At 37.2% G+C, this 60,948-nt stretch overlaps 3 protein-coding genes across 5 annotated transcripts; all 3 read right to left on the bottom strand.

Annotated features, from left to right (window-relative positions):
• Positions 1 to 17,422: 17,422 nt before the first annotated feature.
• LOC128246794 (glyoxylate reductase/hydroxypyruvate reductase-like) lies at positions 17,423 to 36,129 on the bottom strand. Its single transcript, XM_052965232.1, has 3 exons — positions 35,723 to 36,129; positions 34,475 to 34,645; positions 17,423 to 22,279 (listed from the first exon to the last, which is right to left on the bottom strand). The coding sequence occupies exons 1-3, from the start codon at positions 35,931 to 35,933 to the stop codon at positions 21,678 to 21,680; spliced, it is 984 nt and encodes a 327-aa protein (XP_052821192.1). The 5' UTR covers positions 35,934 to 36,129; the 3' UTR covers positions 17,423 to 21,677.
• Positions 36,130 to 37,340: 1,211 nt separating this feature from the next.
• On the bottom strand, positions 37,341 to 42,091 carry LOC128245633 (uncharacterized). The gene is made up of 3 exons (XM_052963837.1): positions 41,246 to 42,091; positions 39,202 to 39,375; positions 37,341 to 38,048 (listed from the first exon to the last, which is right to left on the bottom strand). Exons 1-3 carry the CDS (start codon positions 41,436 to 41,438, stop codon positions 37,858 to 37,860), a joined length of 558 nt encoding a protein of 185 aa, XP_052819797.1. The 5' UTR covers positions 41,439 to 42,091; the 3' UTR covers positions 37,341 to 37,857.
• A 1,701-nt stretch (positions 42,092 to 43,792) lies between these two features.
• LOC128245634 (glyoxylate reductase/hydroxypyruvate reductase-like) lies at positions 43,793 to 54,155 on the bottom strand. 3 transcript variants are annotated; one of them, XR_008263198.1, is made up of 5 exons: positions 53,300 to 54,155; positions 51,074 to 51,247; positions 49,361 to 50,038; positions 44,879 to 45,052; positions 43,793 to 44,515 (listed from the first exon to the last, which is right to left on the bottom strand). XR_008263198.1 is itself a non-coding variant. In XM_052963838.1 (4 exons), the coding sequence occupies exons 1-4, from the start codon at positions 53,490 to 53,492 to the stop codon at positions 44,379 to 44,381; spliced, it is 678 nt and encodes a 225-aa protein (XP_052819798.1). In that variant the 5' UTR covers positions 53,493 to 54,143; the 3' UTR covers positions 43,829 to 44,378. The 3 variants fall into 3 exon arrangements, 2 of the variants coding, with proteins under 2 accessions (XP_052819798.1, XP_052819800.1); XM_052963838.1 differs by lacking the exon at positions 49,361 to 50,038 and having other exon boundaries at positions 43,829 to 44,515; positions 53,300 to 54,143; XM_052963840.1 differs by lacking the exons at positions 43,793 to 44,515; positions 44,879 to 45,052 and having other exon boundaries at positions 49,225 to 50,038; positions 53,300 to 54,138.
• Positions 54,156 to 60,948: the final 6,793 nt, after the last annotated feature.

Genomic DNA, 60,948 nt, shown 5'->3' on the forward strand with positions numbered 1-60,948 from the left:
ATTTGTTATGGAAGCGTATATCGTATATACCCATGATGTGATCATTTGTCTAGTCTACTTCCATTTGTTATGGAAGCGTATATCGTACATGCCCATGATGTGATCATTTGTCTTGTCTACTTCCATTTGTTATGGAAGCGTATATCGTATATACCCATGATGTGATCATTTGTCTTGTCTACTTCCATTTGTTATGGAAGCGTATATCGTACATGCCCATGATGCGATCATTTGTCTTGTCTACTTACATTTGTTATGGAAGCGTATATCGTACATGCCCATGATGTGATCATTTGTCTTGTCCGCTTCCATTTGTTATGGAAGCGTATATCGTACATGCCCATGATGTGATCATTTGTCTTGTCTACTTCCATTTGTTATGGAAGCGTATATCGTATATACCCGTGATGTGATCATTTGTCTTGTCTACTTCCATTTGTTATGGAAGCGTATATCGTACATGCCCATGATGCGATCATTTGTCTTGTCCACTTCCATTTGTTATGGAAGCGTATATCGTACATGCCCATGATGTGATCATTTGTCTTGTCTACTTCCATTTGTTATGGAAGCGTATATCGTACATGCCCATGATGTGATCATTTGTCTTGTCTACTTCCATTTGTTATGGAAGCGTATATCGTACATGCCCATGATGCGATCATTTGTCTTGTCTACTTCCATTTGTTATGGAAGCGTATATCGTACATGCCCATGATGTGATCATTTGTCTTGTCCACTTCCATTTGTTATGGAAGCGTATATCGTACATGCCCATGATGTGATCATTTGTCTTGTCCACTTCCATTTGTTATGGAAGCGTATATCGTATATACCCATGATGTGATCATTTGTCTTGTCTACTTCCATTTGTTATGGAAGCGTATATCGTATATACCCATGATGTGATCATTTGTCTTGTCCACTTCCATTTGTTATGGAAGCGTATATCGTATATACCCATGATGTGATCATTTGTCTTGTCCACTTCCATTTGTAATGGAAGCGTATATCGTATATACCCATGATGTGATCATTTGTCTTGTCTACTTCCATTTGTTATGGAAGCGTATATCGTATATACCCATGATGTGATCATTTGTCTTGTCCACTTCCATTTGTTATGGAAGCGTATATCGTACATGCCCATGATGTGATCATTTGTCTTGTCTACTTCCATTTGTTATGGAAGCGTATATCGTATATACCCATGATGTGATCATTTGTCTTGTCCACTTCCATTTGTTATGGAAGCGTATATCGTACATGCCCATGATGTGATCATTTGTCTTGTCTACTTCCATTTGTTATGGAAGCGTATATCGTACATGCCCATGATGTGATCATTTGTCTTGTCTACTTACATTTGTTATGGAAGCGTATATCGTACATGCCCATGATGCGATCATTTGTCTTGTCTACTTACATTTGTTATGGAAGCGTATATCGTACATGCCCATGATGTGATCATTTGTCTTGTCTACTTCCATTTGTTATGGAAGCGTATATCGTACATGCCCATGATGTGATCATTTGTCTTGTCCGCTTCCATTTGTTATGGAAGCGTATATCGTATATACCCATGATGTGATCATTTGTCTTGTCCACTTCCATTTGTTATGGAAGCGTTTATCGTATATACCCATGATGTGATTATTTGTCTTGTCGACTTTTGACGAGTTATATAACGACTATTTGCCATCTTATGCCGACCTGTTTATTAAATTAACAGGATATGCCGACCTTCTTATGTCAACAGGACTAGTACAGTACACTTTGTCAACGTGACAGAAATAATGTCGATATGACGTGTTTAATCATATGTGTCAACAAAATTCAAGACCACATCATTTTATTATCCAGTTAAAAATTGAACAAATCGACATAATTTCGACAATATGCCGTTTTAAAACTCGTTAAGTCGACAAAAAAAAGTCGACCAGACAACATAATCAAATCATCAGTATATTTACGCTTCCATAGTATCATTTATTTAGATCATAATTAATTATCTATGATTTCAAGATCAGGGGCCGTGATAACGAACAGTCTCAAGTCAGAGTTAAGACACAAAGGGCAAAAAAATCAAAAAGAATATCTTCGTACCTTGTAAGATTCCTTCAAGTTGATTTTTGATGACGAAATTTGTTGTATTACTTTTGAAAATTTATAATTATTCACATACTTTTTGTAATCGAATGAAATAAAAATGAGTCTTTGTAATTTAAGTGCTTTTCTGAGTCTGAATATAGACTTTGACTTGAAACTGTTTGTAATCATGGCCCATAGAAGCTTGCAATAGCAGACAATGACGTACAATGCCAAATTATGAAGGTGAACAATATCGAAATAAATAATTTGTTTTGTTCTCATATTCGGCGACCTACACGTATATTTGGCAGGGCGCGCTGTTATTGCGAGTAACGCCCATCAGTTTATATCCTGACTTGCGTCATACTGACAAATCTAAGGTATTCGACCAACAATGACCCGATTGTTCAGAACTCGGTTTGAGTTCACAACGTGATTTCAGACATCATTGGGGACTTTTGTGAACGTGAAATAATTGTTGATGTGTTAATATATTGAAATCAAACAAGTGCAGCTGGAATTTCTTGTTGATATATATATATATATATATATATATATATATATATATATATATATATATATATATATATATATATACAAACCTGAAATGGTTTGGCTAGAAAAAATCCCTTACGGATTTTGGGCCCTGAAAAAAAAATAACAATAAAAATTGGCATTTCAGTGACAATATGGAACACAATGTTGCACTTTAACACCTTCTGCAGAGAATTCAGCCACAAAATTAACTGGTAATGAAATTATTCTAAATGATACCGTAGTCTGGACTAAATGATACCGATGGAATATATACATGTGCTTACCAAACATCAACTTTCAAACTATTTGGTAACTTGTGGCTTGAACACCTTAAATCAAGATAGAAATGTGATCAATCAAGTGTACACGGATGTATTATTCATTTCCCCAAATACGTTTAAAGTTTAAATTAATCATATTTGAGGTGCAATTCATCCTGACTTAGCTACAAACACGTGTTACGTAACTATGATTTATATTGATATTTAATATCATTTTAAAACATTAGTATTCATTATCTAGCGTTTAAACACTTTCATTTGTTATGAGCATGTATTTAAGGATGTGGCTTGTTCATATAAACATTCAAAACAAAGTTGAAATCCATCATTTATCAGTGGTCAATTGTTACAAGGGAAACCCACTGGCACCGGATTTTCAAACTCAAACATTTTTTTAAAAAATCAAAAAATTCTTATAATTCCTCACTAAAAACTATAATACCGAATATGCGAAAAAACATTAATTTTTTTTTTTTTTTAAAAAATGCACTTTGTACTGTATTCACATATTCGGTATTATAAATTTTAGTGAGGAATTATAAGATTTTTTTGATTTTTAAAAAAAATGTTTGAGTTTGAAAATCCGGTGCCAGTGGGGAAACCGACCAATAATAGGTTAGATCTATAAATAATTTAGAAACTTCAAGTATTAAACAAAGAAATCGTACCTACAAATGTCTGAATTTTGACTGCCTGAAGACCCAATATAATTTTGGCTGCCTGGAAACTTAATACTATTTTGGCTGCCGGGAAACTCAATGCTATTTTGGCTGCCGGGATAGCTATATTATTTCGGCTGTCGGAAAACCCAATATAATCTTTGCTGCAGGGATACCCATATAATTTTGTTTGCCGGGAAATCAATTATATCTGAGCTGCCTGGAGACCAACTATTTATTTGGCTGCCGGGAGACCCAATATTATATTGGATGCCAGGAAACCCAAAACATGTTTGGCTGCCTGGATACCCAATGTTACATTGGCTGACTAGAAACGCAATATTGTTTTGGTTGCCGGGAGACCCAATATTATTTTGGCTGCCTGGATACCCAATATAATATCGGCTGACTGGAAACGCAATATTGTTTTGGCTGCCGGGAGACCCAATATTATTTTGGCTGCCTGGATATCCAATATAATATCGGCTGACTGGAAACGCAATATTGTTTTGGCTGCCTGGAAACCGAATATAATATCGGCTGACTGGAAACGCAATATTGTTTTGGCTGTCTGGATACCCTTTATAATTTTAGCTGCCTGGATACCCAATATAATATCGGCTGACTGGAAACGCAATATTGGTTTTGGCTGCCTGGAGACCCAATATTATTTTGGCTGCCTGGATATCCAATATAATATCGGCTGACTGGAAACGCAATATTGTTTTGGCTGCCTGGATACCCAATATAATATCGGCTGACTGGAAACGCAATATTGTTTTGGCTGTCTGGATACCCTATATAATTTTAGCTGCTTGGATACCCAATATTACATTGGCTGACTAGAAACGCAATATTGTTTTGGCTGCCTGGATACCCAATATTACATTGGCTGACTAGAAACGCAATATTGTTTTGGCTGCCTGGATACCCAATGTTACATTGGCTGATTAGAAACGCAATATTGTTTTGGCTGCCTGGATACCCCATATAATTTTGGCTGCCTGGATACCCAATATTACATTGGCTGACTGGAAACGCAATATTGTTTTGGCTGCCGGGAGACCCAATTTTATTTTGGCTGCCTGGATACCCAATATTGCATTGGCTGCTATTACTTTATGCATGATGCAATGTCGGCCATTTAGTATTCAGATAGCAAATACCTTTCAGATGATAGCAAACATGCATTCAGGTCACCAGTCATCAAATGTTAATATTTAGGTTTTTAGGGCTATCAGACAACAAGCTTATCTGTGGGTCTGATCCCTTAATTAGTGGGACTTGTTAACAACATTTTAAGTGAAAGACATGTACTGTTCAACAAGATATTAGATACAAGAATCTTTATTTAAAGTCGGGTATATAATACAACTGATTTACTTCTTCTTTTTTTAATAAAACGCACATGTTTTATTTTTAATGTATTATAGAACTGCAGGCGGTACTAAAAGTATGGTTTTCAACTACATACACATAAATTATCAAAACAAATGAAATTATGTAGATATGGAAGTTTAAAGAGTGTTTAACCTTTCAACTTATTTGTCTTTCCCGTAAAATCCGTCTACAATGATGATAGACAATATTATATCATTACAAAATAATTAAAACAGAAAAAAACATAGATTGTACATTTATCTAAAATAAAGCATTATGTATGGCGAGGTCGATTATGGTCAACATAGATATATATATATATCTTTTGTTTCCTCTATTTATGGAGTTCATAACATATAAACAGCAGGTTTAGATGGTACCAAAGTACATTTATTACATAAATGGCAATAATGAATGTTTCTATACACAACCATGGAAAAATATAATCATACATAGTTAATGAACTGGTGGTTTTAAATTTGAGAAATAAATACACCTATACTAGCAAGGTAAGCGAAGATAACTACTCAATTATCAAAACTAAGATATAGATGAGTAATTGCTCAATGTGAAGGCACGCTATGTCGAAGTCGTTGGGACCTCTGGAAATACTTCGAGAAAACGAACATTCGATATAACCGAAATACAATCAAAGCACTGGGAGTGCTGAATGCGGCAATGCCTTGATTCGATGAAAATGATATTGTCTTGAAACTAAAAGCCTCGAAACTCTTGGTTCAAATGGTTACATCAGAATTTCAAATTTGCGATTACATGCAAACATTGACTGAATAAAACAATAGCATGGGTAAACTAACCAATCTGGTTGGTTTTGATATTTTTATAAATGATCCCAGTAGGCACAACACCGTTGCTTAGTTCGCAAGCCATTCTTCAACGTTCAAACGTCTGTGAAAAATGGTTGATATCAAAATGTTGCAGACGTTGAAGGTAGTTGGTCTGGAAGCCCATGGTTAATAAGGAAGAAATTGCATGCTAAGGAAGTTATTGGTTGCTAATGAAGTCATATGTTGCCAAGAAAGGAATTGGTTCCTATGCATTTAGGTTGTTGCTAAGAAGCAATAGGTTGCGAAGGAAGTCCTTTATTCTTTAAAATGTCATTGCTTGCTAAGTAGTCATTGGTTCATAAGGAAGTGTTTGGTGACTATGGTTGTAAGTGGTTGCTAAGGAAATTATTGGATGCTAGATAAACAATGGTTACTAAGGGAGTCATTGGTTGCTATAAGCGAAGGTGGTTGCTAAGGAAATTATTGGATGCTAGATAAACAATGGTTACTAAGGTAGTCATTGGTTGCTATAAGCGAAGGTGGTTGCTAAAGTTATTATTTTTTGCTTAGGAAGTCATTGGCTACTAAAATGGTCATTAATTGGTATAGATGAAGAAAGTTGGTTCTGTAGTCATCGGTTGCAAAGAAAGTCCTAACATGCTAATAAAGTAAGTGGTTACCAAGGACGTCATTGGTTCATATTAATGTGGATAGTTGCTAATGAAAACATTGGTTGCTACGAAAATCACTGATTTCTAAAGGGCGCCATTGGTTACTATGATTGAAGGTAGTTGGTAAGAAAGTTATAGTCGAAAGTGTAGTCCTTGGTTGCTAAGGAAGTAAGGAGATGCTAAGGAAGTCATAACTTTAAAAAACAACATTGATTACTAAGAAGATAAGTGGTTGTTCGGGAATTATCTGGTAACTAAGGAAATCATTGGTTGCTTCGGAAGTCATTTAAGGCAATGCCATCTTGGTTTCGAGATCGAAGTTTTAAATATCACTAAGAAACGCAAGGCTTGCAACATTTTAAAGCTGTACTCTCACAAATTGACCGTTTTGACAACTTTTTTTGTCTTGGGACGAGCCAATTTGTTCGAAAATGGATGTAAACCATTCATATTAGACTGCTCACAAAATATTAGTTACATATATTTATATTTAAGTACAAAAAATGATGTTTTATGCATTTTTCTTAAACCTTAAGTAACGCTTTAAGCCATAAAACATTAGTTTTCGATCTGAAATATGAAAAGCGGCGATCTAACACTTTTTCAGCAGACTTTTATCATTGGTTTGCATATATTTACGCAAAATTTGCTCATTCCACGACAAAACATTTTTAAAAAGTTGTAAAAACGGTAAATCTGTGAGAGTGCAGCTTTAAATCTTGGTTATAGTATTAATTGAGCACATTATAAGAATTTAAAGCAATTAACGAAGGAAATTATTGTTAAGGAAATTATTGTTAAGTGTTATATTACAATTAAAAATCAATATTCCCTTTAATCATCGTAGCTGAGACATACACTCTCACCATTGTTCTTCGCGAAGTTTTTATGACGATTAAATAAACTGACATACATACATACATACATGTCGTATATATTTATGTGGACGCCGACTTGTTATTTTAGTCACTGTTTGGGCGTTGAGGTACAGATCGAGTTCGAGCAAAAAAACGTATAAAAGCTATACTACTGTTTGACTTGGAAACCCAAAGGAGCACATTTCGCTGTAGGCGGAAGTGCGTTCGTAGTACGTCGGTGTACTTGGTTATATACGCAAATTGGCATAACCAGATCTCCGTGTGGATGGAGAATATGTGTTAATAAAGACCAGTCGATCCCTTCAGGGTTGAGCATGCGTTTCTCTGAAGGGATCTTATGGCCTTGTTGGCCTCGCACGTTACAATACCATGGATGAAGTTGGTTACAAAGATGGGTCTAAGACCCACGGGGGTTAAACTGGTGGTTCTAATTATCGAACAACCTTCACAAGCAGGGCCCAAAGTCAATCTAGCATCGAGGAGGGGTCTGGGACAGAAGGGCCATACAGGGGTGTGGGTAAATATGACCCAACGACCTTTTGCTTCAGATGACTGTATGCTATCGGGGGTCCGCCGGCAGCTTTGTGAGTTAGGGAAATCCCCCCCCCCCACCAGTGTTGGGTAACGTAGGCCATAAGGTACCCATATTTTCTTCAGGAAAAACAAACGGCATTTGGTGGAAATACTGGAGATGCATATTTGGATAACAGGCGTGAGGTTCTGAGGGTTCTAGAGGTCGATATGTATCGTTGTGAGTAAGGGAAAGTCTTCCAAAGGTAGGGGCTGGGGGCCAACAGCCCTTTCACACTCAGGCAAACGAGTACCCACATGTTCAGGGAATGAAACGAGAGGCACATTCGGACTCTCGTTATGATTCTCATTGTATAGGGTTCAAAGGCTCACATGGTCGTAATGAACACTAATCATCGGCTACGGGAAGGAACGGGGACATGGCAAGAGATATGACCCCTGGGATAGGGGACTGCAGGGTGCTAGTTTTTTAATAGTGGTGAGGGGGGGGGGATCCTCTGTGCGAAATGGACCAGAAATGAGGCGAGGGGCTCCATCGGCTGGGTTGTACTTGAAGTTAGGAGATTCTTTGATAGTACAGCCTGGGTCGACCAAGGGAATGGATTGGAGCTTAAGCCTGGGAATTAGCAAGGGTACACAAGAAGGGTTAGATTCAATGTGGAACAGGATGATGATATGATTGCGCAGGGAGCTTGTAGTCCCGGAAGGGAAGGAGACTTAAGGTCGAAGTGAGAAAAGTCTGTCAATATGGTGCGAATGCCTTCAGGGCAAAAATTTGATGGTACTTCTAGCTGGGAGGTATTCGATTCAAAGTTTATGAGATGAGGGTCTGATAATTTGGATCAGCTGTGCTGGTCCATCGAGGGAAGGTGGTAGAATTTCAATCCCTTGTCAGTTTAACTAGCTCCAATGTCCTTCATTGAGATTCTTGGTTGTCTAAGGGAACGGTATGGGAGTCCACTATCCCAGCAACTCTGGAATTCCAACATGCGGTACAAGATGAGGGTGAATAAGTTGATAATTTGCACATAGGATTCGTTAATTAGTATATCGGGCCTATGAAGGTCATTCGGCCGATTTCCTTGAAACGCAGGCAACCACAAAGTTTTGTGAGGGGTTACCGGATAGCGGTGGAAGAAGACAATTGTGCTGTGTTTCAGTGGCCTATACCAGAAAGGGCCGCGGTTGATGTCGTGAAGTTGTACGAGCCCCAAGAAACGTGCGGGAGAAGTCACCTCGTTTTGGCTGAGTCTAACCAGCCCCTAGACACAGGGTCAAGCTCTGAGAATTCACCTAAGGTACGCCGGGTCACACGAGATTACTATGGGAGTGAGTACTGTCCAAGCGGGGTCCGAAATGATGAAAGCGGATGTGCCCGTCCCTGAAGGCGCGATGCCTTCATTGATCTAGTCTTCAGTGAGTAACGTTGAGGTGCCCCACCCAGGGGGTGATTTAATTTAGGAATTGGAGGGGGGGGGGGCTGATGCCATTTTAAGGGAGTTTGGAGAGGTCGTGCTGAGGGTCAGATAAACTTACCTTAGCATAATTGAGTTCAAGTTAGGTTGAGTGGAAGTGTCTGCAATTGTCGATACGGAAGAAGTGACCATTTTAGTTGACCAGTTATGCAGGAGAATCAGAAAATGTCCCCCTGTATTCAAACATGTACACGTCTCCTGAATGCGAGGGGGGGGGGGTCTTCATGAAGGGTTATATAGTAGGTCCTTTGAGGTTTTGTATTGCGGGCACTGGTTCCAAGGAACTGTCCATGTGGCTCCTATTGAATATGAAATGCTATTGGGGCAGATTTACTATGGATGAACAGGCGCAGGTGCGTGTTAAGAGTTTGTGGGTTGGAGATTTCAATCCCGAAAACATGCTAGTGAACGAGTATTTACTGATTATGGTTGACCAATTCGCGAAATGATGTGAACCTGCCAAACAGCCAAAATTACTGCAAGGGGGGGGGGGGGGGGGGGGGGGGGCTGTTAGTGAGTGTTTTTACAAGATTTAGGTGTTTCTTGAAGATTTAAACTGGTCAGGGTTGGAATTTCGAGAGTAGACTGTTCACATCCCTATGTGAAATCCTTCAGATCCATAAGGCCCGCACTATTTCCTATCTTCCCTCAGAAAATGCGCAAGTCGAGCGGTTCAACCGCACACTGATGGATGCGATGAGGTGCTTTACTGGAGTACCAGAATAGGTGGGATGAAGTTCTCGGCTAGATCGCCATGGGTAGGAAACGATCTCTCCCGAGTGATCTTATGTTCTCATTGCAACAGCAAGAGGGGGAAGGGATGGAAAATTATGTATCTGATATGGATAGATTTAAATGACTTCTATAACCTTATGAAAACGACTAATTATGAGACTTTAAGTAAGTTGTCTTTCTATGTATATCATCTTTTAGAAATTAACAATTAAAGGGAAACAATGAAGTATAGATGTATGCTTAGCTTCATTTTCTTGACACAACTCGTATTATATTATTTGTTTTATTATGTATGTCACGTATTTTGGGCCGGTGGCCTTTGATCACTTAATAAAATTCTTGACTTGACTTGACTTGGCCAAAGCAACTCAAAGGGTATGTGGCTTGGCTAGAGAGAAGTTGTACACTATTACCAAACAGATGAAAATTTTTTTAATCGTATCTCTTATGGGTGAATTATTGAAGAATGCAGTGATGACGGGTAACCATAACCGACTGAAGCCCTTTAGGCCAGAGTTTTTTTAGTTTTCGTTTTACGCGATTTTTTTCAAAAATAAGCGCCAGGAGGAGGGAATAAAATTAAGAAAAAGATGTTGAAAAATGAGCGTCGAGAAAAAAAAATAAAAATAAGATGGATTTTCCATATTTTTTGCTTTTTTTTTCGGAAACATTTGTAGAATGTATGTTTTGAAGTTGTGCACACTTGTTTTGTACTCCATTCTGCCTGTTGTATAATAGATCTGTATAATAAAGTCAAAACAAGATGTCATTTTCACAAGTAGCCACAATAATGCACCAGTCAATTGTAACCACGCCCTCCCAGGTCCGGAGAATAGCAGGGACTTTGACTTTCAGTCCAGCCAATCCTTGGTAAAACCCCGCCCTGCGGAGACAAACTACTGGTCAAATCCCCGCCAATTTCCCCCGCACCCCGAGGTAAGGCCCATTCCCCACTATTTTCGGCGCAAAAACAAAACCACCACATTCACTCGACACTGCGGGGCCACCTGGAAGGTAAAAACACGGCCCATTTCTCTCGTTATCCCCTTTATACCATCGGACCTGGGGGCCGTGGTTACAATTGACTGGTGCATAATGCATGTTTAAGGAACTTTTTTAACATTTGGATATTCATTTTACTCCCTAAACGCCACAAGTCAACTGATTCACACCAATGCGAATATATTCTTCAACTGTAACTCCACAGTATTTAACACTGCACTGTTAAATAAAAATTACACATACATTATTATACATGCATGATTTTAATACGAGCATCTATACTTTTGTAGTGATTTTAATAGTCACTGAAACTCGCATTGGCAAAACATAAGGCATCTGGCACATTGTTTGTGTAATATCATTTTGGGTACATATATTGAGATAAACAACACATCTGAAGAAATTTAATGTCTTTGATATACAAGAAAAGAAACAAGGTATGTAACTCAAACTTACAAGATTTCACAGTCGAGTCCATTTTTGTTAGTTTCTTAATCAGCATACAAACAATTCATTTAAAAATGGGTGACATGAAAAGAGGAGCCAATGCCCATTAAAATGGTATGCGATATGTTGGTATAACTTTTATTGTCTTTAGACAAACAAGCCAAATCCAATGTCACATTCTCGTCTTTTTCTGTAGTCGGAAACTGTACAGCAAATTGCAATTCTCATAAACATGGGTGATGACTGTGGAACTTGGTATCGTTGGTGGGCGTGTGTGAATGTCGCCCCAATGGAGGCCGTTGACATAGCGCACTATAGGTGTTCAGGGTACTCTCCCTGTAGAAGGAGGTGGGGATGACGCGGGAAGTGAATGCATTCATACCGGATAGTAATCACGGGATGGGTTACCATGTTAATGTGCCTTTGTTATTTCAGTATCGCAATCAGCTGGCGGTTAGGGTAACGAGATCGTTGAAGGAACCACGGAGATCGGACCTGGGGTCTTTATGAAGTTGTGGGAACACATCTCCGGGGGAAGGAAGAAGAGAGCAGGTCGGGCACCCATTGCTTAGAAGTAGCACCCCTGTTTCGGAGGTACGGGAGGGTTCTACTCCGATCACTGCCGGAGGTGTAGGCTCCTAGAGGGGGTCCGGGATAGGTTTTTAGGGAGAGGGCGAGTTTGTTTTGGAGTTTGTTGGGTCGGGAGGGTTGGTTCTGACAATAATCCCGATCCAGCTCCGGGATCAGTGGAATCCTTTTTATTCATGTGTCGCGACCTGTCCATTAGGCCCCCCACCTACTGATCCAGGACCTCAGTATCCGACTGGTTTAGTTGCGGAGTAACCGGTGACTAGGTCCCGTCCTTAGGGACAGTCTGAGGGTCGCTAGGGTCATCAAATGTGAAAGTCTCTCAACGTCAAGGTATCACCCCATGTGGGGCGGCAATATCATAAGGGGGCGGGTAACCAGTAGACCCTGCATCAGATTCTTTGAATGTAAGCCAGGAATGCCATCCAGGGGGATATACTCGGGATGGGGAGGGTTGCTATGGAGGAGACGGGAATATATGATTCCCATTTCCATTATGACCGGTTGTTTCAAAGGTTGGGATTGCCCTGGGGTATGCCTTTGGACATGGTGATGAATTTCACTACCCGAAGGCCATCCCCCAATTTCCCAATGGCCAAAACGGGAGCAGTGGCATTGTATTGCGATCTCGATAGATGGCCAACTGTTCAGGGGTAGGGAAGCTGGACCGCTGCGATCAGGCCTCACCCGAAAAAAAGTCCAACTGATAGGTTTTGAAGTGGCAGCCATACTGCCAAAGTTTTGCCCCCCCGCCCCCCCAAGTGGTTGCGTGCGAGGAAATTGGCCTAGATTGGTCCGTCCCTCAGAGCCAATAGCCGGCCCAGACACAGGCGGCTCTCAGGATGTTATAAACCGCCGTCCCTGTAGGTAAGTCTTTGATATTGCATTGCATGGGGAGAGATGCGACTAGGACATCCCAAGAGGAGGTTGTTGAGGAGCTACAGGATATTTTCATCCGTTTCACGTTGACTTCGCAACAGCCAATCCGCCTACATTGTGTTGGAGTTTGGGTGGGCATGGCCACACGTTTACTCGAATGGTTCCCGAACATCATGTTTTCTTTCGATCTGGAGGTGGTCAAAATCCCTTTTTGGTCAGGGGATTGATCTCGGCCTGTCTAACCAGAATATTGGCTGTGGAGTCGGACGCTCCCTATTTTACAATTAGTCGGGGAGGGGTTGGTCATCCCGGGGAGTTTGGGACAGTGGTGCAGGAGATGTCCGAGATCAGGGGGAAACCTGTGCAGTGGTTGGCACATGTATAGAACAACAACACCCGGATGTTTTATGGGTGGTTTCCGGCTATTTTTCACTCATCTGTCTTGTTTAGGTTTATGAACTAATCATTTAGATTATGCCCGGACGTTTACAGGGAGTTTCTGCCTGTTTTTCCTTTTTTGTTTTGTTTCGGTTATGGCCTTCTTTTTAAGCAAGAGTTATGGTTTACTCTTATGTTCCATGTTTAGGTCATCGCCGAATTCTTAGAAAGTATAGGTATAGTTTGGTTCTATTTTACATGTTTGTTTTTTTCTTGCATTTATTGGGAAGTCTAAGGAGTTGTTCCCTATTTTTATTGGTGTATCTTCTCTTTGGTTTAGATGGCATATAAAGTCCCTTGTTTGTCTTATTGGAAAGGCCGGGGTTTTGAGGTGTTGTGATCACGTGAGAGTGTCACGTGATCCCGGGATATGAGGTCGCTGCAAGCCGTGCCCTGATTGACAGGAGAAAACCCACGCCGGGCAGCCTCTAAAACCCCGAAATCAGAGTACTTTCAGAACCTGACCAAGCAGATCTGAAGTTATCCAAGACAATTCCAGTCAGCAATGGATCCATAGTAAGTTTGGCTATGTAGGTTTTATTACTCATTGTATTAAACGTTAAATACAATAATGTTTCATCATCGTCGACAATATTGTATGTTTTGGCGATATGTTGATATCCCGACTGAAAATTTGATTGACCGCCGGTATTTTGCATCATTACACATATTGGGCAATGCATATTTCGACAATGTATTATTGCGAAACTCTTTTTTGGGATGATTCACAATTCACTTCTCCTAAACCAATAATTATGCTTTTGATAAAGGCGTTGAATGGTATCTTTATTTTTATTTGTGCATACCTTGTACATTGAAATAAGAAAAAAAAAATATTCAACATGTATTGATGGCAAACACTGGTGTTGAAATTAAAACGAAAAAAGCCATAATTTATGAACACAGCCTTCAGCTGCTTTGAGACCGATTAAGCCTCGAACTGAGATGAGTGATATGGCATTTTCAGCCTGCTCAAAATTCCTTGTAGTCATTACAAAAGCGGCATAGCCGCAAAAATCATCGAGAGAACACTTAATAGCATAGCCTTACATTATAACATCATAGGACCTTATCTGTCTTTTTATTGAAAATGTCAATAGGCACCTATGGCATTAATCGGCAATATTCGTTATATTTAAGAATAACACGTCTATCTATCCTGTAACATACTGCGCATATTAGTTTTCAAACAACGCCTGAAACTTGGATGTTTGTTGGTCATAGGCAATACAGCAATGCATGAGTGCATAGATGTTTCCTTCGACTTGGAAACTGGTGATCGTTATTTGACCCGTTGCACTCTCACAGATTGACAGTTTTGACAAACAATGTATCAGAATCATCTTATTTGTCACCAATGCCTTCAAGTCAGTCAAGATAACTCACGATAGAACAGATTTCAAATGTTGGAAAAAACTGCTGAAAATTTTATTTTTTTGAAAGCGTAAGCATCGCATTCAGTCATAAACCACCAATTTTCGAGCATAAAAAAGGAAAACTGAGATGTGATCTTTTGTCAGCATCACTGGTCATCACACATTTAAGCCAATAGGGGTCATTCCAAAAAAATTAAAGAAGTTGCCTAAACGATCAATCTGTTAAAGAACACCTGTAAAACGGGACATCTTTTACCTAATAGCCGTATACTTCATATATACAATAATTAGTACAAAAACACTTGAAAATGCATTTCCATGGATCTGCAATCTGTCAAAGCATAAAAAACGCGTATACTTCCACGTCCGCTTCCAATCAGGTAGCGCCTATTAAACACGGTCTTTTTATCCGTTCAAGTAATACCAGACAAAATTTCGGTTCCTGATGTCTGCAAAAAATGGAGCTGCAGCGAAATTCATTGTTCATGAGAAGAGTGCATCTTATTCACGTCTCTAGAGCATCGAAATATCTTGTACTGTATAGTAACTACGATATTGAACTATACAACAGATGTCGAATATAGGTCTTGTACATACCTACTTCTTTAGAGCTTAGTGTTTGCCCTGCGTGTTAAGCCAATCGTGGACGCTAGATTTTTAAAATGTTAAGTTTCATTTTTGTAAAGAATCGTTACTTATTGCTGCAAAAATAAGTAAATTCCTATAACTGCGCATTCTCATATAGCCACACCTACTGTTTGCATTCGCTGATTTAAATGACGTCACAATATCTTGCAGTGACTGACAGGTCTTTTTGACAGGCGCGGCTTCAAAAGCTGATGCAATTTACACTTAGAAGAAACATTAATTTACTCGTATTTGTACTATTATATTAGAGAGAGTGAGAACCACTTCTTGAGCTGGACGATATATGGAAGCGTATATTTTATATACTGATAATGTGATCATATGTAGTCTTGTCGACCTTTGTTATGCCAGTTGACGCGTTATATCACGATAAGTTGTCAAACTTATGCCGACTTGTTCAGTAAATAAACAAGTGCCGACTTTCTTGTGTCGACAGGTCTAGTTGAGCACACTTTGTCGACGTGACAGAAATAATGTCGATATTGTCCATAGTCTCATTTATTTTAATCATATTTAAATACCGATGATTCAAATATCATGGGCCATGATTCGAACTAATACGACCTCAAGTCAGACTTCGGGGTTGGTATTCAATATACAAATTAAGTTAATCATATGATCTAACATCATTGACTTCATTTACACTATCGGGCAGTTATAAATAACAAGTAATCCGATTAGCTACATCATTCGAAGATCAAATTAACCTTTTGGTCATACATCATTGACTTCATTCACACTATTGATCAGTTATAAATGAAAAGTAATCCGATTAGCTACACCATTCTTAGATAAAATTAAGACCAATATTGAATACCAGCCCAGACTTAACTGCCAACATTACAAATCTTCATTTTACTGTAAATTTCTTTCTAGATGAGTTTTGAGGTTGAAATTTGATGTTTTCTATTACCATTTAAAATTTTACAATTATTTACTTATTGTATTTGGTAAAACGAATGAAATTAAAATGACTCTTTGTAATGTTATAAAAATGTTCTTTTAGTCTGAACATAAACTTGAAGTGTTCGTAATCATGGCCTCAGGGAAGCATGCAATAGCAGACAATGACGTTCACTGCCAAATAATGAAGACGAACAATATCGAAATAAATAATGTGCTTTGTTCTCAAACTCAGAGTCCGACACATTATTTGGCAGAGCGCTCTGTTATTGGTAGGCATCGACCAACAATGACCCGATTGTTCAGAACTTTGTTTGAGTTAACATCGTGATTTAAGACATCATTGTTAATTTTAAACAGTGAAAACGTTCGTGATGTGCTTATCTATTTAAATATAACAAGTACAGCTATAGCAGTTGTCTCAAATCTTGATAGAAACACTGCAGATCACAAGTGTATCCATTAAACTTCCAGAACAACACCGTTTGAAAGTTAACAACTATGACGTTAACAATGTTGTTAACAATGATGTTAACTTTAACAAATTACTGAACACGCGATTTCGTGAACATATGTATAGAAAACCTGAAATTGTTTGGCCTATCTAATTCTATAACGGCTTTTGGGCCTTGGTGAAAAATGGGCATTTGCATTGAAAATATAGAACACAATGTTGCAATTCTACCGTGAATTCGGCCATTAATTTTACTGGTTGCGAAAGTATTTGAAATGATAACGATGGTATAAACATGTGCCTAGCAGACATCAACATTTAACATAACAACCTATTTGGTAACAAGCGTATTTGTGGGTTGAAAACCTTAAACCAAGATGGAAATGAGATCTATCAAGTGCATTTGCTATTTCCGACACGGATGTATTCTTAACTTCCTCAACTACATTAAAGTTTTAATGAACTCATTTGAGGCGCAAGTCATCCTGACTTAGCTGTAAACATGTATAACGTAACTATGATTAATATGTATATGATATTCAATATAATTTTAAAACTATATAAATCATTTTCGAGCTTCTAAACACATTTTAAATGGATTTTATTTGTTTTGTGCATGTATGTAAATATGTGGCTTGTTCATATAAACGTTTATAACAAGTTAAAATTTCATCATTTATCAGTGGTCACTGTTACAAAGGGAAAAGAACAACAATATATCATAAATAATTTAGAAACTGGTAGCATTAAATAAGGAATCGGACCCACATATATCTGAATTTTGACTGCCTGGCACCTCAATATAATTTTGGCTACATGGAGAACCGATATAATTTTGGCTGCCGAGTACCAAATATGATTTGGCTGCCGGGAGACCCAATATAATGCTGGCTGCCTGTAAGCCCAATATAATTTCGGCTGCCTGGAGAGCAAACATAATTTTGGCTGCCGGTATACCAAATACCTTTTGGCTGCCGGGATACCCAATATTATTTTGGCTGCCAGTAAACAAAATATTGTTTTGGCTGCCGGGAACACAATTTTATTTTGAATTCGTTGAAAGAGTTTTGTTATCAGACTCTCTTTTAAAATTACCGAAAATAATATAACAAACACGTTTTGTTTTGGGCTTCAAAGATTGGAAAAAATGTCATTGACGTCGGATTTCAGCAAATATACAAACTATTATACCGTTTATGCATGATGCACATTCGGTTATTAATTTGACAAATTAGTTATCATGGGTGGTATTCAACACTGGTCTCAATTGATTCTAGGAACGATGTAACTAATCGGATTGTTTGATATAAATAACGAACCTATACAGTAAATGGAGCCAATGATAAATGACCCTATTTTTTAAGATTGGTATTGAATACCACAGATAGCAAATACCTTTCAAATGATGCTAAAAATGCATTTGGTCACCAGCCATCAAATTGTATTATTCAGGTTTATAGAATTATCAGACAACTAGCTTATCTGTGGGTCAGATCCCTTAATTGGTGGTACTTGTTAACAACATTTCAAGTGAAAGACATGTACTGTTTAACAAGATACAAGAATCTTTATTTAAAGTCGGGTATACGTTAACAATAAACATTAGCTCAATGAGCTACTTTCCGACATATTAGAATACTTATACAATTAAAACAAACACCATTAAAGATAAAGCAATAGATCATGGTAGACACATGCATATATACATGTAATTTACTTCTGGTCTTAAAAAACACACATGTTTTATTTCAATAGACCATGGTACGATACATGTATACAAACATATAATTTATTTCAGGTCTTTAAAGACACACATGTTTTATTTTTAAAGTATACAACTGCAGGCATAACTAAAATATAAAAAAAAAATCAACTTCATACTCTAAATTTATGAAAACCAATAAAATTATGCAAATATGGATACTCAACGATTGATTAACCTTTCAACTATTTGTTTTCTCGTAAAATACGTTAACAATGATAGCAGACAATAATATATCATTACAAAATAATTAAAAGACAAAAACCATAGATTGTACATTTATCGAAAATAAAGCATTATGTATGGCGAGGTGGATTAAAGTCTAAATGCATTTAAAATATATAAATAAATATGGTTTATATCAGTAAGAAACTAACAATACAGTAAGCAATAAACTTCCTATGTCGAAGTCATTGGGACAGAAGGAAATACTTCGAGATAACGAGCATTCGATATAACCGTTATATACAAAAGGTGTAAAACGAAACAAAAAAATCGACATAACCAGAACATCGAGATAAGAGAATTCGACATAGCGATTTTCAACATGGCAGAACTTGCTTCCATAACAAATGATATTATGCTTATGGAAATCATACCAAGTTTTATTGGTAAAACAGATAGTTGTTTTGCATAAAGAGCTTAAAACGTTCAGCAATTTGTTTAAGTCCAAATACAATTGTTTTCCGTGTATTTTTGTGTATCACCTAGTAAAAACGAAAACCTTAAATGTCCAAATATCATGTCAGATTCGTTCATTTACGTTTATCAGAACATAACAGAACAGAACAGATTTTAGGTTGTAGGCCTGCATACTTTTATAACCCTATCTCGGAATTTACCATCGTCATTTAGACATAACATTTTTAACTGTTGACGAATGTGCGCACGGGCGTATGAACCCCACCGCTGTTCGAACTGCGGTGGTGTACCACCTTATTAATATTAACAATTACATCTAAATTGCATGGCAACCAATATGCTGTAGTAGCTACGGACAGCGGTCTGCATTTTAAGTAGCTTACTAAAAGTACCAGTGTATTGAATATTCGTAATATGTTCTCCGATTAATATCGTGCGATTAAGCTATATTTTTTTAAGTAATTGCGAAATAAAAATCGTAGAAAACTCTTTTTTTAATATCGACGCAACAGACCGACAGCCTTTCAACGCTTTAAGCGCTTTGATTTTATGCACGTTAACTACACAGTTTCTTGTTCTTGTGTCTTTATCAACGTCTGCCAGCGCCTATAGGCCGTATTATGGCTGACCCCGCCGTGACGGATTAACTTAGGTTTAAATGCCATAAGTAACACGAGAAAAAATAGAAGACTTCAAGAAACAGAGTGAGATACAAGAAATCCGGGCGCGATACCCCAGCTCTTCGTGAAGAGACCTCATGGTTCTTTAACGTGCTCGATGTTAAGCACCGATACACGAGAAACTTTCCAGGGTTTAAACAAAACTGAGTATACCATGTCAGATTAGAAGCTTAACATTGTATTAAATGTAAAATTACAATGAACCCATCTAATTAAAATCAGATTCTCAATTCACGGTTTCGTTAGGAGTTTTCTAAATGATTAAAACCAGAATCCGTCTGGCAATGGAATCAGGGGAGACGTGAGTGTTAACATTGAAGTTTCATGACAATTTGACCTTGGCAATAGAATTACATTCCAATGAGTATTGTTTTGAAAACAATAACAGAATGTTAGTTATACATTATAAATGTTATCCTATTGATTTTAGATCCAATGATCATACCATTCATATCCAAGGATTTTCGCACCATAGAAGCTTTTCAATAGCAAGGCTGCACTGTTTTAAATCCTTCTCTAGGTTCATAACTGCTTCTATAAGGATGCATGATGAAACACCACCCCGACCCCCACCCCCGACGCTAGGGACCTTAATTTCATGGAAAATATTTAGTATTTCAATAGTTACGAGTATTAAAGTAAAATGCTGATTTTATAGCAAACAAGACAAGTAATTAAAGAAAAATGCTGATTTTACAGCAAACAAGACAAGTTATTAAAGTAAAATGCTGATTTTTAAGCAAACAGTTATGTGTATGAACATGAGTAAAAAGTACTGAAAAGCACTGCCATTTTACAGAAGGCTCAAGTAAAATAATAAAAATCAAAATGCTGAACTAGTACACGTAATAATCATGTCGGACTTACGGCTTGTCATATAACTTCACCGCAAAAATAAATAATAAATGTTAAAATAATAGGATAAAACAATACAAAAATAAAAATCTAAAAATCTAAAAAAATAATATACCTTAAAGCAAAAACAAACACCAATGCTTACGTGATAAAACGACTTAAATCTAAATTCGGCTAATGCATGCTGAGGTTAACCTATACTCTAAAGAAAACAACTATTAAATGCGTTTTTTGTAAATATTTGTTCAATAGATAGAGTAAATCTATCATACTTAATAAAAAGTGCCTAATTTACAGGAGCTTTATGCTTGTCCGGTACAAAAAAGAGCTCATCATTTTTTCTTCCCGACAATGACACATTGGGCCGATTTTTCAGAATTTTTTGAAAGTTAACAACAGAATTGACGACAACGTTGTTAACCTCTCAACGTGAAATATTTGTTAATGTGCTCATCTATTTCAATAAAACAAGGAAAGCTGAAACAGTGAAACAGACGTCTCGAATTTTGTTGTCCATAAAAAGTACAAGAGCAGTAGAGATTCTACAAATAACAATGGTGACGCTAATTTTAACAAAGTTCTGAACAATCCGTCCCATGTGAGTAAATATGTTTTAAAATATCATAGGTACATATAGCTTTAAACAATAATGCCTATTATATAAATATAATGTTCTTAAATTTCACTTTACAAAACAGTTTTTTATATAAATCATTAATATAACGTAATCCACGTCGCCGGATTTCAACCGGTGAACTGTAAAATTTTAAGGAGTAAGAATATAATCAAGACTTTTCATAACTCTCCTCGTCGGATGTTAACTATACGGGACTTTTTTAACCGCTATAATTGTTGCCAAAACAGTATAATAGTAGATATCGGAAACGGAAAACAACAGTGATCATTAAGCGCCCGAGTCCAAAATGCTTTATCGTGAACTCTTTATAATCAACACCAGCCGACATCTGATAACAGACTTAACAGCTGTATACATCCCCGACGGCGACTTTCTTATTGAAAACATTGACGACATTCTCGCCGGCGGTAGCCGACATCATGTTCCGGCTGTCCCACGTGTTGGATCCCATATGTGGCAAGATTATACAGTTGGGTAACGCAACGAGGGGATGATTCGACGGCAGCGGTTCAGGTTCCGTGACGTCAAGTCCCGCTGCAAATATTTGGCCCTCTTTTAACGCATCAAAAAGGTCGTCGTGGTTTATGACGCCGCCGCGGCCACTGTTGATCAAGATTGCCTCATTTTTCATCATACTAAAAACTTTCTTGTTAAACCTGTGTCGCGTTTGCGGTGTAAGATTACAGCATATGCAAATAATGTCGCACTCCCTAGCCATAGTATCGAACTCAACGAACGTGGCGCCGATGTCGTCGGCGTAGCTGACTTGGCAGACGTCATGGTAGACGATCTGTTTGATACCAAACGGTTTTAGACGTCGTGCGACGCCGTAACCTATACGCCCCAACCCCAGTATACCGACAGTCCGCCCCGTCAGCTCGATGCCACACAGCCACATAGGCTTCCATTTCCCCCATTCGCCATTCTTCACAGCTGCAACTCCTGAAAGAACATAAAGTTTGCGCAATTATGAAAAGTGATCTAGTTATTTACACAAAATGATTGACCGTCGATGGTATACTTGCCGCCATTCACATTACACACAGTACGGAATGTTATGAGTACCGTGGGTGAATAGCCTAGTTTGATAAGTCGTCTGCATCCTTAAGTCGGCGCCCAAGACTTTATTTGATATTGTCTAAAATGTAGCTGTTACTTAAAGATGCACTTTTACCCTCAAATAAGATTTAACACATAAATGTTTTAACACGGTATTGCTACCTTATCAGACGATAGTAGATCGCAGTAAATCCTTCAGCATTCACCAATCATTTAATATTGTTGTGTTTTCAGCTATTACATACACGGTTATAATAGTTATCAGTATTTTTTTCATAAATTGTTATCAGTAATTGATATTTTCCATAGATGCATTATTTATCAGTCAAATTTTATGTGTGTTATACATGTGTATGTATTGATTTTGAATAAGAGTGTCCAATAGCGCATGAATTGCATAAGAGCTCTTTTGATAATTTCCATGTTGAACAATAGAATGTAAAGTGCAGTGTGTTTAAAAAATACTTTAATTGATAACGACGACTTAAATCATAATGGCCCTGAATATTGATTATTTTTTTAAATATTGATTGTAAATACTTACTCCCCCCCCCCCCCCCCCCCCCCGAATAGATAAAGGTACTAAAACACTTTCCTTGAATTTCTCAGTCTCATACATAGTAACCTCCCTTGGCGACAAAAAAGGAGTTTTGCAAGACATACATTAATTGTTTAGTTTGCAAATGTCATTCAAAGAATAAATTCAGATTAATCCCTCAAAATGTATTTTCCTTTTTTATACGCGTTCAATAAACTCGCGTGTAATAGACTCATAACAGTAAAGTATGCTCACAAAAACATATTTAATTGTTAATGTATTTCCAACAATATAAATAACTTTCAAAAATGGTATCAATGAAGTAAATACGACTTTTTTGGTGATCTTCATGTTTTTTCTTCTATTTTGAGCGCGCCGACTTAATGCTTAAATAATGCATCATATGTTTCATGTTATGTATAAAACAACATAACCACATGGAAAAAAACAAAACTAATTTTGCTTCAAGCCATGATGCATTCACTCTATGGCGCGGACAGACCTTTATAAACTCAAGCTCAATAAAACCATAACTGTATGCATTTTGGCAAAAAAAAAATGGTTTGGTAAGGGTTACATCATTTTCAAAATCAGGAAGGTACGCATTTTTATTTGGTGCGCTGCATATAATAATACGCTTCATATTAACTGACTAAATAACGGTGGGTTCAGCGCCTACTTTGTAGTTCTGGTCAGGTAATCTTATATCAAATTTAGGCTTTGTCCACCTCCTTCCGTGTTTTTATCAGTGCCGCGTACCGTAAGAATCGTATCTTTATAATTTATTCATGTAACTCATTTGAATACTTTAAGCAATCAGTGTTATGTTACATTTCTGGTTTTAGAGTGAAAGTCTTTAAATTAAATTTTGCTAACAATTAATTAAACCCAATTAAGAATTGAACATTATTTTTCTGCGTTTCATTGATGTATGAAGTACAGCTGGCGAAGCTAGTCGATGGTACAAATCTAATAAATGACTAACCAAATTTGTTGTCCACATTTTATCTTTTTTTGTAGTAGATACTTACGCTAAATAGATATACTCACACCTATAATTTGTATTAGTTTTTCATAAAGCAAACAATCACTAACCATAACAATGAAAGTAACTAGTCAATTTGATAATTGATTTATTTGAGCATTATTTATTTTTATTTCCTTCACTAATATGTCAACATATGATATGTACACACTGCAAACAGTTGTAAATAGCATTGTATATATTTGTTAAATCATTGTTATATGACATGAAACATAGCTGTTTATAAATCCTGTTTCATAATATGCGTTAAACAACTCATTTTCTGTAGCTTCTTACACGTATACATTCTATAAATTTCTGATTTTTATTTTTTGGTCCAATAAGTCGATGGTACCGCAATGTATGTCACATTTATATTTAATAAACATGTTTATATTTTGCATAATTGCATGTGCCGATGCTGCATCTATGCGCGGCATTATTATTTCTAAAAAGCTTACTTATGTATATGTGTGTATTTTTATGATTCTCTGTAACACTAAAGTGTTTGTTTGTATATAACATTCTATACTTATGTATAGCCGTTTTCCATTGTATTACGTGATATGAACATTGTATTTGTATAAAATGTCTGCTTTTGTTTTCCGTATAATGCGGAACTTAGCATTTGAAAATAAAAGTTGAAAGATGGAAGTGTCTGGAAAAAATACAGCTAATTATTCAAATAAACATTGGTTCAAAATTGTCAGCTTGATTTTCACTTTTCAGGCAAAACTAATATAAGGAGATGCATGTAAATGTATGCTTTGGATTATATAAAGGATAAATGATTAAACTCTATTCAAATATATATGATCACATACAGTTATTTTTTATATCACCTTCAAACCAACAGCATGGTGCGTGTTCTGCTCCGTCTCTAAAAAACGCACACATTTCACACATTTCACAAGGAACGGAACATAATTTACACCTTTTTTTTCTTTTCTTGAAAAAGGAAAAAGGAATGGTTATATTTGCATAAACATGATTTCTTGTTACCTAAAATGAACATACGTGTAAAATAATATGTAAAACCATATCAAATCAGTATCATCAAATTAGCACTATACCTGGTTATATCTGGAATGAATTCAGTCAAATAACAAAAATAGTTTTTAGCCACGCAAGGTGACATTCAAAATGGTAATAAAATACTTAATAAGGCTTGAATTCTAAATATGGCTTATGGTTTTAAACATAATTGGTTTTCGGAGAATGTGCACTCATAAATAGTATACAAAAATGAATGTAAGGATTGAATTGGAAAAATAAACAACTTATGAGAGCCCTTTCCAGTAGACTTGAATAGTTCGACTTGAAAGACACCTACATACATTCAACGCTCGCAATGTCGACGTCGTTTGGACCTCGAGAACTACTTCGAGATAACCGAAATAAAAAGATGTATAACTGAACCAAAAAAAATCGTAAACGCTTCGAAATAACCAGAACATCGATATCATATAGTTCGACATAGCGAGTTTATACTGTAAACGGACAATTGATTCTTTTTAGCTAAAACCGTGTGTTTAATTTTGTTATTTTTGAGTTAAATTGATGCAGTAATTGTACCTTCGTCGGACACGCCACTCTCTTAATGGTACGCAGAACTTTAGCGGTTTTGAACCAAAAAGTTTTCAGTACGCAGAACTCTGGTACGCACTTACAATAAAGGAGGAAAAAGTTGGCTTAATTCCCGTACACTGCCTTTCATTTTTTTATCTGATTTTCAACTTTTTGCTAGTTATAAGCACAAAACATTATGACGAAACGACTGTAATTTTGCTTCTTTAGAGGTTATATTATGCTAAGACAGAGGCCTGGGGCCGTGATTACGAACAGTCTCAAGTCCAAGTCTAGACTTAGACTCAGAAAAGCATTTTCATAACGGAAGAAAAAAAATCATATTTATTTAATTTCTTTTACAAAATGTAGGTATATATTAGTAAAATTATCAAAAAGAAATATGTTTCAGCACGTTTTACCATGAATGCTCTGATAAAAAGAATATTACAATAAAATGAAGTTTTGCAATAATACCAGCTATTAACTATAAAATAGCTGTTGTTATCGAGAATAATCAACCCGTTTTCATCACCTTTATGTTTACATTAGCAATACACATCTAATCATTCAACAGATCCGCTTGAGGGCGCCTTACAGTATTACGTAATCAAAAGATTCCCGCGCCCGCCATTTCGTTAAAGCATTTCATTGGTTAAAACTTAAAAAGAGATTCAGCGCATGCGCTAAATCGAGCGCGCAACCCCACCGATTCACTTTCGTTCAGGCAGTCGAACCGAAAGGTCAGTTTTTTAAGAGCTAGGTTTGCTATTTAAGAAAAAAATAGTTGAACGAATTAAAATAGTTTTGCTTAGTTAGTTGATGAATGATAGTACAGAACATTACATATACATTCAAATCATTAAATAAATGTTTCTATTTTATCTGTTTTGTCTACTTTATCAAGAACTCGATCAATTTGTCGAGGAATGAGGTTTTCAAACACGCACATACATATGTATATATAAATTGTAAATATTTATACGTCAGACGACGGTTATTGATTTTGCTTTCTTTTTCCGGATGGCATTCCCGCTTCGAGATATTGTGGAAGAGTTTCGGGCCGCTAAGCGGGCAAGGAGGACCCCTCCAGTACAGACAGGCCAGACGCCCAAATCAAACACAATCGCAGCAGTGCCCGCATCAGCCCCGACGGTGAATTCCGGTCTAGCCGCGGCTACAGCTGATGCATCTGTGGCGCTGACTACCGGTACTGTGGCTCTTGCAGATGATGGTCCTATAGCGCCCATAGACTTGGCTAATACGGGGAGGGTACCCACACCTCAGGTCGCGTCATCATTCCTCGCTGGCAACGGTTTACAAACCGCCGCCCTGGAAGGCCTCCAGCCATTGAATGGGCCCATCAGCATTCCGCAGGTATCGGTCGCGAACGGTGAACAAGGTGCAGGTACGGAACATTTCCTTTCTGATCCGTTGCCTTTAACGGTTATTGATAACACAGTGAATCAGATGCCAAGTGTCTTTTCAAATGTTGGGTGCAACATCTCGCATCAGATTAAGAATAAAATTGTGTCTGGTGCATTTGTAGAATTCTCTTCTTTGATTGATTCTAAATCAGGTGTCGAGGAGTCAAATAAATCGTTAATGATAGGCCAGGACGGTCGGCTAATTATTGACAACAAGTCCGCACAACAAAAAGTTAACGACATCAGTTCGTGGACAGATGCTTTCTTAGTATACATGTCCATTTTTTTGGCTGCTCATCCGGGCAGGACTCAGGAATTGTTAAAATATGGCCGTGACATCCGGCTAGCTGCCAAAAAGCACGCCGGCCTAGGCTGGCGTGATTATGACCAGCAGTTTAGACTTAGATTAGCCGCCGACCCAACTGGCCTGTCCTTCGCAAAAATAGATTACGAATTGTGGCTTCTTTGCATGGGTCCGTCCTTGGCAGTGGTAAGCAATATTGGCAAACTTGCCGAGAAGAAATGCTTCGATTTCAATTATAGACAATGCCATCGAATAGTTTGTGCTTACCGACATAGTTGTATGTTCTGCAATCTTGATCATCCTTGTAGGTCTTGCGTTAGCCAAAGAAGTTCTATCCCATACCCCGGGCCCCGACCTGTCCGTGACGCAGCTCACCTCGCGCGGACAAGGTTTCCACTCGTCCGGGGTCGTTCCTTTACTCGCCCTTACCTCGGGTCCAAGTTCTCCCCCCGTTACTAACAACGATTCGTGCCCCGTCCGTCGTCTTAAGTACCCCGGCTACAGCCCCATAAACACATCAAATTTAGACGCATTTTTACAGCGATATCCCGATAAGGTCCATGCAACATTGTTAAGGAATGGTTTCCGATTTGGTTTTAGTTTAGGATTTGAAGGGTCGCGCGAACTTATCGATGCAAAAAATTTGCGATCGGCTAAACTCCGACCAAGCGTAGTTTTCGATAAATTGCAAAAAGAAATATTGGAGGGCCGAATGGCCGGGCCGTTCATTAGTCCACCGTTTAAAAATCTTCGAATTTCTCCCATAGGCTTGGTACCGAAGTCTGATGGCGGTTGGCGCCTTATCACTCATTTAAGCTATCCACGGGCTGGCGGTAGTGTTAATGACGGCATAGTTAGTCAATTAAAATCAGTATCGTACACAAAATTTGACACAGTGGCAGACATGATATTTAAATTGGGAAGATCAACGTTAATGGCAAAGCGTGATATAAAATCTGCATTCCGGCTACTTCCAATATCACCTAAAGACTTCGAATTATTAGGCATTAAATTTGATGGCAAAATTTATGTAAACTTAAATTTACCTTTTGGCGCCAGTTGTGCACCATATTATTTCGAGGCATTTTCGACCTTTATCCATTGGCTGGTAAAAGACATTTCAAAAATTCCATCACTTGATCATTATCTGGACGATTTCATATTTTGCGGGGCACATGGAACTGGCAACTGCCAACATTTACTTTCCACTTTCCATCAAGTATGTGTACAGTTGGGTGTACCAATTAACGATGTCAAAAGCACGGACCCTTCCACTGTAATAGTTTTTTTGGGTTTGGAAATTGATTCTTCACAAATGCTTATTAGAATACCCCAGCACAAAATCGCAGAGTTGAAGTCCCTAATTTTGCTCTATATAACTAGGAAGAAAATAACGTTGCGAGACCTTCAGTCACTCGCTGGTAAATTTTGCTTTTTCGGCCAGGCAATTCGTTCAAGCAGAGCTTTTTTGCGGCGATTTTATGATGCAATGTCCGGTATAAAACATGAATTTCATAAAATAAGGATAACAGAAGGAATGCGCGAGGACTTCCGCATGTGGCTGTTTTTCTTAACAAGTTTCAATGGGGTATGTTACATTCCCGAAAATGCTTGGTTGGAAAACGAACATTTACAACTTTTTACCGACAGCGCGGGTAGAGCCGACCTTGGCGGCGGCTGTTACTTAAACGGCAATTGGGCATTTTTTCCATGGCCTCTTGACTGGAGCAAACATGAAGTCATGAAAGACATAACGTTTTTAGAAATGGTCCCTGTGCTGCTTAGCTTGTACCTTTGGGGTCCCGAACTAAAAAATAAAAAGATAATTTTACGAATCGATAACGAGGCTTTAGTTGCCATAATCAATAAACAGTCTGCGAAATCCAAACGCGTTATGCACATTCTCAGACATTTTGTGTTAAGATGCATGCGCCATAATATTTTGTTTAAGGCTGTCCATATTCGAACAAAACTTAATAATATCGCTGATTCTATTTCACGAAAGCAGTGGGCGCGCCTTCGCCAGCTGGTACCCGACTTGGCAGAAAGGGCACCAATTCCACCACTTTTTCAGAGCATGATTTACGAAATGAGGCTCGACGACTAATTGGCTGTTCTATGTCCGGCAATACATTACAGTCGTATCAAGTCGGTTTAAACCGGTTCTCTAATTTTAGGCTTACGTATCAATTGCCAAATTTGTGGCCTCCATCCGTTGACAATTTGGTATTGTTTTTCTCATCTTTGTCACTTGATGGCTTAACCGCCAATACAGCTCGCCTATATAAATGTGCTATCGGTGCCCAATGCAAGCTTTTTGGGTTCGCGGATACCACCGAAAATTATATAATCACTAAAATTATAACAGGCATGGGAAGGAATACACGCGCACATACAACGCGACTTCCAATAACGGCACAATTATTATGCCTTATTGTTGAAACACTCCCATCCATGTGTATAAATATGTACGAAAGTGCCCTATTTACAGCGGCATACACTTTGGCTTTCTTTGGGTTCTTCCGCGTAGGAGAATTAGCCGTAACACGACAGTCTGTTGTAAATCACACGTTAGCATTTAGTGATGTAAGATATACGAGCGACGGCAATTTATTGCTTACACTTCGCAATTCAAAGACGGATAAAGAGTCAAAGGGTTATATTATTCAGATCAATAAAACCGGTAAAAGTGTTTGCCCTGTACACAGTTTAAATATTTTTCTGGCACGCAGGCCAAAGATTAACGGTCCGTTGCTGTGTCATATGGATGGTACTCCTCTTACACGCACACAGTTTTCTTCTGTATTAAAAAAATGTTTATCTGTTAGGAACCTCGAATTTGCAAAGTACAACACACATTCATTTCGCATTGGGGCAGCCACAACCGCCGCTATGGTGGGTTGCACCACGGAACAGATAAAAGAGGCCGGTAGGTGGACGTCAGACGCCTACAAACGTTACGTTCGGCATGAAACTATACATTTGGTTCCAAATTTACTTTAGGTTTGGTTCATCACATCATATTACATATTATTTTATTTTATTTTTTTGCTTATTTAGATAGAACGACGCGCGTGTGGGTCGTCGGTTCTTCAATTATTAGGCATGCCTTTTGCTACGCCCGATCGCACGACGCGAACCTGGGAATTCCCAATAGTGCCTTTTGGTGGCAGGGCTATGGAGGTCTAAGCCTTAAAGCGCTTGTAAGGAAAGTCACGTTTTTGAAACATATTAATGAAGATGGACTACCTCATGTCATGATTATTCACATTGGGGGAAATGACATTGGCCAATATCCTACTAAAGTGTTAATGGCAATTTTTGCTAAAGTAATAAGAGCGCTTAAAGATTTATTCCCATCAACTACTCTCGCAGTATCGCAGATAACGCCTCGAACAACATGGCGCTATTCGAGTAATAAGCGTGCAATGGGAAATGTAAGGCGCCGATTAAATGGCTTTGTAAAAAAAACCATATTAGGTATTGGGGGTTCCTTCATTTCTCATAATATTACGCCTGAACAATTGAAGTCCGACGGTGTCCACTTGAACGAGCATGGCAATGCGCTTTTGATTCGCGACTTTAAGTCCTGCGTGTGCAGTTTGGTAAATCATTGAAATAAATATCATCAGTTTTGTCCAGCGACGCTTTATGATACGCTAATACACGTTTACGGTATGCTTTACCGTTCATTCAAGTTGTTGCTGAGTAATGCGAGGCTCCTTTTCTTGTTGCTTTTTTGCTGCCGAGCCAAAATTTCCTTTAAAGTATGAATTGTTTTATAAGATAATAAACCCAGTTCTGTTTCGTGTTGTGACGCGTGTTATTTCTTTATGCTTATATTTTGGCGAGTTCGCTTCTAGTACCTAGAATCTCACATTGGCGTTCGGCAGCACTTAAATTATGATATTTATTAAGCTATTGGAATTATATAAATACAGACAGTATACTTAAAGTTAAAATGCTAATTTGTGAGTTCCGGCCATAGTACACCTTGACGGAATTCACGTTCAAATACTTAAGTTTATTTCATAATCAAACTCGTAAAGCCCAGTGGGGGCTATTCAAAACTGCTGCTTTGCCCTTTGGGGCGGTCGCCAGTAATACGCCAAGTTGGCAGGTGACCAGATTGCTTCGTTCGCTGTTCATGCTTGTGAATTCGTGCTTGTGTAAATAACATGGAGCCTCGCCATTAAATCCAAACTTTAAATGTAAATAAAACAAAATAAAATTTTGACAAGTTATTTGCTCTGTTGTTTTATATAGCAAAAACGTATGGTTATGATTGAAATTAGAGTAAGAGAAGCTAAGCGCTTCAATCGTTCTTGTAAGTTGAGGATTTATCGATAATACCAGCTATTAACTATAAAATAGCTGTTGTTATCGAGAATAATCAACCCGTTTTCATCACCTTTATGTTTACATTAGCAATACACATCTAATCATTCAACAGATCCGCTTGAGGGCGCCTTACAGTATTACGTAATCAAAAGATTCCCGCGCCCGCCATTTCGTTAAAGCATTTCATTGGTTAAAACTTAAAAAGAGATTCAGCGCATGCGCTAAATCGAGCGCGCAACCCCACCGATTCACTTTCGTTCAGGCAGTCGAACCGAAAGGTCAGTTTTTTAAGAGCTAGGTTTGCTATTTAAGAAAAAATCCCTCCCACCCACCCAATTGCCGTGCCTTTTGCTTCTTAGCTCTTGATTAGTTTAAAGTTATGTTCATAAATAGCGGCATGTGTGCATTTGTCTGCGCCCGTTTTGCATATCTGTTTTCAGCAGAGCTACAACATCCATGGTCGTATAAAGCCACCACGACGAATTTGAAAAGTCGCTGACCACTACGCAAACACAGGTGCATATTCTTCACGCGTGGGACCAAAACTCTCATCGGATGGACAACTCGTGAATTTACCAGCGGCGTGGCTCCTATTAAAATCGTGATATTTTGTGTTTGTCATGTATATAATGCTTTATGAGTTGTGATTAGCGTTCGGCAGCACTTAAATTATGATATTTATTAAGCTATTGGAATTATATAAATACAGACAGTATACTTAAAGTTAAAATGCTAATTTGTGAGTTCCGGCCATAGTACACCTTGACGGAATTCACGTTCAAATACTTAAGTTTATTTCATAATCAAACTCGTAAAGCCCAGTGGGGGCTATTCAAAACTGCTGCTTTGCCCTTTGGGGCGGTCGCCAGTAATACGCCAAGTTGGCAGGTGACCAGATTGCTTCGTTCGCTGTTCATGCTTGTGAATTCGTGCTTGTGTAAATAACATGGAGCCTCGCCATTAAATCCAAACTTTAAATGTAAATAAAACAAAATAAAATTTTGACAAGTTATTTGCTCTGTTGTTTTATATAGCAAAAACGTATGGTTATGATTGAAATTAGAGTAAGAGAAGCTAAGCGCTTCAATCGTTCTTGTAAGTTGAGGATTTATCGATAATGAGTCTTGAGTCTGAACTCAGACTTGAGACTATTCGTAATCACTGTCCCTGGAGTTTCTTCACATTTTTAAAACATTCTTATCTTGCGCCTAAAAAGTTACTCAGATTTCCCTTCCCTGCATTGAACTGCTCTAGAAAATGCATTTGTCTTGTTTTTATTCTTCACATACATTTTTTTAGAATCCTCGAAATGTCGCTGTTATTCGTTTACTCGAATTATATGAGCTCACTGTGTTTTAATCAAATGGATTTGTTCGCTGCAATAAACACCATAAAAATACATCCTACCTTCTCGTAAATGAAACTGCGGATATGCCATTTAGTACTATGCGTAACTATTAAGAATTTCATCTATCTTAACAATCGAACATAAATGATACTTCCGTTTCTTAAAATGTTTATTTTGATAATCATATTAACGAACAATCTCCGGAAATAGCATTCAATTCTAAATTATGTTAGTGCAAGTTTGTTTAATTTTGGTCGTTTATTTTCATCATAATTCATATTATGTTGTCCTTAAATTAATAAGCATGACTTATATAATATGTGATCGCTATGATGAAATTAAAATTGGTCCAACCTCTTTTTCGGGCATACAAAACCAAGCAAGCTTTTCCTCCTAATAATTTGCATTCAAGAATACTGCTTTGCACTGGATAAACAATACAACTAACCATTTTACAGGAAAGGCTGGCGCCGAAATCAATACGAAAACCCTGATATAGACAGTTAACTTGATAGAAATGTGTGAAACCTCGATGTTAACAACTTGACAGTATTCTTCCGTATAAAGATTGTATAATTCGTGTTCAATATAAATGATATGCTAATGCGAAGGCCATTCTACATGTATACCCTTTATTTCGTTTACACGCCCGGATATCACCGCTGCACATATATGTGCGTATTGTAGCTACAATAATGAGCGATCGGTGATACTTTTTTATTATTTTTACATTCCTTATGCATCCCTGTCCCGAGTCTACCATAGTAAAAAAAAATCGTCAAAAGATTCGTTGACAGCCATTTAGATCGAACAGTGCGCATTGCCTACTAGTTAAAATGCGTTCTTAGTCCTATCATACTGGCTTTTATGGGTTTTGAGTAGCAGCCAACGTTAATTGATTCGCATGACGCAGCCGGCGGCGATAACGACGCTTATGACAATACCTGGACTCATTTAAACTGTTTCACTGCACGCATGCATATATGCTTAAGTCTCCCAATAAACAAGAACGCCCACAAAGCGAACGACAACCCGAGTTTGTTGAATTTCAGTCAAAAAGGGGCATAACTCATTAATTATTTAAGACATAGTTATGGGGCTTGTTTTACATGGTGTGAATTGTCTCTGGTAACATTTGTACTTAAATTTATTTGAATATCTAGGTTTTAATTTATGGCCGAGATTTAAGTGTTTGCCCTCAAACGACACCACCACAAATTCTATGACAATGACTCCATCCTTTCTCTCTAAAAAACGGTTACATCTCTCATTTAAATCTGACATGCAGTGATAATGAAGGTCAATAAGGCGTACCGTTTATTTGAATATCTTTTACGCCAACTGTTTAATTTATGGCAACTTAAACACTGACGTAAACACCACAAATTTTATGACAATATCTCGACCCTTTTCTCGTCGAAAAACAGGGCTAAATCACTCATCTGAAAAACAACAACAAACAAACAGGCAGGCATTTGATAGTAAAGGTCAAGTAGTGAAGGTCAAATAGTAAAGGTCAATATGGCTTACCGTCCAATAAACGTCTCGCGGTCAGTAGGAGTAGGGATACCGTCAACTCGGCGACGCTGTCGGTGGAGACGTTGGGAGTGTTACAGACGCGGATCTTGCGTTCCTTGCACGTCTCTACGTCAATATGCTCGAACCCCACGGACATTGTGGCGACCACCTCCAAATTATCACCTAGGGGTAAAATTATATTGTGAAAGAATGGAAGGATACACGATATATTCGAACCACTCCATAGGAGAAAGTACATGTATCTTTTTAACGGTAAATAAAAATGGAATTTGATCGCTTTAAATAAATTGCCTAAATAATGTAAGTTTGAAATTGGTTAAAAGATTCCAAACAGAGAAAGAACAATGATGTCGACTTTATTATTATGAACAGCTGGAAAGACGATCTCTACGTTCAACAGCTAGGCTAAGATTATGACTATATATCACCATCAAAAATGTCAATAAGAACTCTTTTATTAACAATTAAATATTAAACAAATTGCCCTTTTTGCAGAAAAGCTTTTTAATAAGTAACGCTATTGAAAATTGAAGAACTTTCGGCGCGAGTTGGATTTGAGAAATTCTATAGAAATTTAAATGAGTATCTGTCCGATGCTGTTTGGAGTTTGGTGTTTAGAGGTAAGTAAAACAACCAATTTAAACAAATAAAACAAACATGTTGCCAACGTAAAATCTGGGAACGAGTCACTTTTAAAAGTGCGTATGTGTTTTTGCTGTTGTTGTTTTCTCACTCTATGCAGTGTTAATGGTCCTAGCCATGAACAATCCCTTGACTGGCTTAACTTATGTATGCCCTTATATCATATTATATATGTCAACTAGGTAAAGTTGAGAATTATTAACAACATTGATAAAAGCAAAATCCCAAGGACGTGTTTAATTTATTGTTTGCACTCTTAGACGGTGGAACATTACGAGGGACTTTTTATACTAGAAACATTACATTTTGGACAATTCAATAAATAAAACTAAGTAAAAAAAAGAAAGAAATTTGGGGACAGTTTGAGGACGGAAAAATGAAGAAGAATAAAAATGTTATATTTCTAACTTATAAATTGAGATCAATTCCACTTGCCTTGAAATCTAGCGTTTGACGTGACAGCTGACCACGTGGATTTGGGATGGAGAATGACTCACACGCCGGACAAGCTCTTTGTTAATACTCTTAAGAAATACTAGCGTCTCCTTAAATGTTGAGATAGAAATATTTAAGAAGTGAACAAGCTTGACCACTAACCTGCAGCATCAAGGACATCCTTGTTAATATTATCAGTCAGCATACAAAGGAGTCCGTTGACACCCTTAACCTTTTCCAGTAAAACTTCTTGAGGGATCGCTTCGTCGCTGTCATAAATTTCAACCTCGCAATTTTCTAACTCCGTTAGACGGTCAAGACCAGGCTTTGGTATCCGTCTGGTGACGTAAACTCGCTTCTTTTCCGCTGACATGTCGTATCCGAATACCGGTTGACTTCCGAAAACTGATATACTTTACAAAATTGCTTAAATCGACAATCGGTCGCTTAAATATGTATGAAATGAAAGAAGCAGAGACCTTTAGAAGTATTCAATGTCCAATCATAAAATTAACTGATACCAATGATATTTCACGTGAAAAGTCGGTGTAAATTGAAGTGTAGTACTAGTAACCTTCACCTTATATATAAACAATCCTAGTTGAGGCCCCATGCGGGGTAATTGAGGAAAATGTTTTCAGTCATGTTATAATGGTTAATGGGAGATAACTTCAATAACACGATGTCCGTCTAAAAAAAGTTATGTTTCTTAAATAAATTGTGATTGGATACCACCGCAAATATAAGGCAAAAACTGCGAAATATAAATTGTTCGCAAGCGATGTGATACATCAGTAAGTAAGATTAAATGAGTTGTTCACAACGATATCAATTTTATGTAAGATTTTGGCAATTTTCTTTTAAATGTTGCAATACCACCGATATAAACGTTAAACATTAAAAGCTCTGCTTTCGTTTTAACTTGCTTCGATATACCATGTATACACCAGAGTATGACATACAACGTTGCAATGTTTGAAATACAATGTATGTTGAATTAAATATGTTTAAACCAAAATCATGCTATCTAAGTGATATTTCTTTTTGAGGTTTGATTTAGATTGTTTTTCACTATATACATATTGTCATATTGTATACAATTATTATTATTGTCATATTGTATACAATTATTATTATTGTCATATTGTATACAATTATTATTATTGTCAATTATTATTATTGTCATATTGTATACAATTATTATTATTGTCATATTGCATACAATTATTATTATTGTCATATTGTATACAATTATATATTTAAATGTATTTGTTTTGGGTTTTTTTTTTGTTGTTGTTTTTTCGAGAGAAACCCTGTGAGTGAGATAATAATTTTCTGTAAAAATGATATGCCCCTTAGTTACGCCCCCTCTTTCGTCGAATCCTGGATCCGCCCCTGCTTCCATTTATGACCTTCATTCCATCTCCACTTATCTTCCTTCTTTCATTTCAGTCGAACCCCGTTGGCTCGAACTAACATGGACCCGTAAAAATACATCGAGCTTCGAAAACTAGGGTTAAGGAGTTAACGAGTTAAGTGGGCATGTTTATCTACGGTAAAAAGAAATTGGGTTACATCCAGTTCGAGTTAACGAGGTATTCGAGCCAAGCGAGTTCGAGCCAATGGGGTTCGACTAAATCTCGCTATATGTTTCCTCTGTTACTCACCCCTCTCATTTCACTCCCCCCTCTCTTTCTCTCTCTCTCTGTCTCTCTTAACAATAATAAAAGAATACACAAAAACGACACTTGCAATATACGTATTTATTAACATTATCAAAAGCTGTTTACCAAACGTTTATTGAACAAGCTACATTGTAAATGCGTACGACGTACGTTGAAATATTCAATATCCATCAATTGTTGGGGAAAACGTTTACATTTCGCAATAATGCATATTAACGTTATTTATAAATGCATGGCTACCACCGCCCACAGTCCTTACACAGGCGTTCGTTGTGTATCAAGCATAGGACTATAGTTAACTTTGCAAGAGTGGCTGGGCTTGGGGTCAACAAACTACCATGGATCTTCATCGCAGTCCACCTTACATGGTCACTGCCATTCACATAACAAAACTGTTATACGACTTTGCGAATTGAGAGAACGCTGTATTGGTATCCATCGGCGATCCGAGTAATACAACGTCACGAATAATGGCACCGATCACCGGCAAATGTGGCATGACGCCATACGTCGCGCAGTGAAAGCAACGTGACGTTCACAACAGAGGCGGAGTCTACATTGTGCTTCCATTATATGTTATGCTTTGGGAAATGCCAACAATTGTACACGTGTCTAGCGATCCAGGTTATACAAAGCCACCAATGACAGCACAGGTTCTCGGCACATGAAACATGACGTCAGGCGCCGCGCGCACCTGTCGCATGCGCTGTGATTGCACTGGAAGGCGACGTTACGTTCACGGTCAAAGCAGACGGGGCATAACGTGTCTGAATACGTCTTTGAAGGCGAGACATCTGGGCTTCCTGAAATACCAAATAGCAATACGCTCAACATTAAAATACTTTTTGTTTTGACTATTTTACAGAAGGTCTCACAATCGGCAAATGCAGTATTTCCTCAAAACAAGCCTAGAATTGAAGTAGGAGGCCGATGATACGTCACTTTACATGATTAAAATAATAAATGCAACAATCATGTTGCTGTTCCCCGTTTAAAATAGCGCATAACGGCTTCCCAGTTTATATAATATCTGTTTATGAGTACAGATAAATATGAATTTTTAAACTTACTGGGAATTACGTGGTAAACAACCCGAGAAAATTTCGAAATTGAAAAATGCGCATAAACTGCGAATGATACATGTGTTGTAAGCGATGTGTGACATCAGTAAGTAAGAGTCAAGGCGTTGTACTCAGCGATGCCAATTTCATGAAAGGTTTTGACAATTTTCTTGCAATTGTTTCACGCAATTTAAAACATACTGCGTGAATTAGTTAAATGCTTCGCCTGCCAAGCACAGCATTTGCTCGAAACACTGGACCGTTAACATCTTAGGATCAGATAATACCCACATCAAAGCTCATTCTGCCTGTACGATACCTTTTCTTACATATCAATACATTCATAGACAAATCCTCACAGTTAAGCAATGTTTATAAAGTTAAAACTATTTAATCATAAGCTAAATGAAAAAAATATCAAATGATTCAATTGAATCAATTCAATTTGAAATAATCAATGCTTTTTATGATGAAAACTGATAGTGTTAACATTTAGAAACTGATTCGATCACATGTTGATTTTTCCATAAATAATTTTAGGTTAAATGTCACTAAATGTATTTCAGGTAATATGACACCAAAGTAGGAGTTCATTTCTATCAAATGACTGTGGTTTTCCATGCCATAGACGGCGTGAAGTGAGATCTATTAAAAAAAAAAATGATTTGTTTACAGATAGCGATCATTTTAACTGGGGAATTTATGGCCAAGTATCTGGGTTTTTTTTAAATAATTAAAAAGGCATATATTTTTTATATCTGTACACAAAAGATATGTTATATTTTGATCATTAAAGACAAATTAGTTAAACATAATAATGCATTAAAAAATAGAAATAAAAATAAAATGTTTATTGGCATCAATCTATAGTGTGCCCCTTTAACTCAAAACTCACTGATCATTAGTTGATGCGCATTCAAACGTTCTAGAATATTCAACGTGAGGTCATAAGCGTTGTCGACGGTTGCATAGGGCATATCCACGACGGCGACGTTCCGTTTACGGCACTCATTGACGTCAACGTGATCGGTCGTCGGAGATATGGTGCAGATTGCTTGGAGACTCGGCCCTGAAGAAAAGAATATGTCAGTAAAATATGTGGACTGTAAATTATAGTATGAATATAATTATATATGATCGCACGTGAGTTGCCATTTAATTCAAAAGAATGTGAAGCACGTTTACGATAAAGCGAGCCTGTCAATTATGAGTCTCAAGAAATGATTGATTAATTTGCAATTTATGTAAAACATGACACATTCGTCGCCAAACATTAAGACGTTATTTATTTTGTCTGTGAAACGTTTGACGCGAGATGGCGCCAATTTCATTTTTTTCTTTACATTAGTGCAATATTGATTGAAACCGTGATGGGTTTTGTACACTCAATATTTGCAACGTTATTTGATAAATGTGTTTCGTGTATTTTCTTTTCATAATTATGTTCGTAAATGTTATTTCGACGTCATCAAAAGCTTAAACATTTATAAGCGTGCTCGTTTATTAACTAGTGCTATGTTTATAATGAGCTTTGGCATTTAAAACGCAGGAAATAATTAACCGATTTAAGCAATTGGACCGATTGTTCAGAACTTTGTTAAGATTAACAACGTGATTAAAGACACCGTTGTAAACTTTTAAAATTTGGAATAGTTCATGATGTACTCATGTATTTCATTAAATAAGTCACAGCTAAAACAGCTGTCTCGAAGCGTTTTACAAATACAGCAGATTACAAGTTTATCAATTACTTCAAGGGCCTTCCACAGTTTAAAAGTCGTTCGAAGAACCAATACCGTCATAAGTTTATCACTAAAAGTTTCAATTTTTTGAACTTTTTATTTGGAGTAAAAGTGTATCTTTAAAAACCAGTTAAATGAAATAAATCTAGTATTTGAAGGTCAATCTACACATGTACTTTTATTCTATAAAGCAGACAAAAGGTGAATTTCAGACATTTTCAGGTCACCAAATCAGCTTTAAAAATCGAACAGATTATCCGTCGATTGTAATACATGTGTAACCGCCTGTAAATTCGGTCAGTTGGGTTGAAGAGGTTTAATCTAACATAATTTACAAGAGCATTGTATCCATGCACGATAAACTGCTGAATTATACATTTACGATACAAAATGATGAGAACCCGAAAAACATAATAACAAAGTATTTAGACCGTGACGTTTTTTCTGTTTACAATTTCATGTGCTACTAATATCGCTCAAATACCACCGATTGTAGGTCAGGTTAAAAAAAGGTCAATGTTACAGAAATCACTAGTGGGTATAAGGGGGGAGACCGGGGTGTGTGGTGTTGGTGGTTGGGGGGGGGGCAACCGACGCGCATCCCCTCTTTAATTGCCCAAGCTTTGCTTTTTATGTTAATCTCGGGGAAAGAAATAATAAAATACGATCATAATACATAATTGCCGACTACAACTTGTTAAAAATTTCTTGATGGAGTAACCCAAAATCCCTATGCGAACAGTTCATGCCAAACACTTTCGGATTTGAGAGAGGGGCGCATGCCAGAAGGTTGCAGCCCTATGTCACGCCCCTTCTAACGTCTATTGTCTTTGCCCCTGGTAATATAAGTTGAAAAATCAACAGAAGTAGCAATATCATCAATAGCTAACAAGAGCGCTGTGGTACGATACGTCAACGCTCGTCTGATGTGTATTTTTTTCAGTCGAACGAAGGGATATAACTCAGTTATTATTCAAATCATGGTTACGGGTCTTGTTAGACAAGACCAATATACGACTGTGTACCGAGTTACATTATGAATATTTTGGACTGTTTCGGGGTGAGCGTTAAGGTTGAAAGGTCACTATGACGCCAGGGCATTATACAGAAATATCAAGAGAAAACAAAACTCAAAATGATATTCAAATAAAGTATCCGAACTAGAACGGGTCAAGGCAGCTGATGGAAAAAACTCACCTGCTGCGTTCAGAACATCCATGTCAACATCGTCCGTCGGTGTACAAATCAGTGTATTCGTCCCGACGACAAGTTTCAGTAAAGCCTCTTTTGGGAGCGGCCCATTGCTTCTCCATGAATTAAGGTTCAGAAATTTGTAGCGGTCCATGTCCTCCTTCACAATGTTCATTGTGATAAATATTTTGTTATCCATGTTTAAATTGTTCAAAAAAATATCCGTGCACACGACTTGGTTTGTAATAGCTCCAAATAACTCCAGCTCCAAATAACCCCGGCTTCAAATTGATCCAGCTCCAAATTACTCCAGCTTAAATTTCTTCAACTCCAAATATCTTCAGCTCCAAATAACTCCAGCTACAAATAACTATATCTCCAAATAACTTCAGCTCCAAATAACTTCAGCTCAAAATAACTTCAGCTTCAAATAACGCCAGCTCCAAATAACTCCAGCTCCAACTAAATGGTGACTGTCTATATTGTTATGCAAGCTCAAGCTCCAAAATACCTAAACGAAATGAATTATGTGTTTATAATAAGCGTGCACGACTTGGTTTGCAAGAGATCCATGTAGCCCCTGCTCTACTTAAACTTTAACTCCAAAACTCCAAAACCGTTGTTGAACTTTAACCGTCGTTGAACAATACGATCCTGCAGCCAATAATTATTTCATGAAGCGAACTACAAAGAGTTAAACACTAGTTTTCGTGTCAAGGTTTTACGTATTTGATACCTACATCCAGGGTTTAATCGCAAGGCTTAATAACAAAGTAGGTCGGTCATATCAGTAAAGATAAACAGAAAAATGACAAACTCCTCACTTAAGAAACGCTAACATTATGAAGCAAATGTTTCACCTCTGCATTGTTATATACAGATGGAATGCTAAGAAGTGCCACGTGCGTATGTCACGTGCTTACGTCCCGTGCATGAAATCCATGCATGTGGTATGTGACAATGTTTTGTAAAAATGCGGGAAGTTTACATTTCCATGAATTACATCACTTCTGAAGACATGGACTTTATTATTACGTTTTATATATCAGAATGAGGTGTTTGGGTTAAACACACTACTTTCTGTTTTTTGTATTGGGTTAAACCGTCCCGCTTTAAGCCTGTGATATACATTATTAATTTATTACATAAGTATATTAATCAGGCTGTTTGGCAAAAGTAAAATAAATGAACAATAACATTTCACAGATAGGCCATAATTATAACATATAGTTTTTGAGTTGTAGATGTTAATAAATTCCTATATTAAATATATATTATATATATATATATATATATATATATATATATATATATATATATATATATATATATGCATATTGTTAAGTGCCACAAAGTTCCAGTTTAGGCGACTATAAATTTATTGATAGATTTTCATCCCCACCCGCACCCTCTTTTCCCGCCGCATCTTATTTTTTTTGACTCTTATAAAAAGGTTTATTTCGAGGGTCTGTATTTGTGTATCGTTCCGACTTTCAAACGTAAAAATGGAGAAATGTTACGATCGTGTTTGTGGTTACTACAAGCAATTTTTATGGTCCCTTGTGCAATCAGGGAGAGCATGAACACATATTCAACGGTGAAACAGTCATCTAAGAAAAAGTGTCTCCCCTCCCACCCCCCACCCAAAAATTTGATGAAATTCTAGCATTTAATTTATATTTGCCTCCTAAGTAAACAATGTATATGTTCTAGTTTACAAGTGGATTTCAGACCAGGATTTCCTTGCATGTCATCTATATTTGTCCAACTCTGAAAACCCATGTTTGAAATCCCATTGATGAATAAGAAAGTTTATCTTTTAAAAATGTTATCATTTATTGATTACATTGTATATGAATTATTCATTTAGGCGTTAAATAATGTTTGTTTCTACTCTCCCGACCGACCCTATTTCTTCCTTCTTTCTTTCGACCCTACATCTTTCTGCCGTTAAAATGTTTCAATTTGACCATTTTATATCTTAAAAATTCGACAATAGTGATAAACCATGATGTAGGTCGATTTGCTGGTTCTACATGTAGAATACAATGCTATTAAAGCTTCACTCTCACAGATTTACCATGTGACTTTCGTATGCCAAATATTCACACTTGACGGATACTGCAGTAGTGCAAGAAAGCGGAATACTGCTGCGAAACAACGTAAACATGAAGCCCGAGTATTAGTGTTAGCCCCTCCGAGTTTGCATCAGCTTTAAAATTAAGGATTGCGCCTGTCATTATGTTTAAGCGTCTCAGATCCAAATTGGGGAGCAATTAAGCATCGTTGATATCTTACGCTAAATGTAATGTTTGCTGTGCCAATAGTAACCCTACTTAAATTATGACTATGAGACAATGCTTGTTCATTTATAACTCTTGTTCCCGTAATAGACGTGTGTACTAGATCTATATACTTCATGTTACTTGTGAAATATATACCAATATACGTTCAATTACTCTTCATGTTTCCAGACAATTAAACTGTGTTCCTATAATAAATGTGGAATGTGGAAACACGAACAAGAGGGCAGTAATGGCTCTATATCGCTCAACAGAGTTCAAGAATAATAACTGAATTTGCATGCAAACTATTAATAAACATAATCTAAAATTGTTTAACAAACTTTATTGAACAAGCTACATTGTAAATGCGTACGACGTACGTTGAAATATTCAATATCCTGCAATTGCTGGGGAAAACGATTACATTTCGCATTAATGCATATTAACGTTATTTATAATTGCACAATACACGATGGCATAGTGACCACCACCCACAATCCTTACACACATGTTCGTTGTGTATCTGGCATAATAAGACTATAGTAGACCTTGCAAGAGTTGCTGAGCTTTGGATCAACAAACTACCATGGTCCATCGTCGCAGTCCACGTTACAAAGTCCATTCACATTACATTACTATTATACAACTTTGACAATTGAGAGGACGTTGTATTGGTAGTAATACAACGTCAACAATACAAGCACCGATCATTGGCAGATGTGGCATGACGTCATACGTTGCGCAATGGAAGGCAACGTGACGTTCACGTCAGAGGCAGAGTCTCACATGTTCCTTCCGTTTTATGTTTTGCTTTGGGGAATGCCAACAATTGCACAGTTGTCTAGCGATCCAGGTTATACAAAGCCACCAATGACAGCACCGGTTCTCGGCACGCTGTGGCTGCACTGGAAGGCGACGTTACGTTCACGGTCAAAGCAGACGGGGCATAACGTTTCTGAATACGTCTTTGACGGCGACACATCTGGGCTTCCTGAAATACAAAATATAAGAAATGCGCTCAACATTGAAATACCTTTTGTTTTGACTATTTTACAACCATGTGTTAAAACCTACTGTTTGAATTAGGTAAATGCTTCGCGTGCAAAGCACAGCGTGGCTTATCAGTTGCCCTTTGCTATCCACCATGACTTCCGACAATCTGCACTTATCAACAATAGTGTAATTACTGTTGTTTCTATTATATTAAACACAACATTGACTTTTTTATAATGGCTTATATTTTTATATTTGTACACAAATATTTTAGTTTGATCATTTAAGTCAAAAGAGTTAAACGTTAAATGTTTTGTTTTTTACATTAACCTATATTGTGTCCCTTTAACTCGAAACTCACTGATCATTAGTTGATGCGCATTCAAACGCTCTAGAATATTCAACGTAAGGTCATATGCGTTGTCAACGCTGGCATAGGGCATATTCACGACGGCGACGTTCCGTTTACGGCACTCATTGACGTCGATGTGATCGGTGGTCGGAGAAATGGTACAGATTGCTTGTAGACTCGGCCCTGAAGAAATGAATATGTCAGTAAAATATATTGACTGTAAATTATAGTATGATGTATATGATCGCACATGAGTTGCAATTTAATACCCACCCCCCCAAAAAAAAAAATAAAAATAAAATAAAAAAAAATTGAAGCACGTTTACGATAAAGCGAGCCTATCAGTACCGTGTCTCATGATATGATGTATTACTTGGCAATTAATGTAAAATATGACACATTCGTCGCTAAACATGAATATTTCATTTACTTTGTCTGTGAAACGTTTGACGCGAGATGGCGTCAATTATATGTTATATTACACAAGTGTAATATTGAAACCGTGATGGATGATTTACACTGAAACTTGCAAAGTTTTTTGATAAATATATATCGTGTATTTTCTTTTAAAAATTATGTTCATAATTATTATAGATACATCATCAAAAGCTCATACATTTATAAGAGTGTTCGTTTGTCATCTAGTGTTTTTTTTATAATGAGCCTTGGCATTTAAAACGATTGAAATAATTAACCGATTTAAGTAATTGGACCGATTGTTCACAACTTTGTTAACGTTAACAACGTGATAAACGACACCGTTGTTAACTTTTAAATTTGGAATAGTTCATGATGTACTCATGTATTTGGATAAAACAAGTACAGTTGGTACAGATGTCTCAAAGCTTTTTTACAAATACAGCAGATTACAAGTTTATCAATTACTTGGATGGCCTTCCACAGTGCAAAAGTCGTTTGAAGGGCCAAAAACATTAGAAGTTTATCACTAAAATAATCTTTTTCTTTTTTGAGGTTCAAAAAGATTAAGCAAGCGTAAAAAAACATTTGTATTTTTTTCTTCAAAACTAAATAGAATATGAACTTTTAAACCTTTTAATATCTTGCTTTCCCCATCCACCTTGCATTGTAGATGGCCCTTAAACCTCCAGAGCAATACAGATTTGGAAGTGAACAACGATTAAGTTAACAACGTTGTTAACGGTTACAAAGTTCTGAACAATACGCCATACCGCCCTTTATTTGAATTGTAAAGTATGTCGTTTTTTTTTTTAAAAACAGTTAAATGAAATAAATATAGTTTTCGACGTTCAATATACACTTAATCTATTTAGCAGACTGAAAGGTGAGTTTCAGACATTTTCAGGTCACCAAATCAGCTTTAAAAATCGAACAGAATAACCGTCGATTGTAATACATGTCCTTCGTAATGTAACCGCCTGTAAATTCGGTCAGATGGGTTTAATCTAACATAATTTATAAGGGCGTTGTATCCATGCTCTGTATACTGCTGAATGTTACATTTCGAAAAACATTAAAACAAAGTATTCAGTCCGTGACGTTATTTCTGTTTACAATTTCATGCATAGTTGTTACAATCGCTTTAACAGGACCGATTGTAGGAAAGGATAAAAAAGTCAATGTAACAGAAATCACTAGCGGGTTTAGAAGTGTTGCAATCGGCGCGTGCCCCCTCTTAAATTGTCCAAGTTTACTTTTTATGTCAATCCCGGAAAAAAATAAAATAAAATACGCTCATAATGTATCATTGCCGACTACAAATTGTTAAACTTTTCTTGATTGAGTAACCCCAAATCCCTATGCAAACAGTTAATGCCATGTACTTTCGGTTCTTAGTGTGGGGGGATGCATGTCAGAAGGTTGCACCCCTTAGTTACTCCCCCCTCCTCTAACTCTATTTGTTAACAGCCCCTGGTGATAGAACTTGAAAATCAACAGCAGTAACAATCATCAATAGCTACCAAGAGCGCTGTGGTACGATACGCCAACGCTCGTCTGATGTGTGTTCTTTTCCTGTCGAACAAGGGATATAACTCAGTTATAACTCAAACCAGAGCATTGCTAGACAAGAACAAGATACAACTAAGTACCGAGTTACATTATGTTTATCTTGAACTGTTTCGAGATGATCGCCAATGTTAAAAAAATCACTAACACGCCGACGACGACACCAGAGCTTTATACATAACTATCAAGAGAAAACAAAAATCTTCGAAAACAGACGAACTCAAAATGATTTTCAAATAAAGCATCCGAGTAAGAAAGAATCAATACTGCTGGTTTCAGTAAAGCCTCTTTTGGGAGCGGCCCATTGCTTCTCCATGAATTAAGGTTCAGAAATTTGTAGCGGTCCATGTCCTCCTTTGCAATTTTCGGTGTGATGAATATTTTGTTATCCATATTTAAATTGTTTAACAAGAATTGTCCGAGCACACGACTTGGTTTGTAAAAGGTTCAAATTACACCAGCTCCAAATAAATCTAGCTCTTAATAACTTCAGCTCCAAATAACTCCAGCACCAAATAACTCCACCTCCAACTCCAAATAACTCTAGCTAAAATAACTCTAAATAACTCCAGCTACAAATAACTTCAAATAACTTCAGCTCCAAATAACTTCAGCTCCAAATAACTCCAGTTCCAAATACATGTAGCTTCAACTAAATGGTGACTGTCTGTATTGTTTTACAAGCTCAAGCACCAAATAACCTAAACTAATGAATTATGCGTTTATAATAAGCGTGCACGTCCTGGTTTTCAAGAGATTCATGAAGCCACAGCTCTACTTAAACTCCCAAACTCCAAAACAGTTGTTGAACTTAACCGTTGTTGAACAATACGATCCAGTCAATAATTATTTCATGAAGCGGACTCCGACAAGTTAAACACTAGTTTTCGTGTCAAGGTTTTACGTATTTGATACCTACATCCAGGGTTTAAACGCAAGGCTTAATAACAAAGAAGGTCGGTCATATCAGTATAAAAGATAAACAGAAAAATGTCAAACTCCTCACATCAGAAACGCTAACATTATGAAGCAAATGTTTTACCTTTACAGTGTAATATACAGATGGAATGCTAATAAGTGCCATGTGCATATGTCACGTGCATATGTCACGTAAGTATGCCCTTTGCATGAGATAAATGCATGGGATAAGTGACAATGTTTTGCAAAAATGCGGGAAGTTTTCATTTCCATAAATAACATCAGTCTGAAGACATGGACTTAATTACGTTTTACATATCAGAATGAGGTGTTTGGGTTAAACACACTACTTTCTATTTTTTGTATTGGGTTAAAGCGTCCCGCTTTAAGCCCGTGATATCCATCACTACATTAGTATAATAATCAGGCATTTTGTCAAAAGTAAAATAAATGAACAATAACATTTCACTGATAAGCCATAATTATAACATCTAGTTTGTGAGTTGTAGATGTTAATAAATTGGTATATTTAAAAGATACATATATATTTACGCATATTCTTAAGTCCCACAAAGTTCAAGTTTATGCGACTATAAATTAATTGCTAGATTTTCATCCCCGCCGGCCCCTTCTTTTTTCCACCGCCCCGTAAATTGTATTGACTCTAATGAAAATGTTGAACTAGGGTCCTGATTTGTGTATGGGTCCGGTACTGTCCGACTTTCACATGTAAAAATGGAGAATTGTTACGATCGTGTCCGTGGTTCGTCTTGAAACACATGCAAATGGCCCTTAATGCAATAAGAGAGAGCATGAAACATATTCAACGATAAAACAGTTATCTAAGAAAAGTATGTCTCTCTCCCCCCCCCTCCAAAAACATTGATGTAATTCAAGCAATTAATTTATATTGGCCTAATGCAAGTAAATTGTATATGTTCTAGTTTACAAATGGTTTTCAGACCAGGATTTCCTTTCATGTCATCTATATTTCCCCAACTCTGAAAACCCATGTTTGAAATCCCATTGATGAATAAGAAAGTTTATCCTTTAAAATTGTTATGAAATCATATATTTATGACATTGTATATGAATTATCTATTTAGGCGTTAAATAATGTTTGTTTCAACTGACCCCACCGACCCTATTTCTTCCTTCTTCCTCCCGACCCTACACCCTTCTGCTGTTAAAATGTTTAAATTTGACCATTTTATATCTTAAAAATTGTTCAATAGTGATTAACCATGATGTCGGTCGATTTGGTGGTTCTATATGTTGAATGCAATCCTATTAAATGCATAAAATATACAGGTAAGAGTTTATTAAAGGAACTAGACACCAGATAATACATTTGCAAGAAAAAAAGAAAATTATCAAAAACTTATATCGAATTGATATTGATGTTTACAACGCAACTGGTTCTTACTTATTAATGTATCACATCGCTTTCGACACATGCATTTTCCAAGTGTTAGCTTATTTCTCTCGCACCACCCCATTCTCTGTCTTTCTCTGTTATTAAACCCCAATATAATCAAAAGTTGTTTAGAAAACTTTTATTAAACAAGCTATATTGAAAATACGTACGACGTACGCTGAACTATTCAGTATCCACCAATTGCTGAGGAAACACAATTACATTTTTCATAAATGCATATCAACGTTATTTATAATTACACAATACACGTATGCATGATGACCACCGCCCACAGTCCTTACACAGGCGTTCGTTGTGTATCTAGTATAGGACTATAGTTGACCTTGCAAGAGTGGCTGAGCTTGGGGTCAACAAACTACCATGGTCCATCAACGCAGTGACGCAGTCAACGTTATATAGTCCATTCACATTACAAAACTATTTTACAACTTTTCGTATTGAGAGAACGCTGTATTGGTTTCCATCAGCGATCCGAGAAATACAACGCAACGAATAAAAGCACCATCCAACGGCAATTGTGGCATGACGTCGTCCGTCGCTCATTGGAAGGCAACATGAAGTTCACAAGAGACAGAGTCTACCTTGTGCTTCCATTATATGCTTTGCTTTGTGGAATTCCAACACCTGAACACTTGTCTAGCGATCCAGATTATACAAAGCCACCAATGACAGTACCGGTTCTCGGCACATGAAACATGACGTCAGGCGCCGCGCGCACCTGTCGCATGCGCTGTGATTGCACTGGAAGGCGACGTTACGTTCACGGTCAAAGCAGACGGGGCATAACGTGTCTGAATACGTCTTTGACGGCGAGACATCTGGGCTTACTGAAATACGAAATATAAGCAATGAGCTCAACATTGAAATACTTTTTGTTTTGACTATTTTACAGAAGGTCTCACAATCGGCAAATGCAGTATTTCCTCAAAACAAGCCTAGAATTGTAGTAGGAGGCCGATGATACGTCACTTTACATTATTAAAATAATAAATGCAACAATCATGTTGCTGTTCCCCGTTTAAAATAGCGCATAACGGCTTCCCAGTTTATGTCATATATGTTTATGAGTACAGATAAATATGAATTTGTAAACTTACTGGGAACTACGTGGTAAACAACCCGAGAAAATTTCGAAATTGAAAAATGCGCATAAACTGCGAATGATACATGTGTTGTAAGCGATGTGTGACATCAGTAAGTAAGAGTCAAGGACCCGTAAGATCTTAGGATCAGAAAATACCCACATCAAAGCTTATTCTGACTGAAAGCTACCTTTTCTAACATAACATCTACAATACATTCATAGACAGATCCTCACAGTTAAGCAATGTTTTAAGTTAAAACTATTCAGTTCTAAGTTTAATGAAAATAATATTAATTGATTCGATTTAATCAATTCAATTTGAAATTATCAATGCTTTTTATGATGAAAACTCTGATAGTTATACATATTGTTATCATTTAGAAACTGATTCGATCACTTGTGGAGTTTTCCATAAATAATTTTAGGTTAAATGTCAGTAAATGTATTTCAGGTGATATGACACCAAAGTAGGAGTTCATTCCTATCAAATGACTGTGGTTGTCCTTGCCATAGACGGCATGAAGTGAGATCTATTAAAAAGAATATGATTTGTTTACAGATAGCGATAATTTTAACTGGGGAATTTATGGCCAAGTATATATATTTTTTAAATAATTAAAAAGGCATATATTTTTATATCTGTACACAAAAGATATGTTTTATTTTGATCATTAAAAACAAATGAGTTAAACATAATAATGCATTAAAAAAAATAGAAATAAAAATAAAATGTTTATTGGCATCAAACTATAGTGTGCCCCTTTAACTCGAAACTCACTGATCATTAGTTGATGCGCATTCAAACGTTCTAGAATATTCAATGTGAGGTCATAAGCGTTGTCGACGGTTGCATAGGGCATATCCACGACGGCGACGTTCCGTTTACGGCACTCATTGACGTCGATGTGATCGGTCGTCGGAGAAATGGTGCAGATTGCTTGCAGACTCGGTCCTGAAGAAACAAATATGTCAGTAAAATATGTGGACTGTAAATTATAGTATGAATATAATTATATATGATCGCACGTGAGTTGCCATTTAATTCAAAAGAATGTGAAGCACGTTTACGATAAAGCGAGTCTGTCCATAATTAGTCTCAAGAAATGATTTATTAATTTGCAATTTATGTAAAACATGACACATTCGTCGCCCGACATTAAGACGTTATTTATTTTGTCTGTGAAACGTTTGACGCGAGATGGCGCCAATTCCAAGTTGTTGTATTTTACATTAGTGCAATATTGAAACCGTAATGGATGATTTACAATAAATGTTTGCAACGTTATTTGATAAATGTGTTTCATGTATTTTCTTTTCATAATTATGTTCGTAATTGTTGTAACTATATCATCAAAAGCTTAAACATTTATAAGCGTGCTCGTTTGTCATCTAGAGCTATGTTTATAATGAGCTTTTGCAAAACACGAAGGGAATAATTAACCGATTTAAGCAACTGGGCCGATTTTTAAGAACTTTGTTAAAGTTAACAACGTGATTAACGACACCGTTGTTAGCTTTTAAATTTGGAATAGTTCATGATGTACTCGTGTATTTAGATAAAACAAGTGCAGCTGAAACAGATGTCTCGAAGTTTTTTTACAAATACAGGAGATAACAAGTTTATCAATTACTTTAAGTGCCTTCCACAGTGCAAAAGTCGTTTGAAAAAACAAAAACATTTGAAGTTTATCACTAAAATAACCTCTTTTTTGAGGTTCGATATTTAGCAGGCGTAAAAAGCATTTGCATTTTTCGTCAAAACTAAAGAAAACATTAACTTTTTAAACAATTTAATTATTCGCCTTCACCACACACTTTGCATTGTAGAAGGCCCTTAAACTTCAAGACCAATTGAACAACGATTACGATAACAACATTTTTACATCAAAAACGTTGTTAACGGTTACAATGTTCTGAACAATACGCCATACCGCCCTTTATTTGCATTGTAAAGTCTCTCGTTTTCTTAAAAACCAGTTAAATTAAATAAATCTGGTATATGGCGGTCAATCTACACATGTACTTTTATTCTATAAAGCAGACAAAGGTGAGTTTCAGACATTTTCAGGTCACCAAATCAGCTTTAAAAATCGAACAGATTAACCGTCGATTGTAATACATGTCCTTCGTAATGTAACCGTCTGTAAATTCGGTCAGTTGAGTTTAAAAGGCTTAATCTAACATAATTTATAAGGGCGTTGTATCCATGCTTTATCAACTGCTGAATGTTTCAGTTACGATACAAAATGATGACGATTCGGAAAACATGAAAACAAAGTATTTAGACCGTGACGTGATTTCTGTTTACAATTTCATGCGCTACTAAAATCGCTCAAATAGCACCGACTGCAGGAAAGGTTAAAAAAGGTCAATGTTACAGAAATCACTAGTGGGTTTATGGTGTGCGGTTGTGTGGTGGGGGGACCGGCGCGCGCCCCCTCTTTAATTGTCCAAGCTTTACTTTTTTATGTTAATCTCGGAGAAAGAAATAATAAAATACGATCATGATACTGAATTGCCGACTACAAATTGTTAAATTTTCTTCATGTAGTAAACCCAACTCCCTATGAAAATAGTTCATGCCATATACTTTCGGTTCTGAGGGAAGGGCGCATGTCCGAAGGTTGCGCTTCTTAGGTACGCCCCCTATAACGTCATTTTTTTCATCTGCTCTTGGTTATAGAAGTTGAAAATCAACAGAAGTAGCAATATCATCAATAGCTAACAAGAGCGCCGCGGCACAATACGTCAAAGCTCGTCTGATGTGTGTGTTTTCCAGTCGAGCAAGGGGTCTAAGGGGTTACATTACGAATATCTTAACTGTTTTGGGGTGATCGCCAAGGCTAACACAATCAGTAACCACGCCGACGACAATATAAGGGCTTTTTACACAAATATCAAGAGAAAACAAAAATCTTCAAAAACCGACGAACTCAAAATGATATTCAAATAAAGTATCCGAATTAGAACGGGTCAAGGCAGCTGATAGAAAAAAAACACTCACCTGCTGCGTTCAGAACATCCATGCCAACATCGTCCGTCGGTGTACATATCAGTGTATTAGTCCCGACGACAAGTTTCAGTAAAGCCTCTTTTGAGAGCGGCCCATTGCTTTTCCATGAATTAAGGTTCAGAAATTTGTTGCGGACCATGTCCTCCTTCGCAATGTTCATTGTTATGAATATTTTGTTATCCATGTTAAAAGTGTTTGAAATAAATTGTCTGTACACACGACTTGGTAAGTTAAAGCTTCAAATAAACACAAGCTCCAAATAACTTCAGCTACAAATAACTCCAGCTCCAAATAACTTCAGCTTCAAATAACTTCAGCTCCAAATAATTTTAGCTCCAAATAACTCGCTCCAAATAACTCCAGTTCCAAATAACTCCAAATAATTCCAGCTCAGAATAACTTCAGCTCTGAATAACTTCAGCTCCGAATAACGCCAGCTCCAAATAACTAAATGGTGTGTATTGTTTTGCAAGCTCAAGCTCCAAAATACCTAAACGAAATGAATTATGTGTTTATAATACGTCTGTACGACTTGGTTTGCAATAGATCCAAGTAGCCACAGCTCTACATAAACTTTAACTCCAAAACTCCAAAACCGTTGTTGAACTTTAACCGTCGTTGAACAATACGATCCTGCAGCCAATAATTATTTCATGAAGCGAACTACAAAGAATTAAACACTAGTTTTCGTGTCAAGGTTTTACGTATCTGATACCTACATCCAGGGTTTAAACGCAAGGCTTAATAACAAAGTAGGTCGGTCATATCAGTAAAGATAAACAGGAAAATGACAAACTCCTCACATAAGAAACGCTAACATTATGAAGCAAATGTTTCACCTTTACAGTGTTATATACAGATGGAATGCTAATAAGTAGCACGTGCAAAGGTCACGTGCTTATGTTCCGTGCATGAAATCCATGCATGTGATATGTGACAATGTTTTGTAAAAATGCGGGAATTTATCAATTCCATAATAACGTTTTATGAATTACGTTTTATATATCAGAATGAGATGTCTGGGTAAAACACACTAATTTATACTTTTGTATTGGGTTAAACCGTCCCGCACTAAGCCCGTGATAAACATTACTACATAAGTATATTAATCAGGCTGTTTGACAAAAGTTAAATAAATGAAGGATATCATTTCACAGATAAGGCATAATTATAACATATAGTCTGTGAGTTATAGATGTTAATAAATTGCTATATTTAAAATAAATATTGATGCATATTGTTAAGTGCCACAAAGTTTAAGTTTAAAAGTATACAATGTTTATGTTCTAGTTTACAAGTGGTTTCCAGACCAAGATTTCCCTTCCTGTTATCTATATTTGCCAAACTCTGAAAACCCATGTTTGAAATCCCATTGATGAATAAGAAAGTTTATCTTTGAAATTTTTTATGACTGCATATATTTTTTTACGTTGTATATTAACTATTTATATAGGGGTAAAAAATGTTTTTTGCATAATAGGGCCATTTCACCAAGGATTGTTTTGGTCGCGAGAGTACCAGATCTCTTTTTAGTCGATCGGCCCTATTTTTGCAAAATAAGTCGGGAACTTGCGTGCACTAACGTGCACTAACCTATACCTTCGGGGTAAGATCTGGCGCGATCGCATTAGTCCCCCGAGGGTCGGGTACCTAAAAAGTGATCGGCTAATGTTTTTAAACAAGTTGAAAACCAGTAGCCGATCAAAAACAGTCGGCCCGTCGTCGCCTTGGTCGCCCGAGGTTCCTCTGAAGGTCCACTTGTCTCGCCCGCCCTCTGGAGCCTTCAGGAGCTTTCGTTTAGCCTCTGTCGCTCTCTTCCGAGGGTCGTGCGTAGTGTCGTCGGAGTGTAAGCACCCGACCATAACCAGAACATATAGAAATCCTTTTAAATGTCACAAATAATTAATTGTTACTTAATAGAACAGCAACGCATATATTTACTCAAAGTAATTATAAGTTCATTTATACCAATGCCAGAGAACTATAAAAAATTTATATTAAAAAAATAAACTGCAAACTTTTCTCAGAACAGGTACTGAAACAAAACACAGGTGAAAAACCTTTAACAATTCACAACAACTTACTTCTTTTTAGCATATCTTCTCTTGACCCTGTTCCTTCTCCTCAGCATACTTTCTAGTCTTGCAACTGCTTGTTGGTCCATGACCTTCACTGGCTTGTCAGAAAATGGTGAAAGGCCGAAAGCGTCCTCTCTCGAGCCGGGTTCCCCCATTTTCGGACCCGCTCGGCCGAACAACGCACGAACATCGCTCACTTGCGCACGAGATGTGGGTCTCTACCGGGCCTTTGTCTTGTACCTGAGGGTACTTGCGCGAACTTTCGCATACTTGCGTCCCTGAAACGTGTCGATCGCTCGAGGATCGTCCGTGAATCGTCCTTCGCCGTGGTTCATTGGTCTGGATTCAATCGGCTTAAAAATGGGGACGATTGGATTCAGGACGACAATCTGGCCGATCAAAAAATAAATCATCGGGGATAATCCGGTACAGATAGGGCCGATTGGAAAAAAAAACAATCCTTGGTGAAATGGGGGCATAAGGCAAAATTAAAATTAAGCCGTGCGCATGTCAAAGAGACCTGCCAATCACTGCACGATATTGTGACGTCATTTAAATCAGCGTTGACTTTGCATATGCAAACAGTAGGCGTGTGGCCATCGGCGTGTGGCAGTAGGCGTCTCTATATGCGCATGAGCATTTACAGTAAGGCCAAATAAAAAAAATAGGTCTGTTTCAGGTTACCCGACCGACCCTATTTTTCTCCCGCCGACCCAAACCTATTTTTCCCCGAAAAAAATGTGATTTGGGTACGAAAAGCATTTGTTACGAAATGTATGTACGTAAAGTTGACAATATTAGAGTTGGATTTCTGAATGTATTTACCGTACTTCACCTTAGAGTTCGGACACCTTAAAATAATTAAGTTTTCGCTCTACGAATTCATAGAAATAACCATTTTTACATGTTATTTACATGTATGTTAAACCTGCCTTTTTTCTTCATGTCTGCATTTTACCACTTATTAATTTATCCGCAGTTATCAATGTTTATTACGCCTATAAGTCACTGTAGCTCCTTCATCAAGATAATTAAAATCCCATTCAACACCATTTTATACATGCATTGAAATGAATAAACACCTTTTATCGGCTTCAGATCAAACAGTCACATTGTGTGACGTCGCATAACTCAGTTATACCCACGAGAATCTCATGGAGAGCATGGATATTGTTATGCAGGATTAATGTGTCTGGGTGGTGTTTGTTATTGTAACTTAAGTATTGCATTTATAACTTTAATTCATCACATTTAATAGTTACCTGTATCATTGAATGTGTTGACTTTATTGTTTTATTGATGTTTTAATGAGTATTACTGTACGATTATTGCTTCATAAAGTCTATATAAAAAGTGTGATACAAGTTTCAAAGTTTATTGGCGGATCGTTTTACAAACATGTCTGTGTTTTCTTAATCTCTGCATTGCCCTTGTTGTTTCTTTAATCCTCCATTAAATATATCACACATCCTTTTCACCAGGCAATAAATCGTTTAGGATGGGTAGTAACCAACTAACTTATCACAGTGATGTATACGCGGTTAGGTAATCTGGCCAGGCATTGTAACGATAAAGATCAATAATTATGCCCCCCTTCGAAGAAGATGGGTATATTGCTTTGCACAGGCATGTCGGTATGTCGGTCGGTCGGTCGGTAGGTCGGTCGGTCCGTCGGTAGACCAAAGCTTGTCCGAGTGATAACTCAACAATTCCTGGACGTATGGTCATCAAACTTCACATGAAGGTTGGGCCTGACCAGTAGATGACCCCTATTGATTTTGGGGCTCATCGGGTCAAAGGTCAAGTTCACAGTGACCTTGAATGGTAAAAGGTTGTCCGATTGATAACTCAACAATGCCTGCACCCATGGCCCTCAAACTTGAATTGGAGGTTGGGCTGACCAGTAGATTACCCCTATTGTTTTTGGGGGGTCATCGGGCCAAAGGTCAAGGTCACAGTGACCTTGAATGGTAAAAGGTTGTCCGATTGATAATTCGACAATGCCTGCACCCAGGGCCCTCATAATTGAATTGGAGGTTGGGCCTAACCAGTAGAAGACCCCTATTGTTTTGGGGGGGCATCTGGCCAAAGGTCAAGGTCACAGTTACCTTGAATGGTTAAAGGTTTTCCGGGTGATAACTTTACAATGCATGCACCCATTGCCCTCAAACTTGACTTGGAATTGGGCCTGACCAGTACATGACCCCTTTTGTTTTTGGGGGTCATCTGGCCAAAGGTCAAGGTCACAGTCACCTTGAATGGTAAAATGTTGTCCGAGTGATAACTCGACAATGCCTGCACCCATGGCCCTCAAACTTGACTTGGAGGTTGGGCCTGGCCAGAAGATGGTCCCTATTGATTTTAGGGGTCATTGGCTAAAGGTCAAGGTCATAGTGACCTGGAATGGTAAAAGGTTATCCGAGTGATAACTCGACAATGCCTGCACCCATGGCCCTCAAACTTGACATGGAGGTTGGGCCTGACCAGTAGATGACCCCTATTGATTTTAGGGGTCAAAGGTCAAGGTTACAGTGACCTTGAAAGCGACCTTGACAATTCCTGGACCTATGGTCATCAAACTTGACATGAAGGTTGGGCCTGCCCAGTAGATGACCCCTATCGACTTGGGGGTCATCAGGCCAAGGTCAATGTCACTGTAACCTTTAACGCAAAAAAGTTAACAAATCTTCTCCCACTGATATTTCAACAATGCCTGAACCTATGATCATTAAACTTGACATGGTTGTTAAGCCTGACCAGTAGATCACCCTTATTGATTTTAGGATTCATAGAGCCAAAGGTCAAGGTCACAGTGATCTTGAATGGTAAAAGGTTGTCCGAGTGATAACTCAACAATGCCTGAACCCATGGCCTGCAAACTTGACTTGGAATTGCATCTGACTTGTAGATGAACCCTTATGATTTAAGGGGTCATTGGGTCAAAGGTCAAGGTCACAGTGACCTTGAACGAAAAAAACTTGTCTGTGTGATAACTTGACAATGCCTGCACCCATGGCCCTCGAACTTGACATTTAGGTTTCTGGTGACCAGCTGATGACTCTGGATTTTGAGTTCATTGAGTCAAAGGTCATGGTCATAACACACTCTATCCTCACACTTTAATGGTCATAATCTTAAAACTGCCTTAACGGCAACAAATCAGCTGTCATTTCGATCCATGCATATTTCATTCAATTGTCCATATAATCCTGACAACATGGCGCTCAGGGGGGGCATAATGTTTGACAAACATCTCTTGTTTTTTGTCTGTGAGACTTAGTAACTGTAAAAGTTCAGTCGATGTCCTTTGGGTGTCCGAAAATTAGGTACCTAAAATAAATTATTTTTGAAAATAATAATGGATGTCCGAATTTATAGATTGTCCGAACTCTTAATGTGAATTACGTTTGTGCTTGTGTGGCAGGTATATTTCAATTCTTGAACTATATTTTCTTGTCAGATACAAATGTGTCAGATACTGACTTTCGGATTGATATGTCAGACTTGACAGCATTGAGGTTTCCTTGGCTGATGGCTTATATGGTAAATTTGCTGTCCCATGTAATTATGTACCAGGGAGGTTAGTATTCTACAGAGGGTGATTGAAAGCAAACGGGTGCATAAAGAAAAGTAAAACCGTTCCTGGAAAGTCTTAAATAATAGCAGAGTGGTGTACCATAACTTAGTTGAAATCCAACCATCATTGTCAAAGTATTTAACCAGACAAATAAAGAATGTTTCCTTTGAATCATGTAACATGTTTAAAAACTACTGATAAACCTGAAAATTGATGACTTTTATTGTTGTTACTTTCTGAGTCAACAGTTACTGAAATCAATATATAAAATAAAAGATATTAAAAAAAATAAAAAATATTCCGACCTACCTTCCCTATTTTTTTTGGCAGTGTTACCTGAAACACACCTATTTTTTATTTGGCCTAATTTACTTTATCATGAAGAGTCGTCTTCAGCAATAAGATCTTCACAAATAAGAAACTAAAAAGTTTAAAATCTAGCACTCCTTATTGGCTGAAAATGAGTGAAGTTCTGAAATGCCACGTTGCGGAAATTCCGAAAGTGGACACTTTTGTCAACAATAAATGAATCAGAACAAAGGCATTGCTCATCAATAAGGAGTGGTCGAATACTGGTTCAAGATTGTTTGTTTGCACTTACAGAAAATACTTATCGACATTGTATTTTATCAAAGCAGTATTTGGCATTTTTTTCCAATACATGTACATTAATTTATTTCTGTTAATTAGCAGTCAGTCGTTCTTAATTTTAGTCATGTGAAACCGGTAGATCTTATCAACATGGCTTACCGTTTACACAATTGAGTGGTTTATGGTGACCACAATTGAGTGTTCAGTCAGATTGAAGGAACTTATCCTATGATTCACATTTCTAGAAATATGTTTACATTGCATCAACTCTTTAAGGAATTGGTTGGTACCTATAGTATTGCACTGACTAGTATTACTTGCCTTTTGGTCTGACCTACCTTAAGTCATTTTTTTTAAAAGAAGCTTTTAATTCAAATGGTAAATCATTTTTCTTTTCATTATCATGCTTAAGTGTCTTAGCTGAAAACGCGCGTAATTGGGTAACAATTAAGCATCGTGTATATCTTACGCTAAATGTAATGTTTGTGTGCCAATAGTAACCCTACTTATATGATGACTGTGAGACAAATGGTTGTTCATTTATAATTATTGTTTCCGTTTTACATGTGTACATTAGATGTATACTCATGTTTCTTGTGAAATATACCAGTATACCATTACGTTCAATTACTCATCAAGTTTCCAGACAATTAAATTGTGTTTCTATTATAAATGTGGAGTGTGGAAACACAAACAAGAGAGTAGTTATTGCCCCTTTATCGCTCACCTGAGTACACTGCGATTTGGGCTGAATTAGTAGCTTGCGTTGTTATCAGAGATGACCCATATTCCAACTCGATTGAGAATTCCTCAACCCATTCATTACCACTAAGTTTGACAAAGATTTGATGTGAAAATCAGCCTCCATCGCGTAAACAAGTTATTTTCTAAGATTCTGTATAATGGCCGATTTTTTGGGAATGCTACGACCCATGTTAGAATTTGTTCGAGCAATCATAACCACATAATTCTGGTCAAGATTCGGAACAATCAGATTAAAAAGCAGCCTCATTTGAAGAAAAGGGATTTTTTTTATAGATTTAAACCTTTAAGCTAAGTGTTGTCTCCAAAATAACCCATATTCAAACTTGATCGAGAAGTCATCTAAAAATAACTCTGATAAGGCTTGAAGCAATCCGATGAAAAAAACAACAGAAAAAGGATTTTTTGACCTTGTGATGTAGATGTAGCTTTTTTTACCCAAATTAACCATATTCAAAGGCTTAGCCGAGTATCAAACAAGACTGAAATGTTAATCATCTTTTGGAAAGGTCTTTTTCTAGGGTTGACCCTGTGACGTTGTTTTGAGACAAAATTATCCACAATGACAAATGATTGAGCATAAATCTTCGTTATAATTCTCAAAACCTATGCTCCCATTTTTTTTTCTTATT

Source organism: Mya arenaria, chromosome 9, assembly GCF_026914265.1.
Source record: "Mya arenaria isolate MELC-2E11 chromosome 9, ASM2691426v1".
NCBI lineage: Eukaryota > Metazoa > Mollusca > Bivalvia > Myida > Myidae > Mya > Mya arenaria.

Coding starts and splice junctions, on each gene's coding strand:
- LOC128246794 (XM_052965232.1), bottom strand. CDS start 35,933: ATGTCAGCGGAAAAGAAGCGAGTTTACGTCACCAGACGGATACCAAAG. Junction 34,646..35,722: donor GGATGTCCTTGATGCTGCAG/GTTAGTGGTCAA, acceptor TTTTACCCCTAG/GTGATAATTTGGAGGTGGTC. Junction 22,280..34,474: donor CGCGAGACGTTTATTGGACG/GTAAGCCATATT, acceptor ATGTTCTTTCAG/GAGTTGCAGCTGTGAAGAAT.
- LOC128245633 (XM_052963837.1), bottom strand. CDS start 41,438: ATGGATAACAAAATATTTATCACAATGAACATTGTGAAGGAGGACATG. Junction 39,376..41,245: donor GGATGTTCTGAACGCAGCAG/GTGAGTTTTTTC, acceptor TCTTTTCTTCAG/GGCCGAGTCTCCAAGCAATC. Junction 38,049..39,201: donor TGCGCATCAACTAATGATCA/GTGAGTTTTGAG, acceptor TTGGTATTTCAG/GAAGCCCAGATGTCTCGCCT.
- LOC128245634 (XM_052963838.1), bottom strand. CDS start 53,492: ATGGATAACAAAATATTCATAACAATGAACATTGCGAAGGAGGACATG. Junction 51,248..53,299: donor GGATGTTCTGAACGCAGCAG/GTGAGTGTTTTT, acceptor TTGTTTCTTCAG/GACCGAGTCTGCAAGCAATC. Junction 44,516..44,878: donor TGCGCATCAACTAATGATCA/GTGAGTTTCGAG, acceptor TTTGTATTTCAG/GAAGCCCAGATGTGTCGCCG.